Raw genomic sequence first — 72,089 nt, 5'->3', positions numbered from 1 at the left:
CACCACAAGCCTGGCAGTGTGCAAGTAGCCCAGATGGGCCACACCACCCCACAGGGAATCCCGCCCCTAGGGGAGGGGAAGAGAAGGCACACACCAGTCTGACTGTGGCCCCAGCGGTGGGCTGGGGGCAGACATCAGGACTGACTGCGGCCCCGCCCACCAACTCCAGTTATACACCACAGCACAGGGGAAGTGCCCTGCAGGTCCTCACCACACCAGGGACTATCCAAAATGACCAAGCGGAAGAATTCCCCTCAGAAGAATCTCCAGGAAATAACAACAGCTAATGAGCTGATCAAAAAGGATTTAAATAATATAACAGAAAGTGAATTTAGAATAATAGTCATAAAATTAATCGCTGGGCTGGAAAACAGTATACAGGGACAGCAGAGAATCTCTTGCTACAGAGATCAAGGGACTAAGGAACAGTCACGAGGAGCTGAAAAACGCTTTAAAGGAAATGCAAAACAAATGCAAACCACCACGCTCGGATGGAAGAGGCAGAGGAGAGAATAGGTGAACTAGAAGATAAAGTTATGGAAAAAGAGGAAGCTGAGAAAAAGAGAGATAAAAAAAATCCAGGAGTATGAGAGGAAAATTAGAGAATTAAGTGATACACTAAAAGAAATAATATACGCATAATTGGTATCCCAGAGGAGGAAGAGAGAGGGAAAGGTGCTGAAGGGGTACTTGAAGAAATCATAGCTGAGAACTTCCCTGAACTGGGGAAGGAAAAAGGCATTGAAATCCAAGAGGCACAGAGAACTCCCTTCAGACGTAACTTGAATCGATCTTCTGCACGGACATATCATAGTGAAACTGGCAAAAATACAAGGATAAAGAGCAAATTCTGAAAGCAGCAAGGGGTAAACGTGCCCTCACATATAAAGGGAGACCTATAAGACTCGTGACTGATCTCTCTTTTGAAACTTGGCAGCCAGAAAGAATTGGCACGAGATTTCAGGGTGCTAGACAGCAAAAATATGCAGCCGAGAATCCTTTATCCAGCAAGTCTGTCATTTAGAATAGAAGGAGAGATAAGGTCTTCCCAAACAAACAAAAACTGAAGGAATTTGTCACCACTAAACCAGCCCTACAAGAGATCCTAAGGGGGACCCTGTGAGACAAAGTACCAGAGACATCACTACAAGCATAAAACATACAGACATCACAATGACTCTAAACCCGTATCTTTCAATAATAACACTGAATGTAAATGGATTAAATGCGCCAACCAAAAGACATAGGGTATCAGAATGGATAAAAAAACAAGACCCATCTATTTGCTGTCTACAAGAGACTCATTTTAGACCTGAGGACACCTTTAGATTCAGAGTGAGGGGATGGAGAACTATTTATCATGCTACTGGAAGCCAAAAGAAAGCTGGAGTAGCCATACTTATATCAGACAAACTAGACTTTAAATTAAAGGCTGTAACAAGACATGAAGAAGGACATTATATAATAGTTACAGGGTCTATCCACCAGGAAGAGCTAACAATTATAAATGTCTATGCGCCGAATACCGGAGCCCCCAAGTATATAAAACAATTACTCATAAACAGAAGCAACCTTATTGATAAGAATGTGGTAATTGCAGGGGACTTTAACACCCCACTTACAGAAATGGATAGATCGTCTAGACACATGGTCAATAAAGAAACAAGGGCCCTGAATGACACATTGGATCAGATGGACTTGACAGATCTATTTAGAACTCTGCATCCCAAAGCAACAGAATATGCTTTCTTCTCGAGTGCACATGGAACATTCTCCAAGATAGATCATATACTGGGTCACAAAACAGCCCTTCATAAGTTTACAAGAATTGAAATTATACCATGCATACTTTCAGACCACAATGCTATGAAGCTTGAAATCAACCACAGGAAAAAGTCTGGAAAGCCTCCAAAAGCATGGAGGTTAAAGAACACCCTACTAACGAATGAGTGGGTCAACCAGGCAATTAGAGAAGAAATTAAAAAATATATGGAAACAAACGAAAATGAAAATACAACAATCCAAACGCTTTGAGACGCAGCGAAGGCAGTCCTGAGAGGAAAATACATTGCAATCCAGGCCTATCTCAAGAAACAAGAAAAATCCCAAATACAAAATCTAACAGCACACCTAAAGGAACTAGAAGCAGAACAGCAAAGGCAGCCTAAACCCAGCAGAAGAAGAGAAATAATAAAAATCAGAGCAGAAATAAACAATATAGAATCTAAAAAAAAACTGTAGAGCAGATCAACGAAACCAAGAGTTGGTTTTTTGAAAAAATAAACAAAATTGACAAACCGCTAGCCAGGCTTCTCAAAAAGAAAAGGGAGATGACCCAAATAGATAAAATCATGAATGAAAATGGAATTATTACAACCAATCCCTCAGAGATACAAACAATTATCAGGGAATACTATGAAAAATTATATGCCAACAAATTGGACAACCTGGAAGAAATGGGGCAAATTCCTGAACACCCAAACTCTTCCAAAACTCAATCAGGAGGAAATAGAAAGCTTGAACAGACCCATAACCAGCGAAGAAATTGAATCGGTTATCAAAAATCTCCCAACAAATAAGAGTCCAGGACCAGATGGCTTCCCAGGGGAGTTCTACCAGACGTTTAAAGCAGAGATAATACCTATCCTTCTCAAGCTATTCCAAGAAATAGAAAGGGAAGGGAAAACTTCCAGACTCATTCTATGAAGCCAGTATTACTTGATTCCTAAACCAGACAGAGACCCAGTAAAAAAAGAGAACTACAGGCCAATATCCCTGATGAATATGGATGCAAAAATTCTCAATAAGATACTAGCAAATCGAATGCAACAGCATATAAAAAGAATTATTCACCATGATCAAGTGGGATTCATTCCTGGGATGCAGGGCTGCTTCAACATTCGCAAATCAATCAACGTGATACATCACATTAACAAAAAAAAAGAGAAGAACCATATGATCCTGTCAATCGATGCAGAAAAGGCCTTTGACAAAATCCAGCACCCTTTCTTAATAAAAACCCTTGAGAAAGTCGGGATACAAGGAACATACCTAAAGATCATAAAAGCCATTTATGAAAAGCCCACAGCTGACATCATCCTCAACGGGGAAAAACTGAGAGCTTTTTCCCTGAGATCAGGAACACGACAGGGATGCCCACTCTCACCGCTGTTGTTTAACATAGTGCTGGAAGTTCTAGCATCAGCAATCAGACAACAAAAGGAAATCAAAGGCATCCAAATTGGCAAAGATGAAGTCAAGCTTTCGCTTTTTGCAGATGACATGATATTATACATGGAAAATCCGATAGACTCCACCAAAAGTCTGCTAGAACTGATACATGAATTCAGCAAAGTTGCAGGATACAAAATCAATGTACAGAAATCAGTTGCATTCTATACACTAACAATGAAGCCACAGAAAGACAAATAAGGAAATGATCCCATTCACAATTGCACCAAGAAGCATAAAATACCTAGGAATAAATCTAACCAAAGATGTAAAGGATCTGTATGCTGAAAACTATAGAAAGCTTATGAAGGTAATTGAAGAAGATTTAAAGAATGGAAAGACATTCCCTGCTCATGGATTGGAAAAATAAATATTGTCAAAATGTCAATACTACCCAAAGCTATCTACACATTCAATGCAATCCCAATCAAAATGGCACCAGCATTCTTCTCGAAATTAGAACAAGCAATCCTAAAATTCATATGGAACCACAAAAGGCCCGAATAGCCAAAGGAATTCTGAAGAAGAAGACCAAAGCAGGAGGCATCACAATCCCAGACTTTAGCCTCTACTACAAAGCTGTAATCATCAAGACAGCATGGTATTGGCACAAAAACAGACACATAGACCAATGGAATAGAATAGAAACCCCAGAACTAGACCCACAAACGTATGGCCAACTCATCTTTGACAAAGCAGGGAAGAACATCCAATGGAAAAAAGACAGCCTCTTTAACAAATGGTGCTGGGAGAACTGGACAGCAACATGCAGAAGGTTGAAACTAGACCACTTTCTCACACCATTTACAAAAATAAATTCAAAATGGATAAAGGACCTAAATGTGAGACAGGAAACCATCAGAACCTTAGAGGAGAAAGCAGGAAAAGACCTCTCTGACCTCAGCCGTAGCAATCTCTTACTCGACACATCTCCAAAGGCAAGGGAATTAAAAGCAAAAGTGAATTACTGGGACCTTATGAAGATAAAAAGCTTATGCACAGCAAAGGAAACAACCAACAAAACTAAAAGGCAACCGACGGAATGGGAAAAGATATTTGCAAATGACATATCGGACAAAGGGCTAGTATCTAAAATCTATAAAGAGCTCACCAAACTCCACACCCAAAAAACAAATAACCCAGTGAAGAAATGGGCAGAAAACATGAAGAGACACTTCTCTAAAGAAGACATCCAGATGGCCAACAGGCACATGAAAAGATGTTCAGCGTCGCTCCTTATCAGGGAAATACAAATCAAAACCACACTCAGGTATCACCTCACGCCAGTCAGAGTGGCCAAAATGAACCAATCAGGAGACTATAGATGCTGGAGAGGATGTGGAGAAACGGGAACCCTCTTGCACTGTTGGTGGGAATGCAAATTGGTGCAGCCGCTCTGGAAAGCAGTGTGGAGGTTCCTCAGAAAATTAAAAATAAACCTACCCTATGACCCAGCAATAGCACTGCTAGGAATTTATCCAAGGGATACAGGAGTACTGATGCATAGGGGCACTTGTACCCCAATGTTCATAGCAGCACTCTCAACAATAGCCAAATTATGGAAAGAGCCTAAATGTCCATCAACTGATGAATGGATAAAGAAATTGTGGTATATATACACAATGGAATACTACGTGGCAATGAGAAAAAATGAAATATGGCCTTTTGTAACAACGTGGATGGAACTGGAGAGTGTAATGCTAAGTGAAATAAGCCATACAGAGAAAGACAGATACCATATGGTTTCACTCTTATGTGGATCCTGAGAAACTTAACAGGAACCCATGGGGGCGGGGAAGGAAAAAAAAAAAAAAAAGAGGTTAGAGTGGGAGAGAACCAAAGCATAAGAGACTGTTAAAAACTGAGAACAAACTGAGGGTTGATGGGGGGTGGGAGGGAGGGGAGGGTGGGTGATGGGTATTGAGGAGGGCACCTTTTGGGATGAGCACTGGGTGTTGTATGGAAACCAATTTGTCAATAAATTTCATATATATAAAAAAAAAAAAAGATAATGACCTGAACCAAAAAAAAAAAAAAAAAAAGACATCGCTTGTTTATCAAGTTAAAAAAAAAAAAAAAAAAAAAAAGAAGGGCTAAATTTAGGTAAAAGGCAAATTTACCTAAGAAAATATAGGTGAAAAATTAAATAAAATGTATTATCTTCCTCCTGCTTTTCATTCTCCAATTCAAATTGCTGCCCCAGCCCCTCCTTCTCCATTTCTTCCCTTCTTTTTTTCCTCTTTTATTGTTAATATGACCATTTTAATGTAAAAAGCTATGAATTATAGGGAATTTATATTCCCTATAAAAGGAGTTGCTCTTGGGGTGCCTGGGTAGCTGAGTTGGTTAAGTGTCCAACTCTTGATCTCAGCTCAGGTCTTGATCGCAGGGTCATGAGCTCAAGCTCCACAGCCCAACTTAAAAAAAATAAAAGGAGTTTCTCTCAGTGGCCTTCTCTGAGACCACTTCTATGTGCTTGATATGCTTGTAGAAATTTCCCTATTGTCCTGGATCTGACTCCATCCTTTCTAAAACATTTAGCCCATGAAAACCCTTTTCTGAACCATTTCCCTTCTCTACCTGAGGTTAAAAAAGGTAAAGAAATAGAAGTTGGTAAGTATGCCACCAACTGATTTATAGAATTAAATGGAGAGTAGATCTTGTACCAGAAAAGAACAAGGGGACTTTTCAACAGGAGAGATGGCTCAAACCTCACTCAGAGGCAACCAATCTCCTGTCAGCCTACAAGCTCTCCAGGCCAGAACATCAGGGTTTGAGTTTATGTAGTGAATCAGCTTCTTATAGTGAACCACTCCAAATCCTTTGACCTCCTTGTCCTGTCACTGTTGCAACAACTGGGCTCATCAATCATTGGCTGGCTTCACACAGGGAGAACATGATAACCCCTTGCCTTAGGCCTGCACTGTGCACCTCTTTATTCTTGTCCCAGGACTGACACCAAGTCATGACACATTCTCAGATACTCACTTGGTGTTCATACATGTGAGAAAGTATGATGGAATTAACAGCTCATAGGATAAACTTTGACCAATGGTAAATGTGATCCAATGGATAAATGTTCCCCTCCTTATTTTCCTGGATTGACTGTCATGAGACATATTTGATAAGGCTTCAGAGACGGGTCTGCAGGAATGGTCAATAGTCGTCCATAATGATGTCTGGCTCATTCTTGATTTACCATCTCTCAGCTCCAAAGTGACTTTTGCCTACTCTATGATGATGGTGTTGGACTCTGTAAATATTTCTCTTTTGTCAGCTGGCACATTATTAAGACTGGTTAGTGGGAAGTAGTGGAGGAACACTGTAGGGAGAAGGGGTTTTCTCTTCTTGGTTTCTGTGTGGCTTGTTGGCTGGATTCCCACAGAACATGTTGTTTTTCCATTGCTTGGCACTGTGTGATTGCTTCAGTGCTTGGTTCCAGTGGTGCACAGTTTCTTCCAGGATTAGCTACTGAGCTTGTTCTCCAGCTATTCACTGGGAGAACAGTGACATAACCAGAGGCCCAGACAGTATGGAGCAGCACTCTAGCTGAAGGAGAATCTCCTACATCTTCTCCTTAGCCCTGGGTATGTGTATATAAATTAGGGCAACATAGGGCTATCTAGTTAGCAAGCTGGCCACCCAACCCTCATCCCAAAAGGGCAGCCTGGAGCTACCCCAGCCTGAGCCTCACATGGAAATGTACTATAATCCTATAAAGGGTACTCTATCCATATCCCAGTTCCAGCAGTGTCCAGCAGTCATAAGCTTGTCTGGCACCTAGAGTTCAGAGAGTTGGCACCTTCCTTGGAACTCCCAGAGGGAAGATTTTCACAAGCTTACAGGAAGGAGAAGAGGGCTCTTTCTTGAATGTTCCATCTCTACCCTAGGAGAGGTGGTTACTCCTTATATCCTCTTCTCATCTTTTAACTCTTACTAGCCAACTTCCCTGCTAATCTACTTCCCTGTTAATCTACTTCTTTATTAAACTTTTTCTTCTCAAATAATTGTGTGGTCTCTGTCTCTTGATTGGAGTCTGGATAATACAGTGTCCAAATCAATAATAAATTTTTGTATCATCTCACTGTCTTTCCTTTTTTGACATCAGCTATCCCTCACTCATGCTCCCTGGAATCACATTATAATAGCATGGTCAACTGACAACTAAGGCTCTATTGCCAGTGGTCAGTGGGCTTACAATGATTCCTGAGATGCAATGGCATCAAAATTACTATGACTGTCACTTGTGGTTGGTTGGATGAGATTCAGGTGGAAGGGAGATGTTAGGTTACATGGTGACTATGGACATTGAATCCAATCTCTCATTTTTACCTAAAAAACATTAACTATAAAGATTATCAGATGGGATAACTGCTGTGTATGTGCATTAGAAACCTTAAATAGAAAATGATTAGATTAGGACAGCCAATTGACAACTCAGGACATGCTGTGAAAGTCAGAATGCCCCCTATAGGAACATTTAAGGAAATCTTTATCTCCTTCAGCCAAAGATCATATACTTCTAAAAATCCAGCACATGATTTAACTGAAAGAGTAACAGAACTGCAAGGCAAATTGAATGCTCAGTTTTGATAAATCTTCTTTTATAAAGTTGTAATACTGAAAAATACTGGGAATAAAAAAATGGGGAAGTGGTATGATCCTCACTGCTGGGATATTAACATTTGAGTGTATAAGCCTAAAAATCTTGGAAATTTTGAATATTCCATGTTAGCCAAAGGAGTTCCCTTCTCATGAGAAGATTTACAGATGATATTTATTTTACCTTATACAGAAACCTTACAAAAACCAAACCTGAGGACAATGCTTTACAATGCTTTTCCTATGCAAGATCTTGCCCCATCTCTTCTCACTGTACCAAAGCCAATAACCAGTCTGATTTCAGTAAAGCTTGAGCAGGGAAATGTTATTAACATTTGGGGAGAAAATAGTTTAACCAGTGACATCATTGCAAAGCCTACTTGATTGTACTAACTAGAATCAAATGAATACCTATAGGAGTGTATCTCGAAGGTATTAGATGTAAGTCAGCAGAGGAAGTGGCTAGTGACATAAATATTAATTAAGATAGAGAAGAATTTGACACAAACAATTTGACATTATTGACAGAGGATACTCATCTATGATTTGAGGTTTAACATTATATCAAGGATACCTAGCAACTGTGATAATGCACTGCTGGGATGGTTGATTGAAACTTGAACATGATTATTACCTATAGCAAATTAGATAGAGATGTCAGATCTTCTTGGCAAAATATAGACTATAGAAATCTCAAAGAGGTCGACATGTTAGAACGGATTTATCATGTAGGACCAGAGAATTTATTACATGATTATTTTCTCCGGGAGAAAAGAGAGGACACTCCTTCACTAAGGCAATAAGGAATGCATTTGTAAGAGGGTATTTGGTATCTTTGAATAGTTCAGTGATTGCTATGCTCTGCAGCCTAGACTTGGCAATGAAATCTGCCCCTGTGGAACTGGCCTCCCTACTGACAATGAAGATGAAGTGATCCTGAGACACATGGAAGGACTTAAAATCATAAGGTAAATATAATTACTGTAGAGAATAGCAAAGGTAAAATGGCAATCAGGGTGACAGGACCCATAGTGACCTATTGCAATAGATGATAATGTTTCTGAAGATGAGCGCGATGGAGAGTAACTGGGTGCTAATTGACATGCATTTAAAATAAAGAGCTTCTGAGCATCGGGCTGACATCAACCACCCTAATAGGAAATTTAAAGATTTAAGTTGCTTCACCTATTTAAAGATTTAAGTTGCTGCACATATCCAGAGCCCATTAACTGAACATGAATCTTGGTGTCCCTGATGAAATAACCTGCTATGCTACTGGAAACATGCAATACAAATTATCCATATCTTTTCCAAAATGGACCTATGTCCATTTACAAATGTTCATTAAGGAAAGGAGAATACCCAAAACCTTTGAGAACTATTGGATATAGGATACAATCTCTCACTGATAATAAGCAACCAAACATACCATTATGCTCTTTTTTGATTAAAGTATGAGATTATTGGGGTAAGATGATTAATGGAATTCTGGGCAAATTTTGTCTCCAAGTGAGCCCAGTGATTTTCATACCTGTGCTTATTCTCCAGGTTCCTAAGTATATAATTGGTTATATTACATTTATGAGCTGGGAAAACTCTCATCTGTGAAGTTTGCACCATTATTGTAGGGAAGACAAAGTACAAAGTCAAAACAAGCACAAGTAAAGTTTATGAATAGTTATCCCAGGATCCCATGACACTTATCACTGATATATAGATGCTCTCCATTAATTCACATCCATGGCCTCACTGAAGGTTTCTGATACATTAATGGAAAAGAAGGAAAATATTCAGGCTCGGTTCATGGATGGATTAGTGGGCAAGTTGGCACTAACCAGAAGTAGAATACAGTAGCACAATAGCTTCACATATGGGAGGCCACAAAAAGAAAAAAAAAAAAAAGAGTGCTGAAGGAAAATCCCCTTAATGGACAGTGCCCTTGGTTGTTAACTTCATGTAAAAAGAGAGGTTGTCTGAGGTATGTGGATATACATGGACTTCTGTACTTTGCTGAAGGGCTTGGATAGCTGGCCAGTGAATGGAACCAGCAAACTTAGAAGAAAAGAGATAAGGTAGTCTGTAGAAGATGTATATGAAATACATATTGAAGTAGACATATTGCATCTCATGCTAATATCCACAAAACAGTACCCATCTCAGAGGAACTCAACAATCAGAAAGAAAGAACCTATGTGTAAATATCAGCAAGCTTTGGCTATACTACTTCTGATTCAGAGGGCCCACAGATAGAGTAATAATGGCAGAGATGAGGATAAAGAAAGAGCCAAGAGTATGAGTTCCCTCTTGCCAACGCTAATCTTAGGAAAACTGTGTAATCCTCACTCCTGGGTTTAGTAATGTTATTACCAACTTTTAATGTTCAGCTAACAGCAGTAGGAACTGATCCTGAGCACTTGATATGACATTTTGTATGCTCATTAGATATACTCCTACACATAATAGAGGGTAAAAGAACTACCTATATATTATCCAATGTTGAATTACATTGATATGCTTATAAGATTCACTCTATAGAATGGCTATTTTTGTAGTTAATCAAGAATTTTAAGAAGAAAAACATCAAATTATAAATTGTCTTTTTTATATCATTTAGAAAAGAACAATTGGTTTATTAACAAAGTTTCCTACATTAAATCTGGACTTATCGTATGCAGTCTGAACAAACATTTTATTCAGGACACATACTACTTGCACATATGAATAGTTGTTTACATACATATCTCACTTTACATTGAAAATGAAACAAAATTTAGGCAACATTAATGTGGAATTACTGACAAGGAAACTAAGCAAATATCACACAACCTATAAGTTGCATAGTTTAGGTTGTTGAAACCACATGTAGGACATTTGGGGATAATTACACCATTCTACCAAGGCATTCATTCATAAATGGCTTTGTCTCTACTCTGAGATTACTAATGATTAGATTTGTTGCTTCTGAATTAAGACCTTGACAATAGCCTTTCGAATCTGCTTAGTCTTCACACTGTAGATGATAGGGTTGAGCACAGGAGGGATGAGAAGGAAGACATTGGCCATGATGGTGTGGACAAACAGAGGTGCTGAATGGCCATAGCGATGGACAAGAGACAAGCTGATGAGAGGGATGTAGAAGATGGCAACAGCACTGATGTGGGATATGCAGGTGTTGAAGGCTTTTTGCCGCCCCTCAGAGGAGGCAATGTTGAGAACAGATCGAATGATCAGGACATAGGAGATCAAGATGCAAGGACAATCAAACCCTGTCGTGGAAAAAAGTGCAAACAGACCAAGGATGCTGTTGATTCTGTTGTCTGTGCATGAGAGTTGAATGAGATCAACATGGTAGCAGTAAGAATGTGAAAGGGCCACAGCACGGCAGAAGGACAGCCTCTTGACAAAGAGCACCACTGGTAACATTACAGCAACGTTCCTTATCAACATGCTTATCCCAATCTGGGCAATCCTGGCATTGGTGAGGATGGTGGCATATCTCAGTGGATCACAGATGGCTACAAAACGGTCAAAGGCCATGGCCAATAGAACCCCAGACTCCATGAAAGTAAATCCATGGAGAAAGAACATCTGGGCAATGCAGGCATTTAAGGTGATTTCGCGAGCTTCAAACCAGAAAACACCAAGGGTAGTAGGAAGTGTGCACAGGGATAAGCTCAGGTCGATGGCTGAAAGCATAGAGAGGAAATAATACATGGGCTCATGGAGGTTCTGCTCACGGAGGACCACAAATAGGATCATGCTGTTCCCAGAGAGGGCGATGACATACAGGAGACAAAAAGGGATGGAGACCCAGACCTGGGCTGCTCTCAGGCCTGGGATACCCGTCAGGAAGAAGGTCAGAAGTTGAGCATTGGTATTATTGAGGACCAACATAATTAGGGACTGAGAAGACAGGGATATTTGAATAACTGAACATAATATAAATAATAAATATATAGCTCATCACTTAGAACATCTTTCTGGCACTCTAACATTCACTGAGTTACTATTGCTGATTTTGTAAGTACTTTAGGTTTTTTATGAGCTTGCTAGTACTGGAAGCCTCTCTCCATGCTTCTCCTCATTTATTGAAGAGAGAAGATTCCCTGAATTATTCCACATCTAATTTTTCTTATATCTATAGTTCTCTTTGATGACAACAAACATCACAATGAAGTCATCCCTTCCTCTCAACGTTCCCCATAGAACACTTAAACAATATGATGAGAAAATTGGTTTCTAATATTTTTTTACTGAAGTATAATTAACATACAGTGTTATAGTAGTGTCAGCTGTACAATACAATAATATAATGGTTTGAAGTATTTTTTGAAAATAAATTACTAATCCTGAAATAAAGCACTGAAAAATCAAGTCACATTTGAAATGTGGATATTATTATTTTTTTTCCTGGGAAATATACAGAAGAATGCCAAAGACAACCCCAAGACACACATGTTTATATATGTGATTACAAGGTGGTCCAAAGAACCATCCTAACAAAAAAATTGTAACTCCCATTTGTTGAAAGTTCTATGTGTTATTTGACATTTTATATGCATCATGTAATTTCATCCATACACCAACTCTAGGAGATAGAACAGAAACTAAGACTCAAAAATAAATCTCCTAAGGTTATCTTTATAAAGTACTAATTGTTGAGAGAAACCATATACATAATTAAGGTAGATGAAGAAGGAAGGAAGGAAGGAAGGAAGGAAGGAAGGAAGGAAGGAAGGAAGGAAGGAAGGAGAAAGAAAGAAAGAAAGAAAGAAAGAAAGAAAGAAAGAAAGGGAAGGAGGAAAAATTGAGAGATAGAGGAGAGGAAGGGAGGAAAAGAGGAAGAAAGACAGAGGGAGAGAGAAAGATAAACCTTGCCATTATTTTAACATAGTGCAGTAAGCACTACATTTTGATAAATAGCTCAGGCTGCTCCTAAAACACAAAGAACCTTAATAGCTATCATTTCTTGAACACATACTATGTGCCACATGCAATCATCTTCATATCCATAATCTCATCCAATCATCACAACTATCCAATGAGGTATAAAAAGTTTTCATTCCTAATATTTTTATTAGGATACCGATGTTTAAAGTGATTAAGTAATTTTCCCCAAATAATACAGTTAGACAGTAGAAAAGCTGAAGTCAGATTCTGCATGTAAGACTCCAATTCCTTCATTCAATAAGGCTGAGGAATGCATAGGAGGAATCTCTAAACCAGTCTGACAAATGTCCCTGGCAAACATTTTTCAAATTTGTACCTTCCAGAGACACATTTTGGTCAATGTAGCATCTCTGGAGTAGAGTCTTAAGTTTCAGGTGTTAATTCTCTATGAATTATGTAAATACAAAGGTCTTCAGGCTTCTGAGGAAAAGAATCTCATTGAGGGTCTGTGTGCACAAAGGGCCAGAGAATCAGGTGTTGAGGCTACACCCACTACGAAAAACAACAGCAAAATAGAATTGCCAGATTTGGTTACTAATTTTTTTTAAAGCTTATTTATTTATTTTCAGAGAGACAGTGAGAGTGAATGGGGGTAGGGGCAGAGACACATGGAGAGAGAATCCCAAGCAGTCTCCACACCATCAGCACAGAACCAGATGCAGGGCTCAAACTCACAAACCGTAAGATCATGACCTGAGCAGAAATCAAGAGTCAGATACTTAACTGATTAAGCCACCCAGGAGCCCTTGATTGACTCATTTTTGTGATCCTTTCATTTATCCTTTCATTTACCTATTATGCTAAGGATACTTTCTTTCTGGGAATTTTCTCTCCTCACGTACTGGCACTAATCTCTATTACTTTTCTCCCACCACTCAGCAATTTCTCTCTCTGGCTTCCCACTCCCCACCCAAAGAACCTTAACTTTGAAATCCTTCAGGAATTGGGGCGCCTGGGTGGCGCAGTCGGTTAAGCGTCCGACTTCAGCCAGGTCACGATCTCGCGGTCCGTGAGTTCGAGCCCCGCGTCGGGCTCTGGGCTGATGGCTCAGAGCCTGGAGCCTGTTTCTGATTCTGTGTCTCCCTCTCTCTCTGCCCCTCCCCCGTTCATGCTCTGTCTCTCTCTGTCGCAAAAATAAATAAACGTTGAAAAAAAAATTTTTTTTTAAAAAATAAAAAAAAAAAAAAGAAAAAAAAAAAGAAATCCTTCAGGAATCTGCATTTTGCCCATTCTCAAGCCATTTAAATTATCTTGTCCATTCTCACAGTTTCATCTTTCATTTATTTAATGAAAAATTTCAAATAATATCTGATGGCAGCTGTGGTTTCCAAGTTCTTGAAGATAGATGTTCCTTCTGAACATTGCCACATGGATTGCTCATGCGTAAATCAAATTCAGTATGTTCGAAACCAAACTGACCATTTTCCCCTATGCACTATACTTGTTCTTAATCCTTTATATTCTGAATAAAGCTTATAATTTTCACAAAATTAACCAATTCTCTAAATCATAACTCTGGGAGTTGCCCTGTATGTTTACATCTTTCCCAATCACCAAGTCCCTTCTGCTCAAACTCTAAAGACTTTATCCTTCCACCTCTTCTTTATTTAAGCACAAAATAATCTCTTTCAGATCTTCATGCTGTCTAACCATGCCTATTAAATTAACCTACAAATAATAATAACGTATTATAAATATAAAATGACAAGGGCTCCAAAGCAATAACAACATCCATTTATTAAGCATCTTCTCTATGCCAGAAAAATAAAAACAAGAAAACAATCCTTTAGACTGAATAAAAATGAGAAAGCCACATATGAGAATCTATAAAAGAAGACACTGGAGTGTAATGTGTAGTCTGAATAACATAAATTTATTAGAAAACAAGGGTGTAAACTATTATTTTTAAAATTTTTTCAATATTAGATGCTAGGAAAATATTTAAATAAATGTGAAAGAAGAAGAAATTAATAAAGATTAAGAGCACAAATGAATGAGTTAACTATAAAACCAAAGTTGACTACTTAAAAAGAAAATATATGGGGGCATCTGGGTGGCTCAGTCAGTTAAGCATCCGACTTTGAATGTCATGATCTCACAGTTTGTGGGTTTGAGCCCTGCATCGGGTTTTGTGCTGACAGATCAGAGCCTGGAGCCTGTTTCAGATTCTGTGTCTCCCTCTCTCCCTGCCCCTCCCCTGCTTGTGTTCTCTCTCTCTCTCTCTCTTTCAAAAATAAATAAACATTAAAAAAAAGCCAAAAAGAAAATATATGAACTTATTTAAAAGTGGTCAAGAAAATTTTAGAGAAAGCATGATTAACGACATAAGAAATGGAAAAGAAAACAAAAGGATAGAGAAATAAAATTTTAAATATAATGGTTTAAGGATGCATAAGTATAACAATATATTGGGTAACAGATATAAAATTGACTTGATAGAAAAACATCAATCACCAATTTAGCCCAAGAAATCAAATCCAACAGAAATGGCAATGATGGAGGTAGGGAAGATGGTGGCTTAGGAGGACGCTGGGCTCACTGCGCATCCTGCTGATCACTTAGATTCCACCTACACCTGCCTAAATAACCCAGAAAACCACCAGAAGACTAGCAGAATGGAGTCTCTGGAGCCAAGCGCAGACAAGAGGACCACGGAAGAGGATAGGAAGGGCGGAGAGGCAGTGCACCCTGCACGGACTGGCGGGAGGGAGCCAGGGTGGAAGGGCAGCCTGCCGCCAAGCAGAGCCCCCGAGTCTGGCTTGCAAAAGCGGAGGGGCCTGACCGACTGTGTTCGAAAGCAAGCGCGACTTAGCATCTGGGAGGTCACAAGTTAACAGCTCTGCTCGGAAAGCAGGAAGGCTGGAGGACAAAGGGAGGGAGAGTTGCTGAGCCCCTGAACAACAGAGCTCAGTTTGGCGGGGAACAAAGGCGCTCGCCAGCGCCATCTCCCTCGCCCATCCCCCAGCCAAAATCCCAAAGGGAACCAGTTCCTGCCAGGGAATTTGCTTGCTCTGCACAAACACCCAATGCTGTGCTTCTGCGGAGCCACCCCTCTGGCAGTGGGCCTGACTCCCTCCTGCTGCCACAGGGCCCCTCCTGAAGTGGATCACCTAAGGAGAAGTGAGCTAAGCCTGCCCCTCCTGCCCCCATGCACCTTGCCGATCCACCCCAGCTAATACGCCAGATCCCCAGTACCACAAGCCTGGCAGTGTGCAAGTAGCCCAGACGGGCCACGCCACCCCACAGTGAATCCCACCCCTAGGAGAGTGGAAGAGAAGGCACACACCAGTCTGACTGTGGCCCCAGCGGTGGGCTGAGGACAGACATCAGGTCTGACTGCAGCCCCGCCCACCAAAGCAGTTATCCAACACAGCACAGGGGAAGTGCCCCGCAGTCCCACACCACTCCAGGGACTATCCAAAATGACCAAACAGAAGAATTCCCCTCAAAAGAATCTCCAGGAAGCAACAACAGCCAATGAATGATCAAAAAGGATTTAAATAATATAACAGAAAGTGAATTTAGTATAATAGTCATAAAATTAACCGCTGGGCTTGAAAACAGTATAGAGGACAGCAGAGAATCTCTTGCTACAGAGATCAAGGGACTAAGGAACAGTCAGGAGGAGCCGAAAAACGCTTTAAACGAAATGCAAAATAAAATGGAAACGACGACGGCTCGGATTGAAGAGGCAGAGGAGAGAATAGGTGAACTAGAAGATAAAGTTATGGAAAAAGAGGAAGCTGAGAAAAAGAGACATAAAGAAATCCAGGAGTATGAGGGGAAAATCAGAGAACTAAGTGATACACTAAAAAGAAACAATATACGCATAATTGGTATCCCTGAGGAGGAAGAGAGAGGGAAAGGTGCTGAAGGTGTACTTGAAGAAATAATAGCTGAGAACTTCCCTGAACTGAGGAAGGAAAAAGGCACTGAAATCCAAGAGGCACAGAGAACTCCCTTCAGACATAACTTGAATCGATCTTCTGCACGAAATATCATAGTCAAACTGGCAAAATACAAGGATAAAGAGAAACTTCTGAAAGCAACAAGGGATAAACGTGCCCTAACTTATAAAGGGAGACCTATAAGACTCGTGACTGATCTCTCTTTTGAAACTTGGCAGGCCAGAAAGGATTGGCACGAGATCTTCAATGTATTGAACAGAAAAAAATATGCAGCCGAGAATCCTTTATCCAGCCAGTCTGTCATTTAGAATAGAAGGAGAGATAAAGGTCTTCCCAAACAAACAAAAACTGAAGGAATTTGTCACCACTAAACCAGCCCTACAAGAGATCCTAAGGGGGACCCTGTGAAACAAAGTACCAGAGACATCACTACAAGCATAAAACATACAGACATCACAATGACTCTAAACCCGTATCTTTCTATAATAACACTGAATGTAAATGGATTAAATGCACCAACCAAAAGACATAGGGTATCAGAATGGATAAAAAAACAAGACCCATCTATTTACTGTCTACAAGAGACTCATTTTAGATATGAGGACAGTTTTAGATTGAGAGTGAGGGGTTGGAGAACTATTTATCATGCTACTGGAAGCCAAAAGAAAGCTGGAGTAGCCATACTTAGATCAGACAAACTAGACTTTAAATTAAAGGCTGTAACAAGAGATGAAGAAGGGCATTATATAATAATTACAGGGTCTATCCATCAGGAAGAGCTAACAATTATAAATGTCTATGCGCCGAATACCGGAGCCCCCAAATATATAAAACAATTACTCACAAACATAAGCAACCTTATTGATAAGAATGTGGTAATTGCAGGGGACTTTAACACTCCACTTACAGAAATGGATAGATCATCTAGACACACGGTCAATAAAGAAACAAGGGCCCTGAATGACACATTGGATCAGATGGACTTGACAGATCTATTTAGAACTCTGCATCCCAAAGCAACAGAATATACTTTCTTCTCAAGTGCACATGGAATATTCTCCAGCACAGATCACATACTGGGTCACAAAACAGCCCTTCATAAGTATACAAGAATTGAAATTATACCATGCATACTTTCAGGCCACAATGCCATGAAGCTTGAAATGAACCAGAAGAAAAAGTCAGGAAAACCTCCAAAAGCATGGAGGCTAAAGAACACCCTACTAAAGAATGTGTGGGTCAACCAGGCAATTAGAGAAGAAATTAAAAAATACATGGAAACAAACGAAAATGAAAATACAACAATCCAAACGATTTGGGACACAGTGAAGGCAGTCCTGAGAGGAAAATATATTGGAATCCAGGCCTATCTCAGGAAACAAGAAAAATCCCAAATACAAAATCTAACAGCACACCTAAAGGAAATAGAAGCAGAACAGCAAAGACAGCCTAAACCCAGCAGAAGAAGAGAAATAATAAAGATCAGAGCAGAAATAAACAATAGAGAATCTAAAAAAACTGTAGAGCAGATCAATGAAACCAAGAGTTGGTTTTTTGAAAAAATAAACAAAATTGATAAACCTCTAGCCAGGCTTCTCAAAAAGAAAAGGGAGATGACCCAAATAGATAAAATCATGAATGAAAATGAAATTATGACAACCAATCCCTCAGAGATACAAACAATTATCAGGGAATACTATGAAAAATTATATGCCAACAAACTGAACAACCTGGAAGAAATGGACAAATTCCTGAACACCCACACTCCTCCAAAACTCAATCAGGAGGAAATAGAAAGCTTGAACAGACCCATAACCAGCAAAGAAATTGAATCGATTATCCAAAATCTCCCAACAAATAAGAGTCCAGGACCAGATGGCTTCCCAGGGGAGTTCTACCAGACGTTTAAAGCAGAGATAATACCTATCCTTCTCAAGCTATTCCAAGACATAGAAAAGGAAGGAAAACTTCCAGACTCATTCTATGAAGCCAGTATTACTTTGATTCTTAAACCAGACAGAGACCCAGTAAAAAAAGAGAACTACAGGCCAATATCCCTGATGAATATGGATGCAAAAATTCTCAATAAGATACTAGCAAATCGACTTCAACAGCATGTAAAAAGAATTATTCACCATGATCAAGTGGGATTCATTCCTGGGATGCAGGGTTGGTTCAACATTCACAAATCAATCAAAGTGATACATCACATTAATAAAAGAAAAGATAAGAACCATATGATCCTGTCAATCGATGCAGAAAAGGCCTTTGACAAAATCCAGCACCCTTTCTTAATAAAAACCCTTGAGAAAGTCAGGATAGAAGGAACATACTTAAACACCATAAAAGCCATTTATGAAAAGCCCACAGCTGACATCATCCTCAACGGGGAAAAACTGAGAGCTTTTTCCCTGAGATCAGGAACACGACAGGGATGCCCACTCTCACCGCTGTTGTTTAACATAGTGCTGGAAGTTCTAGCATCAGCAATCAGACAACAAAAGGAAATCAAAGGCATCCAAATTGGCAAAGATGAAGTCAAGCTTTCGCTTTTTGCAGATGACATGATATTATACATGGAAAATCCGATAGACTCCACCAAAAGTCTGCTAGAACTGATACATGAATTCAGCAAAGTTGCAGGATACAAAATCAATGTCCAGAAATCAGTTGCATTCTTATACACTAACAATGAAGCAAAAGAAAGACAAAGAAACTGATCCCATTCACAATTGCACCAAGAACCGTAAAATACTTAGGAATAAATCTAACCAAAGATGTAAAAGATCTGTATGCTGAAAACTATAGAAAGCTTATGAAGGTAATTGAAGAAGATATAAAGAAATGGAAAGACATTCCCTGCTCATGGATTGGAAGAATAAATATTGTCAAAATGTCAATACAACCCAAAGCTATCTACACATTCAATGCAATCCCAATCAAAATTGCACCAGCATTCTTCTCGAAACTAGAACAAGCAATCCTAAAATTCATATGGAACCACAAAAGGCCCGAATAGCCAAAGGAATTCTGAAGAAGAAGACCAAAGCAGCAGGCATCACAATCCCAGACTTTAGCCTCTACTACAAAGCTGTCATAATCAAGACAGCATGGTATTGGCACAAAAACAGACACATAGACCAATGGAATAGAATAGAAACCCCAGAACTAGACCCACAAACATATGGCCAACTAATCTTTGACAAAGAAGGAAAGAACATCCAATGGAAAAAAGACAGTCTCTTTAACAAATGGTGCTGGGAGAACTGGACAGCAACATGCAGAAGGTTGAAACTAGACCACTTTCTCACACCATTCACAAAAATAAACTCAAAATGGATAAAGGACCTGAATGTGAGACAGGAAACCATCAAAACCCTAGAGGAGAAAGCAGGAAAAGACCTCTCTGACCTCAGCCATAGCAATCTCTTACTAGACACATCCCCAAAGGCAAGGGAATTAATAGCAAAAATGAATTACTGGGACCTTATGAAGATCAAAAGCTTCTGCACAGCAAAGGAAACAACCAACAAAACTAAAAGGCAACCAATGGAATGGGAAAAGATATTTGCAAATGACATATCGGACAAAGGGCTAGTATCCAAAATCTATAAAGAGTTCACCAAACTCCACACCCGAAAAACAAATAATCCAGTGACAAAATGGGCAGAAAACATGAATAGACACTTCTCTAAAGGAGACATCCGGATGGCCAACAGGCACATGAAAAGATGCTCAACGTCGCTCCTTATCAGGGAAATACAAATCAAAACCACACTCAGAGATCACCTCACACCAGTCAGAGTGGCCAAAATGAACAAATCAGGAGACTATAGATGCTGGCGAGGATGTGGAGAAACGGGAACCCTCTTGCACTGTTGGTGGGAATGCAAACTGGTGCAGCCGCTCTGGAAAACAGTGTGGAGGTTCCTCAGAAAATTAAAAATAGACCTACCCTATGACCCAGCAATAGCACTGCTAGGAATTTACCCAAGGGATACAGGAGTACTGATGCATAGGGGCACTTGTACCCCAATGTTTATAGCAGCACTCTCAACAATAGCCAAATTATGGAAAGAGCCTAAATGTCCATCAACTGATGAATGGATAAAGAAATTGTGGTTTATATACACAATGGAGTACTACAGGGAAATGAGAAAGAATGAAATATGGCCCTTTGTAGCAACGTCGATGGAACTGGAGAGTGTGATGCTAAGTGAAATAAACCATACAGAGAAAGACATATACCATATGTTTTCACTCTTATGTGGATCCTCAGAAACTTAACAGAAACCCATGGGGGAAGGGAAGGAAAAAAAAAAGAGATTAGAGTGGGAGAGAGCCAAATCATAAGAGACTCTTAAAAACTGAGAACAAACTGAGGGTTGATGGGAGGTGGGAGGGAGGGGAGGGTGGGTGATGGGTATTGAGGAGGGCACCTTTTGGAATGAGCACTGGGTGTTGTATGGAAACCAATTTGACAATAAATTTCATATATTGAAAAGAAAGAAAGAAAGAAAGAAAGAAAGAAAGAAAGAAAGAAAGAAAGAAAGAAAGAAAGAAAGGAGAAATGGCAATGATGAGGATATTTGAAGAAACCAAATTTGAAGAAAAAAAAGTAGAGTATTTCTAAAATTCTAGTAGAGTGAAAAAGGGGAATTTTGCACTACCATCCCCTCCAGCAAGGATCATTTGGCAATGCCTGGGGACGGTTTTGGTTGTCACGACTGGGGAGGGAGTGCTACTGGCATCTAGTGGGTCCACGTCAGGGATGCTTATATCCTCAAATGGACAAGACAACAAAGGACTATCCATCCCAGATTGTTAACAGGGCTGAGGTTGAGAAATCCTATTCTTGAGCGTATAAATAGATGAAAAGCTATTCATCTAATTACTTATGATGGCACATGCAAACATTATAAATAACCTTTTAGCAAGTCAGATGTAACTGTTCCTTTAAAGAATATTGCACTTTGAAACAGTACACTTTGTCTTACAAATGAAAAAAATATTCAGCTCAAGAAATCTATTAATGATGTGGCTATACTAACAGATTACTGGTGGAAAACCTGATCAAGACTTGAGGGAAAAATCAGAAAATGGAATGGCAATTCATGATAAAATTATTAATATTTAGGAAGAAAATAGCTCCCTGAATGAAAGACATCTTCTAGAAATTTGGAACAAAACATATTTACTGGTGACCAATTAAAAGCATTTCTTTTTTTTTTAATTTTTTTTATTATTATGTTTATTTATTTCTGAGACAGAGAGAGACAGAGCATGAGTGGGTAAGGGGCAGAGAAAGAGGGAGACACAGAATCAGAAGCAGGCTCCAGACTCTGAGCTGTCAGTACAGAGCCTGACGGGCGGCTCGAACTCACAAACTGTGAGATCATGACCTGAGCCGAAGTCGGTCGTTCAACCGACTGAGCCACCCAGGCGCCCCTAAAAGCATTTCTATTAAGGTCAGTACAAGATAAAGATATTTACTATCACAACGAGTATTCAACATTCTATGTAAAAATCTTAGTAAATTAAAAAAGGTAAGTAAATAAAAGGAGAGTGTTACTCTTAAAAAGAAATTTTTAAAAGACTTTATTTAGGTTTTAATTGATTCTTTACTTAAAAATCTAAAAGAAAAGACTGCAAACTCTTAAAATAGAGTTCACTAATGTGGCCACATAGAATATAAATAAATAAATAGCTATTCCTGTTCATAAAAATTAACCATTGAGGGAATTTTATAAAAATAAGGATTTATTTACAATAGCCACCAAACTATAAAAGTATTGGTATAACACAATGTCTGTATTGTTAGAGAGAAGAGGCCTCTAAAAATTTAGTGAACATAAAAAACGTCCTTTATTTCTTTCCTGAAGATAGAAATATCCAATAGTGAAATAATGTGAATTCTTGCACTAATATTCTCATAAATTAAAGCATTATCAATCAATAACACACAAGATTGTTTAATGGACAGTGATAGATGGATCCTAAAGTGTATTAGATACAATAAATGTATAAATATATTCAGTATAATATTGAAAATGACAAAGAGAGGGGATTTGTCCTTTGATATATCAAAATGTAATATGAAGTTATTATAATAACAAAATATAATATTGTCAAAGTTTAAAAATATATGTCCCCAGGAAAGAATAGCATTTCAAAAAAAATGTGTGATGAGTATAAAGAATATGATGACAATGGCATTTTATATCACTAGAAAAAGTAACTGATAGGTGATAAATGATATTTGGTCAATTGGCTAACAATTTATAAAAATATTCATCTATCCCTATTTTACACAGACCCCTGCATTTGAATTTAAAAATTCAAGGTAAAACCAACCCCTATAATAATATTAAGAGTAAATAAAAGAAAATGCATTGGTGACTCTTTAGGGAACGCCTTCTACTTAAGATGAAAATAAAACCATTAAATAAAATACTGATAGAAAACACTGCACCAAACTTAAATACTATTGATTACAAAAAATGCTTGTAAACAAAATTAAAAGTACAGCATATCATACATGCATTAGAAGGCTAAGACCAAAGACTGCTGCTGCATGCCCTTCCAAATAGATTGTGTGTCTGTTGCTTGAGGACAGTCTGTGGTTTGATCGATGGTGAGGGAGTTGGGAATGGGAAACATAACCCTAAGCAGATTTCTGTTTCCAGAGGCTTTGGTCATGAAGGACATAGTGGACATTGGAATGTATTACTCTGACCCAGTAGCATAACAAAGATGAAGGCAGGTGTCTTTACTCCTACATTGATGGGAGGTAGGACCTTGGTGACCCATTCCCATTTAAGATTCCTCATCTGTAAACCTTGAACTTAAAAAAATATCCCTGCCTATTTCCAGTTTGTCTGTGATAACTGGTCAAATACCAAGATGCATTTGAAGTACTTCTTTTTTTTTTTTTAATTTTTAATGTTTATTTATTTTTGAGAGAGAGGGAGAGACAGAGCACAAGTGGGGGAGGGGCAGAGAGAGAGGGAGACACAGAATCTAAGCAGGTTCCAAGCTCTGAGCTATCAGTGCAGAGCCCAGTGCAGGGCTCTAACTCATAAACTGCAAGATCATGACCTGAGCCGAAGTCGGACGCTTAACCGACTGAGCCACCCAGATGTCCCTGAATTACTTCTTTCTAAATATAAATGGCTTGTTTGAAGACACTTGTTAGAAAGCTCAGACTACCAGGATCCTGTAAAAAGGTGGAGCTGATGCCAAGTGAAAGAACTCAAAAAACTTATTTTCTAGCGAATGAGGATATGGAAATCAGTCAAATTTAAAAGCTGAGTGAAGCAATAAAGTATACAATACGTGTCAAATTTGGACCACACAGAATTACCACAATTCACTCCACTTCCTTGACATAACTGAATTCAGTGTTTTTCTCCTTGGAATAAATATTCGTTTGCAAACTTCTGGCTGATATCTCACTTAATTCCCACAACATTCAGCTTGTGCCTGCCGCTCTGAACTCCTCTTCCCATTATCTGTACTCTTCTACTTCTGATTTGCAGTCCTGTGTTTCTCAGTACCTACCCTGCTCCATGCCTCCCACTGGTTCATCCAACCTCACCCTCCACATTGGCTCTCACAGTCCCTCTCCTTGGTCTGCTCTTTCTGCTCCTGCCATCTTACCTGGCTCCCAACAGAGGCAGAGCTGCCTTTCCCACTCACCGACCAGCCACCTATGCATGTGGGTGCCTCTATAAGGAACCCAGCATGTAACCCAGCCCTGCTGCCAAGAGACCCTTGGGGTTTAGAAATAATATAATCAGATGAGCAGCATGATTCTAGGTGTGAGGACTAGGCTTTCCCTAAGAGGCTCATCACTAGACTGAAGCAGATCAGTAATATGTTTACCATTCTCTTTTAATTATTTTTAAAATTATTGTTAATATTTAATTACTTAAATTTTAACTATTTAAATATTTGTAATATTTTTCAATAAATATAAACATTCTTTTTTCTCTCCATTAACTTTAGATCCTATTTATTGCCATATAAGCTGCAGGCACGAAATACCCTCACACTTCCTCCTTCTTTCCCTTCTCCATTCCCAAATTTAGTCACCTACACTGTAATATTTGTCTGGATAAGATATATAAATTTATGTAAAGTGTTAAAGCTATGATTAAATATTGCATATTTGTGTTTCAGTTGTTTGAGCCTTAAAGGAAATAAATTTTGACGGAAATTTTTTTTGATTTGATTTTTATTTGATTAAATACACATTATTCAACACAGAATCTAGAATACATGGTGTTACTAATATAAAATCAATTCTTTCCTTTTCTACTGATTCTATTGCCCATAATTATGTCAAATTTCTATTTAATTTACATTGGACCATGGTTTTCTTGGACAACTTTCTGTTTTCTGAAATTCAAATTACCTTCTATTTTCCTTGCTTACAGGATAAAGACAAGCTTTCTTCATCATCTCCCTAATGCCTTACTGCTATTTATTCATAATGATAATTAAATGCTTGCAAAATCAAATGACCATACAAATATTCTCAAGATCTTATTAAAATGAAAATTCTGATTCATTAGGTCTGAGATGGAGCATGATTTCTGAATTTCTGACACCCCTTCTTCTCTGAGGATTTATTTTGTGCAAGGCTTTAAAACATTCTGCATTTTCTTAAGGTTATTTATTTATTTGGAGAGAAAGACAGCATGAGTGGGGGAGGGGCAGAGGGAGAGAATCCCAACCATGCTCTTCGCTGCCAGCACAGAGCCCAATGTGGGGCTTGAACTCAGAAAACTGTGATATCATAACCTGAACCAAAACCAGACACTCAACCTACTGAACCACCAAGGCGCTCCTATATTCTGCATTTTTTAAAGTATATCAAAATGCTGCTTTCCTGGGATTACTTTACATGATATCCTTGAATGATTTCCACTCATATTTGGTTGGCGATTGGATATCCATTTTATTTTGCTGAAGTACACCCTCTGGTTTTATTAAGAAAAAAAAAGGAGGCAGAAAATGATAAATATTCTGTGTTCCTGCCTGTCAAAAAAACTGGTTTTGCTCTTACACTTTATTGATGGATTTGGCTGTATATAGAATTGTTAGGCTGTAATAATTTCTCTGAACATTTTCAAGGTTTAGTTTAAGACTAGAGATAAAAATTCTGGTTCTGTATGTCTACACTGTAAAACTTAACTCCTTGCTGCCTTAGTTTCTCTACCTGTAAAATGTTGATACCTATTTCATTGAGTTGTACAGAATCAGTAAATCTGTAGTTTTTAAACTGTTAGAATACAAATTGGCATATAGAAACTATGAAGCAAATCTCCCCTATTCATAGCTAGGTTTGTATAAACCAAAATTAAACTTTCTGGTCTTTCTTTACAGGTCTTTACTCTAAAGCATTAGGTTCTACTTTTCTTATCCTTGGTACTTTGAAATTTCACAATATTGTTTCTATATATGCTTTTTTTTTCCAGTTCTTTATTCTTTTTTCCTTCTTTGCTCAGTAGTATTCAATTGGATAAATGTAGCAAATTTGTTTAATCTCCAAATGACAGATTGGAGTTGTTTTCACATCTTAGCTGTTTATACATACAGCTACTATAAACATTCTTTGACACTATTGGTACATATATAAAACACTTATTTGGGGTATGAACTATAAGCGGAACTGCTTGGTCAAAAAGATACTTACCTTGGGGGCACCTGGGTGACTCAGACGGTTGAGCATTTAATTTCAGCTCAGGCCATGATCTCACAGTTCATGCATTCAAGCCCCGCATCAGGCTCTGTGCTGACAGCTCAGATTCTGTGTGCTTTGTATTCTGTGTGTCTCTCTCTGTCCCTTTCCCACTCATGCTCTGTCTCTCTCTGTTTTTCAAAAATAAACATTAAAAAAAATTTTTAAAAGAGATGCTCACCTTTACTAGAAATTGCCAAAAAGTTTCCTGATGTGGCTGTACTTAGAACCTGAGTGTGTCAGTTGACCCATATTTTTGCCAATACTTAGTGTTGTCAATGTATTTAATTTTTGTTATGCTAATAAGTTTATATTGGTATCTCATTGTGATTTGGTATTTTATTTCCTATGAATAACAATACTGAGCACTTTCCACGTGTGTATTCATCTACTGTCTTTTGTGAAGTGCCTATTTAAATCATTTGCTGAAATCGCTTCTCGGCCTTTTGGCTAAGATCAAGTGTAGTATCTGTTCTTATCAGTTTAATAAATCATTTGCTTAAAATTTTAATAAGCTGCTTGTTTTTTCATGAATTGATTATGGAACTTTATTTTTCAGTTATAGGCATTGTGAATATTTTCTCCATCTGTGACTTGCCTTTTCTTTTTTCTTTAGTGTCTATTTATTTTTGAGAGAAAGACAGAAACAGAGAGAGCATGAGGGAGACACAGAATCTGAAGCAGGTTCTAGGCTCTGAGCTGTCAGAACAGAGCCCCACACGGGGCTTGAACTTACAAACTGTGAGATCATGACCCCGAAGTCAGATGCTCAACTGACCAATCCCCCCAGGCACCCCATGTTTGCCTTTTCAAATTTATAATGCCACCTTTTGAAATTGATTTGTTAAAATTTTGATGAAGTTCAACTGTTTTTTTTTCTTTCATAGCTAGTGCTTTTTGCAGGCTAAGAAATCTTTGCTTTCCTAAAGTTCATGACAATATTATTCTATTTTTTCTTTTAGAATATTTATAGTTCTAGCTTTCAAATCTAGGTTTATATTATAATTCAATAAAGATTTTTTTGAGGTAGGAGTTAAGGTTCATTTTTCTTTTATACAGACAATTAGTTTAGTGCCATAAAGACATTTTTCTGTCCCTGAATTGCATTACTTTCTCTGCTGAAAATTAATTCTGCTTGAAGCTATTTCTGGTTTCTTTATCATTTTTTTCAATAATGTATTTATCTATCCTTACATGTATACAAGGCCACCCCTAAGTTATGTGGGACACAGTAGGATCACTGCCTAAATAGAAAACAATTTAATTAGATAAATAATTGAATTAAATTACATTTAGCAATTAATTAGATAAACTAATAAAAACTATGTTTAAAATCCACTGGCTGGTGATCTTGAATGGCTCAGTTCGTTAACTGCCCAACTCTTAATCTCAGCTCAGGTCTTGATCTAAGGATCACAAGTTCAGCCCCACATTGGACTCTATGCTGGGCGTGAAGCCTAGTTAAAAAAAAAATCCACTGGCTCATGTGGAGTATAATTATTTATAGATGAAGATTTAAAATTAAGGATAAAATGTATTTATTGCTGTATTAGTTTTTAGGCTGCCATAATAAAGTACCACAAACTGAATAGATTAACTGACAGAAATGTATTGCGTTATAGTTCTGGAGCTTAGAAGTCTAGGATTAAGGTATCAGACATGTTGGTTTCTTCTGTTGGCTATGAAAGTGAATCTGTTCAATGCCTCTCTCCTGGCTTCTGGTGGCTTGCTATAAAACTGGCTTATAGACACATCATCTTGATTTCTGCCTTCATGTCCACATGGTATTCTCTATCTATTTATATGTCTCTGGGTCCAAATTTCAATTTTTATAAGGACATCAGTCATAATGGACCAAGACCCACCCTACTCCAGTGTAAGTTCATCTTAGCTAACTATGTCTTTAATGACTCTATTTCAAAATAAGATATATTCTGAGGTACTGGGGGTTAGAAATTCAACATATAAATTGGGGTGGGGGGACACAATTCAACCCACAACAATTGTCCAAGCAGTGCACATACATTTTCTTGTCTTTTTCGGTCTCCAGGGCCTTCACTACAGTGTTAACATCAGCAAGGTTCTCCCTGAACTTTGAGGAAGCAGAGCATAGCCCTGATTATTTCCCCTCTAACCATGTTTGATTTCCTTCCTGAATGTGGTAATGAACCCTGCATGGTGGAGCAACTGGCAGTGAGAGCACTTTCTTCAGGAGAGTAAGAAATGAGGACAAAAAACCATCATTATACACCTTCTGAGGTCAGATAACAGACAGTTTAACCTTCTACATTATGGTTGGAAGTTCTGCCTCTTGAGGAGATGCACAAAGTAACAAAAGATATTCATTGTAATTAGTGGACAGAGTCTGAACAATAAACTTAGTCAAGGAGGTCAGTTATTACAGTTTCCAAACACAATGTCTCTGCACAATTAAAGGGAGAGAAATGTGAAAATAGTTTGGGCTGCTTTGAGAGCCCAGGTAAAGTCAGTTGCCATGAACTTGCAATGGTCCCAATCTGATCATTGGTGCTATTGCTTCTAGCAGTTGCTCAGTGGTACAGGGGTAGCAGGAGACAATGGCATAATAGTAGCTGTGATGGATAGATAGTGTTGAGGTTATTCACACAAGTATGGTTGAAATGATGAACTATGAGGACTATATTTCATAGAAAAGAACTTGAAAAGAAAAGAGGACTGAAAAGATTGGGAAAATATACATAGGGTATGTTCAAGGATTCAGAGATTGAGTATCTCTGAGCTTTGGCAAGGTTCAGGCCATGTCCATTCATGATTGACTGAGTATCTACTGTGGAGATAGAGGACAACACAAGTGAGGATAGAAGAGCTATGGGGCTATGGATGGGGACAAGCTTTCGACATAATTACATGCAAGTATCCCAGGATTCTCAGGTCAATATCCTCAACAGCTTTTTCATCCATCAAAACTTCCTTTCCAAACATTTTTCTCTGTCTCTGCCCTCACAACCCCACAAAACCTAACTCACAGATTGGTGTGGCTACAAGTTCATGGTAACAAACCTTAACTAGACTCTCAGTATTGCCCACAAATCTTTTCACTGTCTACTGGAGACTGAGGTTTAGAGCAGGTCTGCGAGCCAAGTGCACAAGTCCTCTGTGCATCCTGAAGAGACACCAGCTTTTGAAACACACAAACCATGAGGAGAACTTTACGAGACCAAATCAGGAAAGTACTGACCTGCCTGCTACACACTCATTTCAGCAAGTCATGCCCAGCTACAGTTGAAAAACACTGTGGATGGCCTAACAAGTTACTTCAATAAGAGCTTGGATATCATGTCTGCTTGGAGCCACCATAGCATTGGGGATCGTGGGAAGATTCATGAGATGAGGAAACTCAGGTCCTATCCTGAGATGTTTCATGTTATTTAGGGAGAAAATTCCTCTAGTTAAGAAAGAAGGAGAAAGAGAAGCATGTGGCACTTTCTTCTACTTTCATTACACCAAGTGTTTAATCCACAACTGCTAACAGAAGCAGACACAGAAAAAGTTACAACCAGAGATAACTCCAAAATTACAATGTGAGCCTGATCACAAGAATAATAAAACCTTGAATATTTCCTGTAAACTGGGACTCCCTAACAAAAACAGTTGTACCCTAGATTTTTGTTATGCTGATATCTTAAAACAAACCATGACCTTTGTGAACATGATGATGGCAATTCACCATAAACAGATTACTATAACCCTGATAATGTTGGTAACATTTTGTGTGATTTATTTCCCTATAAATGTATGTTGGGTTTAAATGGCAGAGTGTATCTTCTGAGTCTGACAACTGTGAACTCTGCAAAAAAATTATTAGTCTCTGTTTTTAAACACATTTTTGTCAAATCTTCATTTATGACATATCCTTCACATTAGGGAATGTTGAGAAAAAAATATATAAGAGGGGCGCCTGGATGGTTCAGTCAGTTAAGTGTCTGACTTCAGCTCAGATCATGATCTCACAGTTTGTGGGTTCGAGTCCCACATCGGCCTCTGTGCTGACAACTCAGATCCCTAGAGCCTGCTTCAGATTCTGTGTCTCCCTCGCTCTCTGCCCCTCCCCCACTCATGCTCTCTCCCTCTCTCCTTCAAAAATAAACAAACATTAAAACAACGTTTTTTTAAGAGAAAAGAAATAAGAGAATACCAGCAAGGGCCTACACAGGGAGTGACAGGAAGCTCTGTACAGACTTAACTGTTCAGGCTGAGCTAGGAGGGCTTTCCAGCTTCACAACTTTCCACGAACAACTATGGCAAAACCTCCATCTGGAATTCGTTTCCCTCTCCTCATAAGAAGTGAAAGGGGTTAGACCATTGTACCTTGGGACACACAGAAGCACCAACAGATTGTCAACACCCTCGTCAAACCCACAATATTGCCTATACATACTCGTATAGACACACAGTGATGTGTAATCACAGGGTCAGGTTTGGAGCTCAGTGTATGCCTTCATAAAACATGTGTATTTAGTGGCTTTGTACTCACAGAGCCACACTATCCCACTAAATATGTATACCAACAGCAAATGATTATTTATACCTACACAAACACAGCTTATACACATACTCACATTCACAGGCAAATCCAGTCCTTACACGTGTTTATTAACACATCTCTCAGATACACATCAACAAACATATCAACACACTTTCGCATTCCACATTCCACATTTTGTTTCACTAACAAAAAATGCATGCATACAGATAAGCTCACACTCCTGTAATCTCAACAACACACATTCTTGCACATGCATTCAAATCCCCTGCTTCAGCTATGTGTATACAGAGGAGAGAGGCAAGTTAGGGGTTAATGCTTCCAGCTTACCCTCCAGTCTCAGAGGAAGCCAGAGTATGAGGCAGTGGGGCCCAAGAGGAAGGAAAGAATTAATGCTGGGGAAGGGAAAGGCCAGACTTAAACAGGTCTTTAAATAGGTCCGAACTCATAGTCTCTGTAAAAAGCTAAATCACAGGAGCCAGTTAGAGCTGCTTATGGTCAGAGATAAAGGAGAGCTCAAGGTGAGTGGTCCCCTGTGCCCCAGTCATCTCTGCCCTTCCCAGAGAACAGTAGGCCTCACAGAGTCTCTAAGAATCTGAAATGCAAGGCAATGCACTGTGCGGAATGACCTGACTTATGCGGGCTCCAGGTCCAGAGATCCATGACTGGTGAATTTCCTTCTGAGATGGGGAGACAATTCGCTGCTCACACTGTGTCCTCCAGGGAAATTCTAGACAAGTAGGCAGCCTGCCTCCACACTCAATCCCTCCACAAAGGATGCAGGATCTGAACCCTACCCCACTTCGGCAATCTTCCTACATGCCTTAGTTTTAGATACCCCAAAGTGAGAGAACAGACTAAATTTCTCTGAAGCCATTCCTTAGCAAGATCTCAGCCCATTTTATCCTTTACCCTTTCAGACTTGAGCAACTCGATTAAACTGATGAACATGACTATTTCTACATAATGAGTGGGGTAATTGAAGTCAACAGAGGTAGTGGTATCAGCACTGGATTCAAACCCATACTCACAGATGAAAACTGAGCTCCAGCAGTGTGAGAACATTTTTCTTGCAACCATATTCCCTGAAACAAAAGTTACGCCAAGTTCTCACAAATCATATTGTACTTTGGAGAACAGAAACATTGAATCTGAAGTTCAATGTGTGATCACCCTGGCTGTAACATAGAAAAAAAGATGGTTTAATTTCTTCTGCCAATAAGCACTATGCTCACATGAGGTCTAGCATATGGTAGGCAAGGACAGGGACATATTTATAATCAGGGAAAGGGGGAAGGAATTTTGGGCAAGAAGGGAAATTATACTGCCCTTCTTTTTCCTACTTTTTAGGGAATGTACATCTCTTTCCCCAACTCAGCAGCAAGGTGATGACCTGTGTCTCCCCTCAGAATTACTACTGAAAACCTCACACACTGCACAAAAATGACCCAAGATTGGTTAACTCCCTGTCTACTCCACATGACTTGTAGCCTTAATTCTTCATGTGTTGAGTTCATACGTCTGAGGAGGAAAAAAAGACAAAAGAATTTCTTGTAGTGATGACACCATATTTCATGGGATTGTTAAGTGTAAATAAGAAAGAAAGGCACCTGTCAAGAGCCCCCATTTCCCTCTTCAGACTGGGTCACCTCCTAAGAAGAGTCACTACTCCAAAAACAGTATGTAAAACAAACAGGTAATTTCCCTGTTAAGGCTGACAGGCAGAAGTTTGTGGGAGTTAAAACCAATAACATGTAAAAGCTTATAGTGTTATATTTACAAAAATAGCAATGTCTTACATATCATTAAAGAGATTGTTATGCAGCTTGAGAAATTGAAGCTTTAGCCAGTTTATTCACCAGTGCCTAATGCAGAAACGAATATGGTCTAAGTGCTTTTCCAGGTGCCTATGAGCCTCAGTGACTTTGTCGTCACAAATGGAAGGTGACTTACAGGGGGGGAGAAAGGAGGGAGAAAGGAAGACTCTGATTCAAACAGAATGTATAACTGGAAGACCAAGCCAGCAGAAGGGAATGAAACAAGAGCCTTACACATCAGATAATGTGTATGCTTCTGAATTTTCACTATGCCCTGGGGAGGAGTATTTCTTTTCAGCAAACCTACAGCTATTATCTAGGTAGGATAGTAAAGTTTCCAATTTAGAGCCAGATTTACCAACTCTGAGCCACATTTCTCTCATAATGTTATAAATCTAGGGAAAATCCGAAATAGATTAAGTGTATTTGGGATCTCAAAGAAACCCTTTTATAAAACTATTATATCTGTAGACTGAAACAATTGTTAATCCCCATAGGTGATTGGTTAAGGGAGATTTGAAAAGATACTCTTCTTAACTTGGTGTTTCTGTTATGGAGGAGGTAAGAATGAATGAATTCAAGGAAAGTCTCAGGTCAAGTGAAATTAAATAGTGGGAAGGTGTTGAGTAAGACCCAGGTAAGCTTTTGTGTCATTGACTCTCAGATAGGTAACAGTCTCCAGAGGGATCAGACAAGATCAACAATGTATGCAAGTATCAGCAGAAGATGACATTCACGTCTTTCAATGGACAGGAGGTCAGACTCTACTATGAGAAATATATGTAGCTGTCCTGTGGCACGGCATCAAAGTAATGTTTAGAGGATTCTATCAGGACATTGTAAGATATGGCTGATCAGTTAAAAAAGCAATTACCCCTGAACAATGATATTTATTTATTACTTTCTTTGAAAATGGTAATTAAACCCCTATTTTGTGCCATGCATAGAGGTACTAGGGATGGTGCACAATTCAGGGCTGACCTCATGAAAATTTGTCGTATAAAATGGAATTAGCAAACTATCACCTGCAGACCAAATCCAGCTAGTAGCCTGTTTTTGAAAATAAATTTGTATTGGGATGTAGCCACATTCACACATTTCTATACTGACTATGGTTGCATTCATGCTACAATGGCTAAGCTGACTAGTTGCAACAAAACTATATGGTCCACAAAGTCTAAAATATGTGTGATGTGACCTTTTACAGAAAACATTTGCTGGCCCCTAATCTAGGAGGAGACATCCACTGTGGACAACAGGTTTAAATGCAGGTGTACAATCTGTCAGTCAGTCATCCTCCAGCCCAAATACTCCTGGTAACTTCTAAATCAAAGGTAACTCATCATCACTATATACAATGCTATGAGCCATTAAGACAAAGTGTTTTCCAAATTGGTTTCCTATCCTGAAAAGTTGCCTAGGTGGCTTAAACAGAGGGTGAAAAGAACCTATGGGAGAGGTTAAACAAATAAAATATTCTAAAGAATAGAAGAGCAAAAATTACTATCAGTGACATTATTTGTTAAGATACTTTTCCCTTAGCAGGTTTGACTTTCATGGAAAATACTGATTCTTATACAGAAATAACACTTGCAGCTAGCATGTTCTGACCCCATTTTGAATGACACAAACATGAATGAAGAAGAGAGTAGCATCACATTATGTTGAAAAAATGTATTTATTAAAACAATTGAAATTATTCCATTTTACCATTAAACTCAATGGTCCTATCATTCAGTGGCCCCTACGAAAGATTAAAAATAATACTAATTTATTGATTATAATCATACATTATCTTCTCAGGGGAGAACAATTTAACAGTCCTGTGATGCTGGCTTCAGGGAACAGCTCTGCTCATCCTGAATACTTTAGCCTACTTGGGATCCCAGGACTCAAGAATTCCCAATTTTGGATTGCCTTTCCTCTCTGTGCCATGTATGTTGTAGCTATAATTGGCAATACCACTGTCCTCCATATAATCCGAATTGACCACACTCTCCATGAGCCCATGTACCTCTTTCTAGCCATGCTGGCTATCACTGACCTGGTCCTCTCATCTTCCACCCAACCTAAAATGCTGGCTATACTCTGGTTTCATGCTCATGAGACTGAATACCATGTCTGCCTCATCCAGGTGTTCTTCATCCATGCCTTTTCCTCTGTGGAGTCTGGGGTACTCATGGCTATGGCCTTGGACCGTTATGTGGCCATCTGCTTCCCACTCCGTCACTCAAGTGTCCTGACCCCAGCTGTAGTGGGTAAATTGGGAGCAGCTGTGATGATGAGAGCATTGCTGTTGGTGAGCCCCTTCTGCATTATGGTCTCCAGGATGCCCTTCTGCCCCAACCAGATCATTCCCCAGCCATACTGTGAACACATGGCTGTGCTAAAGCTGGTGTGTGCAGATACTAGAGTAAATCGTGCATATGGGCTCTTTGTGGCCTTCTCTGTGGTTGGCTTTGATATGAGTGTCATCAGTGTATCCTATGTGATGATTTTGAGGACTGTTCTGGGGTTGCCTTCTGGTCAAGCCCAGCTCAAGGCTTTTGGCACATGTGCATCCCATATCTGTGTCATCTTGTCTTTTTATATCCCAGCGCTCTTTACATTCCTCACCCACCGCTTTGGACATCATGTGCCTGGAGCAGTACATATCATGTTCGCTAATCTCTATCTCCTGGTACCTCCTATGCTCAACCCCATCATCTATGGAGTTAGAACCAAGCAGATAAAGGACAGGGTTATTCAAGGTTGTTGCGGAAAAGATCCCTGAGTCAAGGATCACAGCATCACAATCAAGCCAATCACCCACTGTGATCTGGGAACATAAACACAAAAAGAAAGTCTTCCAAGCCATCACATATCAGTACAGAGGTTAGTAAACCTCCAGAAGAAAAGAATCAATTTTCAGGATGCCCAGAACAGGAGCTCTCTGAGAGATGTGATTGCTGATCATAAATAATGAGATGATGAATGTTCATCAGCACAAGAAACCAGTAAGAACTATGTCGACCTATCAAATTAGTGAAGATTTGAAAACAATGCCATTTGCCACAGACTAATGTGAAAATTACTTTGACACTGTCACTAGAAGTATAAGTTGGTATACCTTGTTAAAAAGGAGATTAGAAATTTCCACCAAAACAGTTAACAAGTATGTGTACTTTGGAGCATCTTGGTGGCCCAGTTGAGTTCAGTGTCCAACTTTGGCTCAGGTTATTATCTCACAGCTGGTGAATTCGAGCCCCACGTGGGATCACTGCTCTCAGAACAGAGCCTGCTTTGGATCCTCTGTTTCCCTCTCTCTCTGCCTTTCCCTCTCTCTCTATCTCTCAAAAATAAACATTTAAAATAAAGAGTAGGTATACTTTCCCCATCTCATATCTCTATAAAAATAGAATTTGAGAAAAAAATAGTAAAATGACATGTATAGATTATTTACAAAAACAAAAACAGAAAACATTCAAATATTGATCCATAAGACACAGATGAAGAATGAGCAATTGAATATCATGTATCATTTAATTAATGTGTTTGCACAAAGTATGTAAAGATGTAAAAAATGATCAAGATAGAATATTAAAGAAAAAAGAAAAATAACATTTCCCATAGGCTGATGCCAATTCTAAATAGAAATACATATGCATAGAAAAAGATTCTAGAGGCCTCAGAGCTCAGAGATCTCCCAGTCCGTCAGGCAACACAAGGAGAGAGATGGACAAACTCCTGATGAAATTAGGTCTCACTTTCTGTCTCTCCCCCTCCCTCTAAATGAGTATTCTGAGACCAAATCACAGTTTGTATGGTGGTGCTCCACACCAGCAAGCAATTCTCTGGACACCAACTGGGTATCCTACAATTCAGTTCAGGAGACAGCATCAGATTCTGCAACTTCAAGGTTCAATCTTGCAAGACTGCACCTCCCACCTGACCTCTCACACTAATCATAAGAACAGTTGTTACCTGTGCTTCTAACCTACTGAGTATAAATCAGAGTTTCCCTTGGCCTGCGTCTTGTGCACAATTAATTTGCTAGGGCAACTCATAGCACTCAGAGAAACATATTACTTACTAGATTACCAGTGTATTATAAGGACATAACTCAGGAGCAACCAGAGGGAGGAGATGCATAGCGCAAAGGATGGGGAAAGGGCATTGAACCTATATGCCTTTGCCAGGGGTACTATTGTGAGAAGTAAGGGAGATGATTCATTTTCAGAAATACCAAATAAAAACTGTGCTGTATAGTTAACAGTAGGTTTACAACCTATTGGAAATATGTTCGAACTCCCTCCACAGTGGAGTCTGAAACTCTTGGACACTCTACTTCCTGGTTCTTCTTCCCCTCTCCTTTTCAAGGGCTTATTTTTGTAGGCTTTGCAATGAGCATGCACCAAAAAACAGAAGGAGGAGTGACTAAAAGTCTCTGCCTCACTTCAGGGAATGTACATTTGTTCCAATCACACTAGGTTTTGCCTTACATGGGCATAGGCAACACCTGGGTAGGGCTGAAACCTTTGTAGTACTTAGTCAATGAGGAACTAGGGGAGGGACTTGCACACTAGGAAATAAATTGTTTGCTATAACTGTCCCTAGTGTGCCTGTCCATCAGACACCTGCTCTTGCAAGAATGTTGATTAAAGCCTGGCTTCACTGTGTTCTGAGTCTCCACATCCCTCCTTTGTTTGGGTCGGTGGGCTTTTTCTCACACTATTCTCTCCACTCTTCAAGTGTTCACCAACATTGAAGCTCTCAGAACCTTGTCCTTCTGGGTTTTTATGGAGGCTCCATTACATAGGCATGATTGATTGATGCAATCATTGGCCACTGGCAATTGGTTCAAACTCCAGCCCCTCTCTCCTCCCTGGAGGTCTATTGGAACTGAAAGTTCCCACTCTCCAATCACGTGGCTGGTTCCTCTGGCAAGTGGGCCCTATCCTTGTGTGGGGTCAGAATGTCATGTCATTGACATAATAAAAGACACCTTAATGGCTCTTATCACTTAGGAAAGTCCAAGAGCTTTAGGAGCTCTCTGCCAGAAAAGTAGACAAAGACCAAATATATATTTATTATTAATCATAACTGTCACACCCTCCTTTCTTCTATCCATTTTTTTGATTTTTCAAATTTATCTTAAGTAATGTTTCTAAAACAGAAGAGTATTCAGATATGCCCATAGGCATCATGAAAACATAGTATCTTTCTTTAGATGCAATTGACTTTTATGAGCAGAAAAGGACAGGGATTAACATAGCATTTACTGTGATTCATTTCCATTTGGAGATTTAATATTTGAAGTGTTTATTATTCATTCTATATCTGGGCATGTGATTTATAAACACAGCCATCAGGAGAAACAGGATAACTCAATTTTTCTTTAATTTAGTTTGGGAAAAATGTGTGTATTTATAACATATAATTAGTGTTTCTTGTTCAGACAATTTTCTGGTCACTCAGCTCTCATAGTTACCAGCCTTCTCAAAAACAGCATGTTTATTACTTGCTTAGTCTCTTTAGAGGATAGTTTCCTTCCCCATCAGCAGTGATCCTCTGATGCCACCACCAGGGACTGGCGCCAACCCACTTCCTGTGTCTTTCCAAGATGGGAGGATTCTCAATTCTGGATCTGCTTCCTGTTCTAGATCAACTATGCTATGGTTGTGGTGAAACAACTCCCTTCTTTGATGTGGCCTGCACTGGCTACCTCTATGAACTATGTATTTCTTCCTAGCCCTTACAGCTTTCATAATAGAGGTCCTCTTGATGTGGTTTTGGAGTTGGGGTGGGGGGGGATGGGGTGAGCAGGGATCTGGAGTGGAGGCCAGGAAAGAATTCTTGAGATGTCTTTGGTTCAAAACATTGAGTTTTTAAAAAATTATTTATTTAAGTTCAAGTTAGTTACTATACAGTGTAGTACTGGTTTTAGGAGCAGAACCCAGTGATTCACCACTCACGTATAACACCCAGTGCTCATCCCAACAAGTGTCTTCCTTAATGCCCATCACCCATTAGCCCATCCCCCCCACCCACCTCCCCTCCAGCAACCCTCAGTTTGTTCTCTGTATTTTAGAATCTCTTATGAAATTTGCCTCCCTCTCTGTTTTTATCTTATTGTTCCTTCCCTTCCCCTATGTTCATCTGCTTTGTTTCTTAAATTCCACATATGAGTGAAATCATATGATATTCGTCTTTCTCTGATTGACTTATTTTTGCTTAGCATAATACATTACTTCCATCCACGTTGTTGCAAATGACAAGATTTCATTCTTTTTAATCACCAAATATTATTCCATTAAATATGTATGCCACATCTCTTTTTCCATTCATCAGTGGATGGACATTTGGGCTCTTTCCCTAATTTGGCTATTGTTGATAGAGCTGCTATAAACATTGGGTGCATGTGCTCCTTCGAATCAGTATTTTTGTAGCCTCTGGATAAATGCCTACTTGTGCAATTGTTGGGTCATAGGGTAATTCTATGCAAAATGGTGATTTTCTTAAAGCACATGAGTAGGACCCATGGACTGAAAGAGCTGCACTGGGATTGTGATTTTATGTTTGGGAGTTGAGGGAGTTAAGGAAAAAGAAAGGCTTCCAAAAGGACTTTCATGTGCCAGTTTGGACTCATAAGATCCTGGAGGCCTTACTATTGTTGAGCTAAAGTTATTTTTCTCTCTTGTAAGGCATTAACATTAAGACAAGACAGTTGGGAGTTTTTTGGAGGAATGTTATACTCTATCTCAAGTATTTGTCAAAGGGCTGCAGGTTATAAATAAATTTAATTTTGTCTACATTTTCTCCTTGCCTATGTTCCCCACATCATTATGGAGGAGAGGGTGATGTTAGGGCTCTAGGAAACTGAGTCTATGGGGTTCTGGAGATTGCTCTTTTCCTTGTAAATTATTAAGACAGTCATTTCTGTCTTAATTCCTCTGTCCTGAGGAATGTCACACATAACCCACCCTGGAAGGGTCACGGGTGGGGGGAGCAGCTCTTTCTGCTCATGGGTCCTGTCAACAGGCTATAATAAAAACACCCTTTTGCACGAAAAACATCTCAAGAATTCTTTCTTGACCATTCACTCTCAGACCCCACTCCAACTCACTTCATTTTGGCATCCAGCATGGGGCCTGAGTCTTCTCATCTGGACTCCAAGGCTCAATGAAAATTGGTGAGTAATCCCTCCTCTCTTCCTTTATTTTCATTTCAGAGGCTTTTGCAAGGAGTTGGTCTTCTTTGTTCTCACTTCTCTTCTCTCTGATAGAGTCCTGTGAGGGCAAAGTCATATCTTCCTCCCACGAACAGCAGGTAAAGATACAAATAAAGGAGCAGGAGAAGAGGTGAAGAAGAACCAAGGAGACAGAGAGGTGGAGAAACTGGAGTAGAAATTTGAAAGAGGAAATACTATCTCTTTTCTTCCTCTCTAGGCTTTGCAGAGTAAAGGGAGGGAGATGGAAATGAGAATGAATGAAGGGACAAAATATCCTGCAAAAACTCTCTAGAAGTTTGAAACACATATGAGTGTTCAAACTTTCCTCTGAAACTCAGAATCATGAAAGTGCTCATGGCCTTATTCATATTAAGATGGAGATAGACCAAGGACAATTGCTAATAGCCAACAATACTTTGAGGAGAGTAAAATTACAGGGATTCAATAATTCAGTAACTAGGGGTGCCTGGGTGGTTAACTCAGTTAAGTGTCAACCTCGATTTCATTTCAGGTCATGATCTCAGGGTCATGAGATCAAGCCCCACATCAGAATCTTAGATGGACATTGAGCCTGCTTGGGATCCTCTCTCTCCATCTTCCTGTGTGTCTCCCCTGGGACTTGCGCGCACGCTCTCTCTCTCTCTCTCTTAAAAAGAAATTCAGTGGGGCGCCTGGGTGGCGCAGTCGGTTGGGCGTCCGACTTCAGCCAGGTCACGATCTCGCGGTCCGGGAGTTCGAGCCCCGCGTCGGGCTCTGGGCTGATGGCTCAGAGCCTGGAGCCTGTTTCCGATTCTGTGTCTCCCTCTCTCTCTGCCCCTCCCCCGTTCATGCTCTGTCTCTCTCTGTCCCAAAAATAAATAAACGTTGAAAAAAAAAAAATTAAAAAAAAAAAAAGAAATTCAGTAATTATGTTTAAAATTTTTTAATGCAATATTTTTATAAAATAAATTATTTGGGGGGTGGGCAGTGGTGCCTGAATGGCTCAGTTGGTAAGCTACAGACTCAGGATTTTGGCTCAGGTCATGATCTCATGGTTTGTGAGTTCAAATCCCATGTGGTCTCTGCACTGACAGAACAGAGCCTCTTGGGATTTTCTGTCCTCCCCTCTCTCTCTCTCCCTCTCTCTCTCAAAATAAATAAATCAAGTTTAAAAAACATAAATAAAATAATTTTTATTCCATGATTCATAAAATATCAAAATTTTAAATAAAAAACAGTGCCATGCCAAGCTGTATTAGAGCAAAAGGAAAAAAAATGTGCACTAGTACTTTTTATGGAAGATAAATTATTGTTACTATTTTAAATATGTACTTGGGGCCTGGGTGGCTCAGTTGGTTAAGTGACTGTCTACTCTTGGTTTCAGCTCAGGACGTGATCTCACTGTTCATGAGTTCAAGCCCCACATTGGGCTCTGCAGTGGCAGTGTGGAGCCTGCTTGGTATTCTCTCTCTCTCCCTCTGTCTCTACCCCTACCCCACTCTCTCTCTCTCACTCAAAATAAATAAATAAACTTTAAAAATAAATAAATAAAGTAAGTAAGTACGTAAGTACTTCTTTGCTTATGTCATTTCAAAAAGTTACCATGTTGGAAGTTTTCTTGTGAGTAAATGAGGATTCTAAATATTTTTTATTTGACTTTAGATGAAATATAAATTTTAATTTATTCTATTTTGGTATTAATAAAATACTTAAATTGAAAATAATGGCGTGGTATTTAATATAATTACTTTTCAATGTCTCAAATATTTTAATGTTCAAGAAAACATTAAGTATTAAAAATACATAAAAATATGTACATAGGGGTGCATAGTTTGCATTTTGCTACAGGACACTGTTGCTTGGCACAGCTCTGGTCTTTAATGAGAATTTTGATATTCTGTTCATTACAGATTTTTGCATCAATTTTTATTTCTTAACACACTGCATAAAATGTTATTTATCTGATTGGTGGGTGAGTTTTTTATAGCACCCTTCTTTCATGCCCAAGAGAAATATGTTCCTTACTTCACCTTAGTTTCAGCCCTAATACTCATAACATGTGCAAAGTATGATATAGTAGGAAAAGTGACATCTTTGAGTCAGAAAGACTTGCCCTTTACTTGTATTTAATGAAGTAACTTAACCTAGCTAAACCTCTATTTATTTATATGTAAAATGCAGAAGATAGAACTACCTCTAAAGTAGCTGTTAAGACTACATGATGTAGAATAATTAAAACAAGTATTATGTCTCTGCCTGACAGAGAGTAGTTTTGACTCAGTGAAATGTATCATTGCAGGAACTTGCTGAAGTTGAGATGGAGACAAAGACAAAGGAGAAGGAGAAAGAGAGGACAATCAGAACAAGAATAAGAGCAGAAAAAGAACAAGAACAAGAACAAAAGAAGGAAGAAGAAGAAGCTGGCACTTCTTTCTCTTCCATTACACCAAGTGTTTAATCTCTGACAGCTAAAAGAAACAGACAAAGAGAAAAATCTGCAAACAGAGATAACTCCAAAATTACAATGTCAGCCTGATCCCCAGGATAATAAAACCTTGACTATTTCCTCTAAACCTGGACTCTCTAACAAAAACAGTTGTAGTCAGATTTTTGTTATGCTAATGTATTAAAATAAACCATGACCTTTGTGAACATGATGATTGCAATTCACCATAAACAGATTGCTGTAAACTTGATACTCTTGGTGAATTTTTGTGTGATTTGTTTCCCTGTAAATGTATGTTGGATTTTGATTTGGTGAGGCATAGCTTCTGAAGTCTGACAGCTTTGAACTCTGCAAATAAAGCCTTACCCTCTGTTTTTAAATAATTGCTGTCAAGTCTTCATTTGACCTATCCTATACCAGGGAATGCTAAGAAATAATAAATAAGAGAATACCAGCAAGGCTCTACACAGGAAGTGAGAGGAAGTTCTGCATAGGCTTAACTGTTTGGGCTAAGTGAGAAGGACTTTCCAGCTTCACAAAGGGGAATTTACTAACAAAAATACATGCATACTGATAAGCTCATACTCCTGTAATCTCAACAACACACACTTTTGTGCATCCATTCAAATACGCTGCCTTTGCTTATGTGTATACAGAGGAGAGAGGCAAGTTAGGGGTTAATGTTTCCAGTTTTATTCTCTAATCTCAGAGGAAGCCAGTGTATGAGGCAGTGGATTCCAAGAGGAGGGAAAGAATTAATGCTTGGGGAAGAGAGGGGCCATACTTTACAGGTCTTTAAATAGGTCTTAATCTACAGTCTCTGTGAAAAGCTGAGTCACAGAGGAGTCAGTTAAGCTGCTTATGGTCAGAGATAAAGCAGAGCTCAAGGTGAGTGGTCGGTCCCCTGTGCCTCAGTCATCTCTGCCCTTCCCAAAGAACAGTAGGACTCACAGAGGCTCTAAGAAGCTGAAAGATAAGGCAATACACTTTGAAGGATGGCATGACTCATGGAGGCTCCAGGTCAAGAGATCCATGACTGTTGGATTTCTTTCTGAGATGGGGAGATAATTCGCTGCTCACACTGTGTCCTCCAGGAAAATTCTAGAAAAGTAGGAAGCTTGCCTCATACACAATCCCTCCACAAAGGACGCTGGATCTGAACTCTACCTTCCTCTAGCATTCTTGCTCCATGCCTTAGTTTTAGATACCCCAAAGTGACAGAATAGTCTAAATCTCCCTGCAGCTATTCCTTAGCAAGATCTCAGCCCATTTTTCCTCTACCCTTTCAGGCTTGAGCAACTTGGTTAAACTGATGGACATAACTATTTCCACATAATGAGTGGAGTAATGGAAGGCAACAGAGGTAATGGTATCAGCACTGGATTCAAACATATACTCACAGATGAAAGCTGAGCTCCATTAGTGTCAGAACAGAATCCTTGAACCAAAAGCTATGCCAAGTTCTTACAAATTAGATTGTATTCTGGAGAAAAGAAAAATTGAATCTGAAGTTCGTTGTATGATCATCTTAGGTATAATGTTGGAAAAGATGACTTAATTTCTTCTTTCAGTATGCACTATGCTCACAAGAGGTGTAGCACATAAGGGCAGGGACAGGGACATATTTAAAAGCAGGGAAAGGGGGAGGAATGTTGAGCAAGAAGGGAAATTACATTGCTCTTCCTTTTCCTACTCTTTAGAAAATGCAAATTTCCATCCCTCAACCCAGCAGCAAATTGATAACCTGTGTCTCCCCCTCAGAATTACTATTGAAAACCTCACACACTGCACAAAATGATACAAGACTAGTTAACTCCCTGTCCACTCCATATGACTTGTAACCTTAACTCTGCACATGTTGGGTTCATAAGTCTGAGGGGGAAAAAAGACTAAGGAAATGCTGATAGTGAGGCCACCAGATTCCATGGGAATGTAAGTGCAGAAAAGAACGAGAGACACCTGTCAAGAGGCCCCATCTGCTATCTCAGACTTGGATCCCTGGTCACCACCAAGAAGAGTCACCACTCCAAATGGAGTATGTAAAATAGGTATGTTCTCCATGAAGGCTGATGGGCAGAAGTGTGTGAGAGTTAAAAACAATAACATGTAAAGGCATATAGTGTTATATTTATAAAAACAGCAATGTCTATCATAATTAATTAGAATAGCATACCTTTTGTTAAAGTGTAGTTTTAGCCAGTATCTTTACCAGTGCCCAGTGCAGGAATGAAGATGGTCTAAGTGCTTTTCCAGGTGCCTATGAGCCTCGGTGACTTCATCTTCACAAATGGAGGCTGACTTACAGAGCACAGAAAAGAAGGAGAAAGGAAGACTCTGATTCAAACAGAATATTTCACTGGAAGACCAAGCCAGGCTGAAAGGGATGAAACAGAGCCTTAGACACTAGACAATGTGTGTGTTTCTTAATTTTTTACTGTGGCTTGGATAGGAGTATTTGGTTTGAGCAAACTTATAGCTATTGTCTAGGTAGAATAGTAAAGTTTCCAATTTAGAGTAAGATTTGTAAGTTCTGAGTCCCATTTCTCTCATAATGTTATAAATCTAGTAAAAATCAGAGAGTTTAGCCTATTTTGGATCTCAAAGAAACCCTTGTTAGGAACCATTAAGTCTGGTTGAATGAAACATTTCTTAGTCCCCAGATATAAATGATTAAGGGAAATCTGAAAAGATATTCTTCATCTCTGGGTGTTACTGTTATGGAGGAGAAAGAATGAATGTGTTCAAGGAAAGGCTCAGGTCAAGTGAGATTAAAAAGTGGAAAGGTGTTGAGTTAAGAACCAGGTAAGCTTTTGTGTCATTGACTCTCAGGTAGGTCATAGTCACCAGAGACACCAGACAAGATCAACCATGTATGCAAGTATCAGCAGAAGATGACATTCACGTCTTTCAATGGACAGGAGGTCAGACTCTAGTGTGAGAAATAGATATAGCTGTCTTGTGACATGGCATCAAAGTAGTGTTTAGAAGGTTCTGTCAAGACATTTTAAGAATGGCTAATCGGTTGAAAAGTCCATTGCCCTTGAACAAGGACACATATTTCTTGTTTGCTTCAGCAAATATTTATTAAATCCCTGTTCTATGCCAAATACAGAGGTGCTCATGTTGGTGCACTCTTCGGGGCTGATATCATGAAAATTTATCATATAGGAGAGGAATTAGTAAACTATCACCTGAAGACCAAATCCAGCTTCTAGTCTGTTTTAAAAATGAAATTGTATTGGAATGTAGCCACACTCACAAATGTCTGTATTGACTGTGGCTGCTTTCATGCTACAATCGCTAAACTGACTAGTTGCAACAGAGAATGTATGGCCCATGAAGACTAAAATATGTGTGATCTATCTGACCTTTTACAGAAAACAGTTGCTGGCCCCTAATCTAGGAGGAGACATCCACTATAGATAACAGGTTTAATTTCAGGTGTACAATCTGTCAGTCTGTCATCCTCCAGCCCAAATTCTCCTGGTAACTCCTAGAGTCAAAGATAACTCATCATCACTACATACATTGTTATGAGCCCTCAGCCAAAATGTTTTCCAAACTGGTTTCCAACCCGGAAAAGTTGCCTAACTGGCTTAAACAAAGGGCTGAAAAGGACCTTGGGAAAGGTAAAACAAATCAGTTCATTCTAAAGAATAGAAGCGCAAGAATTACTATTAGTGACGTTATTTGTCAAGATAGTCTTCCCTTGGCAGATTCTACTTTCAAGAAAAATATTAATTCTTATACAGAAATTACAATTGCAGCTAGCATGTTCTGACCCCATTTGAATGACATAAACATGAATGAAGAATAAAGAGTAGCATTACTTTAAGTTGCAAAAATGTATTTATTAAAATAGTTGAAATTATTTCAGCTTACCATTAAACATTATTGCCCTATTATTTAACTGCCTCTTCCAAAAGGTTATAAATAATAATGATAATTTATTATTATCATCTATAGATAGTACCTTACCTTCTCAGGGGAGAACAAATTAACCGTCCTGTGATGTTGGCTTCAGGGAACCACTCATCTTATCCTGTGTCCTTCATCCTACTTGGGATCCCAGGACTCGAGAATTCCCAATTTTGGATTGCCTTTCCTCTCTGTGCCATGTATGTTGTAGCTATAATTGGCAATACCACTGTCCTTCATATAATCCGAATTGACCACACTCTCCATGAGCCCATGTACCTCTTTCTAGCCATGCTGGCTATCACTGACCTGGTCCTCTCGTCTTCCACCCAACCTAAAATGCTGGCTATACTCTGGTTTCATGCTCATGAGACTGAATACCATGCCTGTCTCATCCAGGTGTTCTTCATCCATGCCTTTTCCTCTGTGGAGTCTGGGGTACTCATGGCTATGGCCTTGGACCGTTATGTGGCCATCTGCTTCCCACTCCGTCACTCAAGTGTCCTGACCCCAGCTGTAGTGGGTAAATTGGGAGCAGCTGTGATGATGAGAGCATTGCTGTTGGTGAGCCCCTTCTGCATTATGGTCTCCAGGATGCCCTTCTGCCCCAACCAGATCATTCCCCAGCCATACTGTGAGCACATGGCTGTGCTAAAGCTGGTGTGTGCAGATACTAGAGTAAACCGTGCATATGGGCTCTTTGTGGCCTTCTCTGTGGTTGGCTTTGATATGATTGTCATCAGTGTATCCTATGTGATGATTTTGAGAACTGTTCTGGGGTTGCCTTCTGGTCAAGCCCAGCTCAAGGCTTTTGGTACATGTGCGTCCCATATCTGTGTCATCTTGGCTTTATATATCCCTGCCCTCTTCACTTTTCTCACCCACCGCTTTGGACATCATGTGCCCCGAGCAGTACATATCATGTTTGCCAATCTCTATCTCCTGGTTCCTCCCATGCTCAACCCCATCATCTATGGAGTTAGAACCAAGCAGATCAGGAACAGGGTTATTCAAGGTTGTTGTGGAAAAGATCCCTGAGCCAAGGGTCATGGCAACATAGCCAACCCACGCCCCACCCCCCACACTGATCCAGGGACATATAGATGCAGAAAGTTTGCCAGGCCAGCACAAAGTCTTTTCTGTGAACAAAAGGTCCAGAGGCTAGCAACCTTCTAGAGGAAAAGGACCAGTTTTTAGAATGCCCATAAAAGCTCTCTGGGAAATGTGATTGATCATTAATCCTGAGTTGACCAATGCCCAAAACACAATAAAATATTAAAATAATAAAAAATATGTCCACCTATCAAATTAGTGAAGATTTAAAAAGAATGCTATCTTCCACAGATCACAAAGTTGAAAATACTTTTAAACTGTCAGTAGAAGTATAAGTTGGTATACCTTGTTAAAAAGGTGATTACAAATTTCCACCAAAACAGGGGCACATGGGGGTTCAGTCAGTTGAGCATTCACCTCTTGAATTTGGCTCAGGTCATAATTTCATGATTCCTAGGATCCAGTCCCACATAAGGCTCCATGCTGACAGTGCAGAGCCTGTTTGGAATTCTCTCTCTCCCTCTCTGTGCCCTTACCCCCCTCACACATGTGCTCTCTGTCTCTTTCTCTCTCTCTCAAAAATAAATAAATAAATAAATAAATAAATAAATAACCAAACAAACTTAAAAATTGTTTTCCCACCAAAACAGTTAAAAAGTACATATTTTTCCTCACATGGAATCTCTTTTATAAAAATAGAATTTGAGGATCACCTGGGTGGCTCAGCTGGTTAAGCCTCCAGCTTTTGATTTCAGCTCAGGTCGTGATCTCACAGTTCATGAGATAGAGCCCACATCAGGCTCTGCACTGACAGCACAGAGCCTGCTTGGGATTCTCTCTCTCCCTGCTCTTTCTCTGTCCCTCCCTTCTCTCTCTCTCTCCCTGTCAGAATAAATGAATAAACATTTTTTTAAAAAATAGGATTTTATTTTATAAGTAAAAAAAAAGTATAGATTCATTATTTATAAAACAAAAAAAGAGGAAAACATTCATATATTGATCTATAAGACCCAGATGAAGACTGAGCAATTGAATATCACATATCATTTAACTAATGTATTTGCAAAGAGTATGTAAAGATGTTAAAAAATATGGACAAGATAGAATATTAAAGAAAAAATAAAAATAACATTTGCCCATAGGGGTGATACCAGTTCTGAAAAGAAATACATAAGCATAGAAAAAGACTCTGGAAACTAATCCAAATACTAATAATAGCAACTCAGAGGAGTGAGAGATTTATGACTTCTAATTTTCTTTCTGCATTTTAATGTATTTAAAAAAATTTTTAATGTTTATTTATTTTTGAGAGACACAGAGACAGAGAGACAGAGTGTGAGCAGGGAAGGGGCAGACAGAAAGGGAGACACAGAATCCGAAGCAGGCTCCAGGTTCTGAGCTGTCAACACAGAGCCTTACGTGGGGCTCGAATTCACCAACTGCGAGATCATGACCTGAGCCAAAGTCAGACGCTTAACCAACTGAACCACCTAAGTGCCCCAAATTATTTTTTAAAATTATCCTTGATTGATGAGATTTAATTTAGTATGAGAAAAAGGTAATTGAAACAACAACAGAAGTGTACAGAAAAGGTTAATTCAGTGCCAAACCCTAGGGGAATGGAGGGGACAATCTAAAAAGATGAAGGACTCGTGAATAGGATAACTTCCCGAAAAGCTTGAAAATCCAGATATGAAATTGGTGCCAGAATCACAACTTTCAGAGACCAGTAACCATGAGTATTAGGTATGCTGAGTGTTGGTCTTTCCTTACAAAAATTTCCTATTCCCAGATGACAATGGATTTCAGAATGAAGAAGTTGTGGAAAAGAATGAAAAAGATTTTCTTCTGAGGATAACTATATTTATGGTTAAGGGAATGAGAAAGTCACAAAGAGTTTTAGTATTTGTAAATATTTAATTTCCTTTTAAACTAAAATTTCAAGTTATTTTAGAAAAATGTATTTTGCTTACTTTTAGTCTTTCAGCTTTATAGAGTATACTTATAAAATAGGTATACATATTTATTTATACATCAATATATACATTTATATGAGTTTGGATATATGCATGCATACATAATACCATCACACAAACAAGGTAAAAAACATCCAATACAATTGTTGCATTGGTCTTTTTATCATCCTGCACACTCTCCCATCAAAGCCAACAGTGAAGAGGGTCTAGGAACTCAGGCTTTTATGATACGAAAACCAACATCAGTTGAAAGTACTTTAAGAAGAATCAGAAACATGTTTGCTTCCCCCAGAAGAAACACTATTGGAGACTAAAAGTGTCCCCAGAAATGAATAGGTATTCTGAAGGAGCATTTTCATGATTCCCAAATTTTAGGGTTGTCAAGGGACTGTGATACTGTTATCAGCAAATCAGTTAGTGATTGTGAGTGCCTCTTCCTCTTTTTAAAATCAGCTTTGTTGTTGTATAACTTGTGACAATAAAATGTAAGTATTTTAACACACAGTTTGAAGAGTACTGACACTTATAAATGCCTCTGTAGCTACCAGCCCAATTAACACATAGAACATTTCCATCACTTCAGAAAAGTTTCTCTTGCCTCTCTGGAGTCAATCACCACCTCTGTACCCAAACCAGGAAAACCCTGATCTGATTTCATTCACTATAGATTAATTTCTCTCTCACTAAAACTTTCATAAATGAAATAATAAATAATACATTCTTTCGAGTCTGGTATCTTTCACTCAGTATAAATATTTTCAGATTCAGTCATACTGTTGCATTTTTTATAAGTAATCCATTTCCTATTATTGTTAAGTAGTATATTCTGTTTTTTCAACATACCAGTTTTTACCTTTTTCCAATGCTTCTGCCCTTTCTATTCTTCCTCGAAATAAATTCACTTCTTTTTTTTTAACTTTTTTTTTTTTACTTGTATTAAGTTTTCAAAGACAGAAAGAGCACGTGAATGGGGGAAGGGCAGAGAGAGAGAGGGAGACACAGAATCCGAAGCAGGCTCCAGGCTCTGAGCTATTAGCACAGAGCCTGACGTGGGGCTTGAACTCATGAATCGTGAGATGATAACCTGAGTTGAAGTCGGACGCTTAACTGACTGAGCCACCCAGGTACCCCTCACTGCTTTTTTTTTTAATATTTTTAAATTTATTTTTATACAAAAATATCTCGTTTTGAGAGAGAGAGAGAAGGAGAGGGGCAGAGAGAGAGGAAGACAGAGGATCCAAAGCAGGCTCTGTGAAGACAGCAGAGACTGATGCAAGACTCGAACTCACTAACCGTGAGATCATGACCTGACCCAAAGTCGGATACTTAACCTCCTGAGCTACTCAGGCACTCCTCAAATATATTCACTTCTTATCTGTTTTAGTGCTTTGACCTAAATCTTCCCACTTCCTCCAGCTGTCATTTTCTAGAATATTCTATCTTCCTCTCAACACCGTTTAGATCTCAACTAATACCACTTTCTCAGTGAGGTATTTCTTAACTCACATACCTCAACATATCTTACATATCAACTTACATATCATCAATTTTCTTTCAACACAAATATTTTATTTCCAACTTATTCACCATCTGTTCCTCTTACTTGAATATAAAATTATACATAATTATTCACTATTCTTTCCCAAACTTAGCTGACTATAAAAAACAAAAAACAAAAACAAAAACAAAAAAACAACCAACCTACTTGCATGAATGAATGATTAAATTTTTACATGTGCCTGCTACCATCGTCACAACAATTCCACTCCTGGCCACAAGATGGCATCGGCAGGTCCATTTTTGCCTCCTTCCTCCAAAATGGGATACCAGACATTTCAGTCCTAAGGCCTCCTTTCATTATTCCCATGGAAACTTTGAAGGTTGTTACCTGTCTGATAAGATACCTTTGACAGATAAATAACAATTTGTCCCTCACTCACTTCTTTTTATTTACAAATATAAAATATGTGGAACATTTTACATTTCTCTTCAAGAAATACCTATGAAGTGATTATGTTACACCAAATATTATTCTATAAGAGGATGGGACTACCATAGAGACAGGAGAAAATGGCAATCAGAGAGCCTAGTTAGCATGAAACGATCAAATGAAGCACACTGAATTCCAGCTCCAGTAGAAAACCTACTTACTTAAACTGTGCAGCTCTATCATGACTAGAAGTACCCTTAAGTATCATGAATCAGTGAAAATAGAAGACTGCCTTCATTACAACCTGAAGAACCAGTGGGTCCAGGACATCAAATCTGTAACTAACTCCAGGCACCTGTACTCATTTCCAAAAACTATCAAGTGAGTACTTTGAGCAAGAGACTTGATTTCCCATTTGTACATGGGCAGAGTCATCCCAGTGCCTCTCTTCTTTCAGCACACACCTCTAAGGTGACCTAATGGCTAAGAGAAGCCAGTCAGAACTTAACAAAAGCAGGTCAGCTTCTCCTGGTTTTTAAACATTATTCAGGGCTGAGATCTGCTGTCTGAGCTCAGTTCTACAGTAACTTCAAGAGGGGAATAATGCATCATCAGTATTGTCTACTCTGCACGGAGCCAAACACAGTGTTATTAGTATGATGTATTTCATGCTCAAAGTCAACAAGCATTTCTTCACCACTTACTATGTGCCAGTACTGTGTTTGGTGCTGGGGTTATGAACATAACAAGTTCATAGTTCATCCTAAAATCCCCTCCTCCAACCTCTTCCAGCACCTGCTACAATCTACAGTCATCACCCTCACCCACTTATACCCTGATGACCTGATTATGTATTTATTATTGATTCTCTGCTACATCTGTTATGCCTGAGGTCACTAACTAATCTTACTCTATCTTTGAGGCTAGAGGTCAGAAAGCAGAAGAAGAAGAAAGGCCCAAGGAGGTATGATGCCTCACTTAGCAGAGCCTTGTCCTTATCCCCAATCCCAGATAAACCTGGAGTCTCACTCAGTCTTTGATTTCCAGTTCTCAATGTGTGTATCTTAGGTATGGACCATCATGGAAGAGTTTTGGGATTCACTAATTTCTAGAAGCCCTAGAGTTACCAGCCATGTTATTTCTTTTGTTTTTTTTTTTAAGTTTATTTATTTATTTTGAGAGAGAGAGAGAGAGAGAGAGAGAGAGAGAGAGAGAGAGAGAACTTGAGAGGGGAAGAAAGAGAGGAAGAGAAATAATCCCAAGCAGGTTCTATGCTGCCAGTACAGGGCTCCATGTGGGACTAGATATTGACCTGAGCTGAAATCAAGAGTCAGTCTTTTCATGTGCCTGTTGGCCATCTGGATGTCTTCTTTAGAGAAGTGTCTATTCATATCTTCTGCCCATTTCTTCACTGGATTATTTGTTTTTCAGATGTGGAGTTTGGTGAGTTCTTCATAGAGTTTATATAGTAGCCCTTCGTCCGATATGTCATTTGCAAATATCTTTTCCCATTCTGTCAGTTGCCTTTTTGTTTTGTTGATTGTTTCCTTTGCAGTGCAGAAGATTTTTACCTTCATGAGGTCCCAATAGCTTATTTTTACTTTTAATTCCCTTGCCTTTGGAGATGTGTCAAGTAACAAATTGCCGTGGCTGGGTCAGAGAGGTTTTTGCTGCTTTCTTCTCTAGGGTTTTCATGGTGTCCTGTCTCACATGCAGGTCCTTCATCCATTTTGAGTTTATTTTTGTGAATGGTATAAGAAAGTGGTCTAGTTTCATTCTTCTGCATGTTGCCATCCAGTTCTCCCAGCATCATTTGTTAAAGAGACTGTCTTTTCCATTGGATACTCTTTCCTGCTTTGCAAAGATTAGTTGCCCATACTTTTGTGGGTCCAATTCTGGAGTCTCTATTCTTTTCCATTGGTCTATGCATCTGTTTTTGTGCCAATATCATGATGATTACAGTTTTGTAGTAGAGGCTAAAGTCTATGACCCAGCAATAGCACTGCTAGGAATTTACCCAAGGGATACAGGAGTGTTGATGCATAGGGGCACTTGTACCCTAATGTTTATAGCAGCACTTTCAACAATAGCCAAATTATGGAAAGAGCCTAAATGTCCATCAACTGATGAATGGATAAAGAAATTGTGGTTTATATACACAATGGAATACTGCATGGCAATGAGAAAGAATGAAATATGGCCTTTTGTAGCAACATGGATGGAACTGGAGAGTGTTATGCTAAGTGAAATAAGTCATACAGAGAAACACAGATACCATATGTTTTCACACTTATGTGGATCCTGAGAAACTTATCAGAAGACCATGTGGGAGAGGAAGAAAAAAGAAAAGAGGTTAGAGAGGGAGGGAGCCAAAACATAAGAGACTCTTAAAAACTGAGAACAAACTGAGGGTTCATGGGGGATGGGAGGGAGGAGAGGGTGGGTGATGGGTATTGAGGAGAGCACCTGTTGGGATGAGCACTGGGTGTTGTATGGAACCAATTTGACAATAAATTTAATATTAAAAAAAAAACTGGAAATCTATTCATCACAGACATTTTCCAGAAAGTGAATATTAAAAAGAGAATTCCTGTCCTGTATATACATGGAATTCTATAACATTCAAAAGAAAAATCAAACAAGCCAATGAAAAATGGGGAAAAGTCTGGAACAGTCTTATAAGAAACTATATTCAAAGTGCCATTAAACATTTGAAAAGGTATACAATATCATTAGTTAGGAAAATGGTAATTAATGCTAAAATCAGACTACAAACCCATAGGAATGATTAACTTTAAAAATACGATAACATCAAATACTGGTAAAGGTATGAATCAACAGAAACTCTCGCATACTGCTGGTCTGAGTGTAAACTGGTACAAATTCTTTCAAAAAAACATTTGAGAGAAGCGCCTGAGTGGCTCAGTAGGTTAAGCCTCTGACTGGCTCAGGTCATGATCATGTGGTTCGTGGCCCCACTTCGGGTTCTGTGCTGACAGCTCAGAGCCTGGAGCCTGCTTTGAATTCTGTGTCTCCCTCTCTCTCTCTGCCCCCTGCACACACTCTGTCTCTCTTTCTCTCAAAAATATATAAACATTGAAATTAGATGGGGCGCCTGGGTGGCTCAGTCGGTTAAGCGTCCGACTTCAGCTCACGTTACGATCTCGCGGTCCGTGAGTTCGAGCCCTGCATGGGGCTCTGGGCTGATGGCTCAGAGCCTGGAGCCTGCTTCAGATTCTGTGTCTCCCTCTCTCTCTGCCCCTCCCCCATTCATGCTCTGTCTCTCTCTGTCTCAAAAATAAATAAACGTTAAAAAAAATTTTTTTAAAGAAATTAGAAAAAAATACAAAAAAGCAAAAAACATTTGAGAGTATCTCAAAGTTGACCCAGCAATTTAGTTCCTAGAATATTAACCAGCAGATATGTATATATGTGTGCTCTGAAAGGCATAATAATGTTTATAGAAGCATAATTATTTGTAACGAAAACCTGAAAACAAAGAAAGTATCTAAGAAAGGAAAAATTGATTAACTTTTGCTATGTTCATATAATTAAAAGAATTAAAAACAATTACCAACTGTCATACACAATGTGAAAAAATCTCATATGATAATTTCAAAGGAGCCAAAAACAGAAGTATACATACTGTATTATTCAATTTATATATTTTATTATATTATAAATGCAAATTATAGGGAAAACCAATTTAGGATGTTGAAGGTCAGGATGGTAGTTACTTTGGTTGTAAGAGGAGAGGACAGTTATCAGGATGGGCTAGAAGAGAATATGTAGTAAGGATCAGAATTAACAAACTACAGCCTAAAAGCCAAATCTGGCCTACCACCTGTTTTTATAAATGAAGTTCAATTTGAAGAGAGTTACACCAAGTAAGAATGGACTATAGATATTTCCATGCTACAGCATCAAAATTGCATAGTTAAGACAGAATACTATATGGCCTGAAAAAGCCTAAAATATTTACTATCCATTCCTTATAGAAAAGAAAAAAACTTGCTGGCCTCTATTCTATACCATTACCTGGACTGCAATTATATGTGATGAATCAGTGAGCAGTACACTCACATGCATACCTTGCTGAATGCATGTTACTGTCTTTATAACAAGTTTATTTACAACTCAGAAAGCCATTATTTGCTTCCTATGATGTATCCAGATGTGTTCTGGGTGTTTTGTGTAATGCATAAACCATAAAAAGCACAATCATTTTCCTCAATAACCTCAAAACTTCCATAGTCATGACATATCACTCAGGGAATAAGTAAATGTCACTTGGTATGTTAGTGTTTTCATGCTCATTAGCAACCCCAAGATAGTAGAGCAGTGGAAAAACAACTGAAACAGATTGCTTTAGACCTTCAATAGAAATTACCTATTGCTACATAACAATTACCACAAATGTTGTGTCTTCAAAAAGCTCAAAACATTTATCTCACAACTTCAGTAAATCAGGACTCTGGGTACAGCTTAGCTGAGTCTGCAAGACTGTAATCAAGGTATAATCAGGGCCATGATCTCACTTGATGCTCAAATGGGGAAGGATATGCATTCAAGATCACATGGGTGTTGGCAGGATTCCATTAGTTCCCTGTGGCCTATTAGATTGAGGGATTCAGTTTCTTGCTGGCTGTTGCTAAAGGAAGCCACATTTGGTTCCTAGCTGGTTGGTGGCTACAGATGGCCCTCAGTTCTTTGCCATGTGCCAAAGCACCATGCTGTCATTTCATCAGAGCCACATTTTAGGTAACATAACCATGAAAGTAATATCCTATCACCTCTGCTATTACTCCATTGGTTAGAAGCAAGTCACAGATCCTACCTATATTCAAGGGCAAAGGATTACACTAGAGTTCAAGGAGGCAGGGATAATCAGGGTTGATTTTATTATTTTATAGTCTGGCCACCACAGAAAGATTTGGATGGAAACTGTAGTTATATTGTAACCTCTATGAAGGCAACAATGGTAAAACTTTGAATTTTTTCTCACTGACTCATAAAATTTTGTGCTATGATTTGCTCATATTTCATTTTTTGTGTTTGAAGTATCAGTCCAGACACTTGAGGGGTTCCACATAGAGTTATAGCACTTGAATTGAACCCCTTAGACTTCCTGGCATTAAGAGTTCTTAAACAAGGAAGCATAGAAATAATAGCCAAATGGAAATTAAAGAAAAATAGCTAAATATAGAAGAGATTACTGATTTTATTGATGTCTAGGTAAACGTAAGACTGTTCTTGCCTGTGTGGGACTTCTCTATAAAGGAGAAACATACTGTTCATATCTGGGTCTTCTTTTTTCCCAGGAATCTAGAATTGCTGGGCCTACAGGTACCTGGATGGCTCAGTCGGTTAAGCATCTGACTTTGGCTCAGTTCATGATCTCACAGTTCGTGAGTTCAAGCCTCGCATCAGGCTCTGTATTGACAGCTCAGAGCCTGGAGCCTGCTTCAGATTCTGTGTCTCCTCTCTCTGCCCCTCCCCTGCTCTCTCTCTCTCTCAAAAATAAATAAACATGAAAAAAAATTTAATGAATTAGAATTGCTAGGACTAAAAAGTAACCTGCTTCCATGATGCAACTGTCCATATTGACAACAATGGTCACACTCCCCGAGGAGTCTTAGGCCCCTGAACTTAATACCACAGGAAAACAGCAAGTATGAGAGCAAGAACACATGCACATGAGAACTCATTCACCCACAGTGACTCAACTACTAGCTTAAGAAGTCCCAATTTATATGTGAAGAGCTGACCCATTTCTTGGGGAAAAGCTAGTGAGTGTCTGGGCAGAGAAGGTTTGGGAGTGGATATATCATCCTCCCGATGTGTCCATGCAAAAATGTAAGGATAGGGGCCTGGAAACTGGGGGCATATGTTCTCTCCTAATTGTCACTATAATTGTTATTCCAATGAACACTGGTTTGCTGTACTGTCTTCCCAGCATACTGATAATCCTTAATCCATAACATGCATCCCTCTATTCCACAGGGCCTAGAACACTGTCTAAACTCTCCATTTATATGGATAATTACATGTTTTGCATTTAATCCCTGTGGATTACTAGTCACTTGAGTTAGTGGCTAAAATCCTTCTGAGATTATACAGCATTGTCCTGTATTTACAGATGGAGACAGAAGATTTCAGTTTTCCTCTGAATATGGCCTCAGGGAGATGCACATTTCACCAATGGCCCCACAGCTCAAACTCACTTTGGTATAAAGTCCATGGCTCCAGAACTGTATCTCGTTCTCTCTCTGAGAGTGAAGACAAAGAAGGCTCCTCTTTCCATGTTGAGCTGGTAAGAAGGTAGAAAAAGGTGTCCATTGTGTTGAATTTACACTTTGATTGTTGCCTATTCACAAATATTCATATGAACTTTCAGAAAAGTCAGGTAACACTAGGATTCATCTTGTCTTAAGGGATCCACATACCACACAGATATCTGATTCCTACTAGCTGATAGATAAAAATTACAATTTTTCACAGACTGAATGGAAACCTTGAGAACTAGAGTTTAAAAAGGAACCACAGAAAGTACCTAAAAGGAATTGTAACATATATGCTTATTATGGGGTATTTACTCTCAGATAATAAACTTTACCTAGTATTGTTAAAAGCTTGATTGAAAAGTATTAACATTACAATAACTACCATTGGTATTATTTGATTTAAGTCTTCCTAGAATTGATTTTAACAATTCAACAATTAAATGTATTGCTTTCAAAATTATGTTAAACATTTTAATTGAACAAGATTTTATAATATTTATAACATTTCTGTGTGTATTGATTCAACTGTCTCCTCTATTCCCTGTAACATCTATTTAAATCCTCTATCATGTCCTCAAACCAGCCTCCATCACTCCACACGCTTTGAACAGCAGCAAATTTCCCCCTAATAATTCATAAGGAAAAAAAGTAGGCACTGGTTAGAAACAAAAGGAAATTCTGACATACTTTATGACACAGATGACTCTTCAGGTTATTACACTAAGTGAAATAAACCAGTCACTGAAGGACAAATACTGTGTGATTCCACTTATATGAGATATTAAGAGTAGTGAGAACTCTACATAGATAATTGGGGAAAGAGGACTGAGTGTTTAATGGGTATACAGTTCAGTTTTACAAGAAGAAAAGAGTTATGGAGATGGATGGTGATAATGCTTGTACAATATTATGAATGTATTTAATACCACTGAAATGTACACTTAAAATGCTAACAATGGTAAATTTTATATTAGATTTATTTGACCACAATTTTAAAAAAAGGAAAAAAAAATCCCATACAGGCACTGCCTCATAATTCCCTCACATGACCCTCCATCAATCTACTCTTTTGCCACTTATTCTAGAGGGTCAATGGAAATGGTGATCCTTATCTTTCTGAGGGTTAATTACTGTTATGCTCTGTATTCAATCACCTACTACTTTCTTACTGAGTTTTCTATACCAATTAATCCCTATTGTTCTATGTTTTCAATCTCTCACTATCTTCTATATCTGTAGCCTCAGTTTATAAATATATATATTTCTCTAAGTTTGTCTAATCTTGTAGAAATCTTCCATCCACCTCTGGTCTTCTTTAGTGATGGCCTATTTCTCCACTTGCCTTCACTGATGACTTCCCGAAATAATTTACCTGTGCCTCTACTACTCATTTTTCCATTCATTCAAGACACTGTAGCAGCTTCTCAGCTGTCATCCCTAGACTCAACTGTTTTTTCTAGGGTCACTATGCTCCTTGGGTGCATTTGAAATTTTTAATCCTTAGAAGATTTGACCACTTAAGCACTTTGACATTGTTGTTCATGTAACACCCAGTCATATCATCATCTCTCTTGGTTTTAATGGTTCCTGTAAAGCGTCTAGCCTTGCTTTAGTGTATATAGTCCTTTCCAGTAACTTCTATGGAGTTGGTCTTCATTGGTTTTCTTTTGTAAATCTACCCTCTGAGGTTGTTCACCCACACTGTTGGATTGAAATGGCACTTATATAATGATAACTTCCAACTGGATATTATCAGCAAAAATCTGGAGACTTTTGCCTGGAAATTGATACCCATGTGGGCACTGGAGAGCCACGGATATCTTTAGGTGGGTTTCTCTTAGTCATTTAATATACAACCTATTCAAAATGGAATGCATTGAATTATATTACCTATTATATAGTAATTATCCATCCATAGAATCTTATGAACTAAAATTCTGTCAGTATAGCAAATAATTATCATCATAAATTAGACATATTTTCCTTGAATTTAAGAGTATATATACTTAAAATAGAGTTTGATTTAGAGTTTTCTCAATGATAGAGTATTTATCTATGACCTATATAGCTCTCCTTAAGCAGAAGAAAATTTATCTAGAAATTTTTGTGTGACAATGTAATTTATTATTCCTATAGGATGTGAGCATTGTGAGGACAGCATGCTACGAATCCAGGAAAACATGCAGATCTTAAGTAACTTGACATCTAAATTTCCAACCTTCTTATTGACTGGAATTCCTGGCCTAGAGTCTGTCCATGCATGGATTTCTATCCCCTTCTGCTGTCTCTATGCCATTGCCCTCTCTGGGAACAGCATGATCCTGTTTGTCATCATTACCCAGCAGAGTCTCCATGAACCCATGTACTATTTCCTCTCTATGCTTTCAGCTGCTGACTTGGGGTTGGCCATTTCTACAATGTCAACAACATTAGGTATCCTCTGGTTTGATGCAACAGAAGTCAATCTAGATACCTGCATTATCCAGATGTTTTTTCTTCATGGATTTACATTCATAGAATCTGGGGTGCTGGTGGCTATGGCTTTTGACCGCTATGTGGCCATCTGTGATCCTCTGAGGTATACTACTATTCTCACTAATTCCAGAATAATTCAGATGAGCTTGTTAATGATTATACGTAGTGTAGTATTAATAGTACCACTACTTTTGCTCCTTAAGCCTCTCTATTTCTGTAGAGAAAATGTCCTTTCCCACTCCTACTGCTACCACCCAGATGTGATTAAATTAGCATGTTCAGATACTCAGGCCAACAGCATCTGTGGATTAATTGATCTCATCCTGACCACAGGAGTAGATACACCATGCATTATCCTGTCATATATCTTGATCATTCGCTGTGTGCTCAGTATTGCCTCCCCTGAAGAACTCCCCTTCAGCACTTGTGTGTCCCACATTGGAGCAGTCGCTATTTTCTACATCCCCATGATGAGCCTATCCTTGGTGCATCGCTATGGTCCATCAGCCCCCAAAGTGGTCCATTCGATGATGGCTAATATATACCTGCTTTTTCCTCCAGTGCTCAACCCCATCATCTATAGTGTAAAAACAAAACAGATTCGCAAAGCTATACTCAGTCTTCTCCTTGCAAAACAAACAGAGCTGTTTGTTTGAGAAAAACCTGAAAAAAGTGACTTTCACTGTAGAAAAGTAGTCCTGGTAAGTTACTGTCTATCAGATTTTTTTTTGTCATTTTATTCCTTAATCAACAAATATTTAGAGAGTGGCTTTGTGTTTTCAGTCATAAATATGTCACATCCCAAGAATTTTATAGTCCAAAAGGGAAACATGAAAATCATTGATAATGAAATAAGAAAATACTCAGAGTAATTAACATTTAGTGACTACTTTATAGTATGTGTTCTACTAACAGCTTTTAAGACATATTCCATTTACTCTTCAAAGAGCTCAGTGAACTATACAGTATTAATTACATTTTAGAGATGAAGAAAGTGAGGCCTAAAGACATTTAGGCCATCAAAGGCCAGACATCTGACATGGCTGAGGGTTGAGATTTGAATCCAGGCTTTCTGCATCTTAGATGCCATGCTCTTCACTAGTGTATTAACACTCTGCCAAAAGCATCTAGGAAAAATATTATAAGATCAAAAGTAAGAACTGAAAAAGTAAGAATCTTCATGTTTATATATCATGCCTTAAAAGAAAGTTGTGTTGTCTTTCTTAGACTATAGTTTGTTTTCTTCATTCATAGTTAATAGTTCAAAAGATTAGAATAGATATGTCATGCCATGTAAGCCAGAGATCAATATTTAGTATTGGACAGCCAATAGCACAGCTTCAAGGATTAGGGGCATTTGCTAATTCATTACAGGAAATGGGAACTTTGGAGAACTAGAAATAGTTTGAGGCAGAGCTTCTTAACCTTTTAAAGCATAACAGTCCCTTTGGAGTCTAATGAAATGGATGAAGACTTCTCCACAGAAAAATCACATATAAACACATTCAGATTTTCCATAAAATTTCAGAGGCTTCACAAATGCCACAAAGGACCTACTATGGATATCTTAACCAACCAAAGAATCGAGATAAATAATTTATGATGTTCAGCCTATAAACAGCTATACATGGCCGTACCTAAAATATTTTGTTCCTAAAAAAGAACTTATGGTAACCATATCAATTTAAGAGACAGGCAGAAGCTTAAAAGTCAGTTGTATAAAATGGTACAAAAATGAAGAGGAAAGTGGAGTCACATCAATTTTATTGCAGTTGTAAAAGTAATCAATAGGAGGGATGTTTCATGTAGCCCACAAACACTGGGATACAGCTGTATTGTTAAGCTGTATTATTTAGACTTGTATTTAGAACTAGTCACTTTCTCTGAACTGTTACGGCCTGTATGGAGTCACGGAAAACATCAGATAACTTTTCCTCTGGAGAATACAAGCCTGAAAAAAAAAAAAAGGCCAGCACACGTGGAGCCAGCGCACATCAGCTTACAGGCAGCCATGCTGTGCATCTCATCTCAACTCTGTGTTCCACCATGTCCTGGCAGCTTGAAAAAACCATTTATACCTGGGAACTGAAAAACACTACAAATGAGGACTTCTTAGTTTTCAGATATTCAATTTGCCAGCACACAAGCAACGGGGATCCTACTTTATGTTTGGCTTTGTGAGAAGCAATAGAAATCAAAAGCTCAAAAGAACATATTCTCTGCACTCAAGAAGCTTAAAGTCTAGTGTGTGAAGCAGTGACATAAACAAATATAAAGTAATGTACTAACTTGATAAGGCAAAATTATACCTCTTGTTTGTGTTGCCATCTAAGTTGAAAATGTTTCCAAAGGTAAATAGAGGAGACATATATTTTGGAAGAAACTAGAAGAACGTGAGAAGTACTGCATCACCATTTTACTCCTCATGGAAGAATACTCTTCTGAGTTTTAAATTCATAGGTCCTATCTGGACACAGCATTGAAGAATATACAAAACTTTACCTCTTTTTTTGTTCTGTTTTCTCTACCCATTGGATTCTATTAAGTGACTTTAGATTGTAGGATTTGTATTAGTTGCTTAAAGAACATCTTTTGCTTGAACAATACTATTCTATAAAGGAATTGATTTGTAGATTTAGTTTAGAAATTTGGGTGTGCTTCCTGAATGTATGGGGGACTTTTGCTCTGGTAATTCTATATGTCTGTTAGCTGACTGGAGCTTCAGAAAGATAGAACACCTGGGAATATTAGAGTTGAGGGACTTATATGTTGAGATGCTCAAAGGGCCACAGTATTGCCAAGTTTGCTGTGATTGAGCCTATCTCTAGAGGATATCTAGAGTTAAGAAAGTGAACAAGATAATGGCAAGAGGGAAATGCTTTTGATATATTTTAGGGAACTTTATAAGGTGCAAGCAAATATTTGCATAATTTTATTTAGGTTGAGTTATATTGTTGATCTACAAAATGTCTGGCATACTACATATGCATGTTACTTAGTATAATTCATTAAAGGAAATAAACTGGTACTTGGCTTAGTATATTGAGTGGGATTGAGGTAAATTCACTAAATTAACATTCTAATAAAGTTTGTAGCTCAAGGGGAAACCACTGAAAAAAGATTATCATGGGGAGTCTTAAGGATCTGAATAGTTCATCCTATAGGTCACAAGAGAAAATAAAAGAGAATGGCAAAAAAAAAAAACAGCTCTGTGCATGTGAAAGCATGATTTTTTTCATTATGTTTCCCATACACTGTATATGTCCTGATTCTTTCATTCATGCACATCTGTTGTGTCCCTTGCCTTTTTTTCTCTCTTTAATTTATCCATCCAGGAAACTGTCATCTGATCAATTATGGAAAAAATGGAATCAAAATGTTTCCTTCAGAAGGATGGATAAAGTCTCTTAGACTTGTAGTAAAACATGCTTGCTTATCTACTTCATTAGCCAGGTTTTCCTTTTTTTAAAAGTTTATTTATTTACTTTGAGAGAGAGAGAGAGAGAGAGAGAGAGAGAATGAGTGGGGGAGGTGCAGAGAGAGAGGGAGAGAGAGAATCCCAAGCAGGATCCATGCTGTCAGTGTGGAGCCTGATGTGGGGCTCAATCTCATGACCCACAAGATCATGACCTGAGCTGAAACCAAGAGTTGGACACTTAACTGACTGAGCCACCCAGACACCCCAATTAGCCAGGTTTTCTAACTAGACTTGTATTCTTACCATTCCTCAAATGCAACAGGTTAACTTCAAGTTGAATTCTGCTACTTCCCACCCCAAAATACCATATTCCTTCCTCTTTTTCTTTTAATCTATGTTGATTTCCTGATTCTACTTCTTTTATGAACAATTCTTTAAGCAATAGAATAGTGGCTGAGAAAAGTGAGCACACCAGGATGGATAGATTATATAAGGTCAGAAGATCTGCCCTAGGGTGTGTTCCATGAGAGGCCTAGAGGACACACCATTCACTAAGTTCATTAGGAATGAGCTGTGAAAATGAAACCAGCATCACTAAGAAGTTGAGAAGTAGCTCTTTTCTGCTGACCAGGGACAACAGGAGATAAGGTCACTGAGACAGGGTCATTAATATCCATGTATATGATGAGGTCTGGACATAACAGAGGCCATATAATCACCAAAAACCAGAGGGCTGCAATTATCATAAAAACCAACAAGATCCAAAGAACACACAATAGAGTTCAAAGTGAAAGCAGTTGTGGGGATGGTTAATAGAGCATGACATCCCTGGAGCAAAATAGACAAACAGCCAACAAGGGGCTAGGGAACATTAGAAGAAGAAGTCAAGAATGGACAAGAAGGAAGCTGGAAGAACTGTCACACTTTAATGTAAGCTTCACCTTGAGTTAAACAGAAAAATAAGGAAAAAAAAGTTTCGGTGGAAAGAATCATCCCAGACTGCCATGCAGTTCTAAACAGAGTTAGTCAAGGCCATTAGGTATCCTCAAGTCAAAGTCATCTGTCAGAGGAATCCTGTGCCTTCTAGGAATGGGCCTGTCTTAGTTTCCCTGCCATATTCAATCATCAGCTGAAAACAGCTCATGGAAATACGACCTCCATGGAATGTGAAGATGGATTAAAAGCTCAGAACTAGGACTACTGAGATAATCAGAGACGTGAAGGGCACACTTAATAATAAGCACATCTATCAAATTAAGAAAGTATGCAGGGCAATACAAGGAGGAGCCAAACAACCAAACCCAAGACAAAGAAGCCAGAGAAGCTATGGGCTGCTCAGGAGAAGTTTAAAAGCCTGCCATTTCTCAGTCTTCACAGGCTTCCCTTGAAGTTACAAATACTCAGGAAATGAAGTATCAGGGTGAAGGACATATGAAAATTTTACTATTGTTTTTGCAGCTTTTCTATAACACAGAAATTATTCTGAAATACAATGTTAAAAATGCTTATGAGAAAAACATCTGATTGACCCTTCTTAGGTCAGGTGTCTAAGTCTCTAGTAGTGATCAATCAGGTTCACATCTACAGGACCAGCAGATTGGGCCCACTTCTATGTTTGGGTCTATCAGAAAAGGGGAAATATTTCACCAAAAAATTGCTCAACACCACTCATATACCTGTTTTTTATCCAATAGATTACATTAAGAACATTTGATTAAAGACAAATGTCTTTAAGGCAGTGGTCAGAATCCTAAGAATTAAATGATTGATTAAACAGAAGAAAATTTCAATTTGAAAATTTCCCATTAGCAAAACTCCTCAAGGCAAAAGTACCAGGGATTACAAAATCACTGATTAGATGAATAGCAAGAGAGTTATGTAAATTTATAAAGTATAAACACATATATTAGCATGTCATATCTTTCCTGCAGGCCAGCAGAGACAGATTCAGATATTCTGAAGCAATGATTAAAAAATAATCAAGATTAAAAATCTGTGTTAGACATAGAAACAATAAAATGTCTCTCCTGTCTACATTTAGATTCTCCATAAAATTTTCATATTTACTATATTAAAGAATTACTTATTCTGACAATTACTGTTTTATGAATTCAATATAATACTAGATGCTTTGTTACTAATAACAAATAATGCTATATACCATTAAACCTTAAAAAAACGTAATTTCTAGCCTGGGACAATTTATAAGAATTGAAGAAAATATGCAAAACCAACCACAAAATGTCTGTAACAACTTAACTCTATGTTTCTTTTTTGTTGTTGTTTTTGTTTTTTTATTATTTATTTTTAATTCATTATCATTTTTTAAATTACATCCAAGTTAGTTAACATATAGTATAATAATGATTTCAGGAATAGAATTTAGTGATTCATCCCTTACATATAACACCCAGTGGTCTTTTTTTTTTAATGTTTATTTATTTATTTTGAGCATGAGAATGTGTGCTCCTGTGCAAGCATGTGCAAATGGGGGAGCAAAGGGAGAGAATCCCAAGCAGGCTCAGCACAGAGACCAACATGGGGCTGGATCCCAGGAACTGTGAGATTATGACCTGAGCCAAAATCAAGTCAGATGCTTAATCAACTGAGCCACCTAGGTGCCCCATTAACTGTATGTTTTATGATTAAAAGTTTTACTTTGAAAATACTTGACCAAGCTCTTCTCCAGGGGCATCTAATGCTTCCTTTAAATTTTTTGAGAAACCTCCATACTGTTTCCTTTTTCATATATATATATATATATATATATATATATATATATAATGTTTATTTATTTGAGAGAGAGAAAGAGAGCAAGAGTGTGAGCAGAGGAGAAGCAGAGAGAGAGAGAGAGAGAGAGAGAGAGAGAGAGAGAGAATCCCAAGCAGGCTCCATGCTGTCATCACAGACCCAACAAGGGGCTTGATCCCATGACCCTGGGATCATGACCTGAACTGAAATCAAGAGTCGGACACTCAACCTACTGAGCTATCCAGGCACCCCAAGAAGCCTCCATACTGTTTTCTATAAGACTGTACCAATTTAAATTCCCATCAATGCTGTGTTCCCTTCTCTCCATATATTCTCCAGTATTTGTTTTTTGTTGCTGTTCTTTTTTTTCAATGATAGGCATCCTAAGAAATGTGAGGTGATATCTCATTGTGGTTTTGATTTCCATTTCCTTGATGATTATTAATGTTGAGCATCTTTTCACATACCTGTTGGTCTGTATATCATAATATTGTATTGTATACTGAAAACTTGCTAAGAGGATAGGTATTATGATAAGTGTTTTACCACACACACACATAAAATAATACGAAAGGGGGTGGGAGGAATACATTTATGGCCTTTCACAGCTGTATATGTATTCCCAAATTCATCAAATTGTATACAGTAAATATATACAGCTCTTTATATACCCATAAAACTTAATTAAAAAAAGATTCCCATGCAAGTTCTACTGAATAAACTTGCCATATGTATTCCCTCTGTAAAACATACTGACTAATGCTAGCGGCCAGTTGAACACTCATAGATCACTCTCTAGTTAGCAAATCCTAATTGCCCCCAGTAAGTACACTGTAGGCTACTTGCTTTTCCTTCAGTCATCATAATTATTATAATGGAAATTGTATACAGCTTATTAAAGATATGGTTTACAAAGGAAGATAATATAAAATTGCAATTTGCAGAACTACATTGAAAGACCCTAACTCTACATCAAACAATGATGAATAAATTACATATATGTCTCAAGTTAAAATAAAATGATCAATGTAGGTTAAAATTACTTTTATGACTCCTACATTTAACCAACTTTATTAGCTAATTAGCCTAATCATCAACCAAATAGACTTTAATAAAATGGCTTCTATTTTGCTTATTTATATGGTTCTCTTTTCTAGACTTGAAATAGATCTGCAAGAGTGAGCGATAAATTAATTTGACAAACATTACTGACCACTGATTTTGTGTTAAGTACTGTTTACCAGTATATGTTAGGTAAATTAAAAATGTTTGTTTTAGCCTGAGTGACTAAGACAAAATAAGATAATGTACCTAAAATTACTTGGAAAAATTAATCACTATACGAATGTTAATTAACATAATCTCTGAAGAAGAACCAATCTATTTTTTTCTAGGAGTTGCTTCCATTTGAATGGCTATGCTGACAAATCTTTCTTCTTCTATTGAAAGTGTAACCTGCATGGAATCCCTTAACATTGTAATTCTATTTTACTGTTTGCTTCTGAATTGTAGGAATCCATTTGCTCATTTCGACAAATATTTCATTTATATGTACTATGTACTTGGCACAATGCTATTACCTGGAAATACTTTCAAAATATTTGTTATTCCACTTAGTTGTACAAAAAAATCTGTGTAATTCATTATTTACAAGAAACAAATAGAATAAAAATCAAGAAGAAATATTGGATCCTTATCTTAAATGCTGTATTCATGTTCAATATCATTTTTAATTAAAACAGATAAACACAGAGTTATTGTGTCAATATGTTTATTTTTCTTTGGTCCTTTTTCTCTTGTCAGAGCATCCGCATTTCCTGGTGCTAGCTAAATAACTTGGGGCAGAGAGGTGAAGCACAGTAGACTAGCACAGAAATCCCCCAAGGGTGTATTTATCCCAGTTGGGTAAATGGCTACACCATCAAAGTCCTTTGTAAAAATTTTCCATACGGAGAGGTAAATAGGTGACCTTCACATACCCCACTCTAAATAAGGATAAAAGAAGCTCTCCTCCCTATCTAAAGGCCAAGTCAAGCAGCTGGTCTCAGATCAGCACCACTACTTAGTTGTCTCTATAATAAAATGTATCTGATGACTTTAAGCTCCATCATGAGTAATTTAGCTTAAACCCAAGGAAGAGTTTCTTGGAAGGGAAGTTAAAGACAATTCATTTAGTCTCTGGTATTGTATCCTCTGTAATTCTCCACATCTTGAAAGGTAAGACTCTCTCCACCTACCACAGGTCTCTGGTCTCCAAACCCTTGGAGCCACCGATTATACTTGCTCTCCATTCTTTAGTTCACTTCCATGAACCTGATACCTATTCAGAAATTCCAAATTCCATAAAGACATTTTGTTTTCAACTATTTAGCTAATCATAGCAAAGCTGTGCTTCTTCTATGTATATATTTCCTGACACATATAATAACCAAAATCACTGGCACATCCTTACCATTGTTTTACTTCTGTTTCTAATTGGTTTATGCCTACTGTAGCACATTTATTCCATTCAGTCTTCAGCAATCTGATTTGTTTCTTTTTCATTTTGTCTGAACACCAGAAGCAGTATGGCACAGTGAAATGAGCATACCTAGAGAGCCAGACAGACCTGGATTCACACACTGGTCCTGTTATGTCTGTCTAGGGGAACCTTCACTCCAAAACCAAAATCTTCTCACAAAAAATCTAGGAATGTTAGTCACAGCCTATTCATGGTGCTATTCAATTAAAGCAATGACAGGTAGAGCTATGTGGGGCAAACAATCTGGCTCAATATTAATTTCTCTTCTCACTAAGAATATTAGGACTATTCTCTCATTAATCTCCAACCTTTCACCTAGTACATGTTTCAACCCAGGCCCCGGACATGAAGACCAGCATGTCTCTCAGGTCAGCATGTTCATAGCATGCAGGCACTTCTTCCTGTCCATGTAGGTGGTTAACTTTGTAACATTCCACAGACACCGCTTCTAAATTCAGTAAGATACAATGAAGGACTCTTTTAAATAGTTTTTTGTGAATGAATACATAAATTAATTTAGTTAATTGAATCTACAACACTTTCAATCATAGGAACAGCATTTTGTCTTTCCAGGGAGATTATGTTGCTATTCATTGTTTTGGCAGACCATCGTGTGATGGTAACTGATTTTCCTCTGCAGCAGGATATAACTCCAGACCTTTCTTTATATGCAATGACTACTAATCTAGAAGATCAGACTTCAATTCTTCTTCCTAAAAGAATAGAGGAATTTTACCCTTTCTTTGATTACTCAAGTGCTATCCTATATTTTGACTTAACTGATCTCATATTCCTTAGTTAGGAGTTAATCACCCTCAAAATATCTCAGATGTAGGATATCAGTTTTAGCATTAGTACTTCTTTGGTCTGTTCCTTTCATCCTTTATCTTCCTTGAAAATGTAATAGAAAACTGGGAGAGACTGTTTCAGACAGTACTAGCTAAAATTATTTTATAATTAAAGTCTATTGTAATTCTTAGGAACAAAATTGTGACAGCAATACGCTGTATGAATTACAAACAGTTGCAGTACCGACAGAAATTGATGATCAACAGATGGGAGGTGGAAATACATTCAGATTTCTGGATCAGGCAGCCTGGCACATCAAGCTACCACGAGCTATTATCAAACTGAGGAAAATAGAACATACAAGTTGTAGGGGTTCTGGGGACTAATTCAGATGCAGTCATCTTGTGCTCAAGTGGACTTTGAGATACTGAAGCAGAAAAATTACAGAGTAAGATACGTGGATCTAATATTTAGGAAATTAGCCTATGATAAAGATAAGTATGCAATTAGGAAAATAAATGAATAAAAACATTGTTCATAGATTGCCTATGGAATTCAAAGTATGTAGAAGTAGGTAACATGTTTATTAAAAGAGTCAAACTAATTTTTATCTATATCCATAAGTAAATTATATAGTCACTTAAATGATAAAATTGCATTGGGGCGCCTGGGTGGCTCAGTTGATTAAACATCTGACTTCGGCTCAGGTCAGGATCTCATGGTATATGGGTTTTGTGCTGACAGCTCCAAGCCTGGAGCCTGCTTCAGATTCTGTGTCTCTCTCTCTCTGCCCCTCCCCGACTCACGATCAGTCCCTCTCTCTCTCTCCCTCTCTCTCTCTCTCTCTTTCTCTCTCTCTCAAAAATAAATAAACATTAAAAAAATGTTAATGATAAAATTGTATAAAAATGGGCATTCTTAACGGAAATTATCATGGATGGATTCTAAAGGAATAATAGATATCCTAAAGAGATTTAAAATATATTTTGAGCAATAAATTCATTTTTATAATATATACACCATGGGTTAATTTAACTTATAGTATCCAGTGGATTAATTTAAATTATAGCATCCAACAATATGCTTAAGAAATTACAATCTGCTAAAATCAAGTCTCATTAGTTTATTTACAATCATATAATACTTAAGCAATCCTGAAATAAATGTTTCAACTCTGAACCATAAAGATGATAAATAATTAGGAGATTTGCAGACATAGATATCTCTAACACATTTGCCTTATATCATTATTATTGGTACCATTATTATTATCGTTGGAAAATGTAGTGCAGTTGTTAATAGCACAATTTCTAAAATCTTATTTTCTATGATTCCCAACATTTGTTCTTTCAGATTTTGTGACCTTCAGCTATTTGTCCAAACTTCTAAATTTCACTTTATGCATCTGTAATAAATAAAAAATACTTCTCTCTTAGGCTTTTCAAAGGCTCAAATGAAGTAATATATATAAAATACTTAGAACATCATCTGGAACATGGTCTTATCAGTCATATAATCTATATCCAAATAACCCTATAAGAAATCAAAGGCCAGGTGAAACAGCAGGGTATAAATGCTACAAAAGAAGATTATCAATTTCCTTATTGATTTTTACCACAATAGAGGCAGGTTCCATAATGGTAAACAAGGCAGTATTTTAGTTTACAAAGTAAAAAGAGTATCACACTTCAGATCCACGGGACCTGAAGCATCTTCCCTCTAGTTCCCTCTAATAAACATATGTCATGAGATAGGATGAACTGGCCTTATCTAAAGTAGATTTCTGGGTTGTCCCTGATGTTCTCTGCTAAGTCAAAATAAATTTTCACTTGGAATCTGAATTTAATAATTCTAAAATTCCAAGGCAAAAAGGAACCAATTATTTTCTTAGGCCAGGATCTACTCATGGTTAGAGTATTTCAGAAAGGGCAAATAAAACAGAAATTAGCAAAAAACATATTGAATATCTCCTATTAGCAAAGAATTCTACTAAGCAAAGATTAGCTAAAAATAACCTCTTATTTTCATGAGACCATATTAATAAGTATAAGCTTATAATCCAGTTGAAGGATAAAAAATGTAACAAAAAAAATATTGATCAGAGTCCAGGGTAGTAAGTGATACACACCAAACACCAATTTCATAGCTAGGTATGAAATTAAATTGAACTTAGTTAAATATCTCATTCCACTGACAAATCCCACAGATATAATATTGAGTGAAAGAAGCCAGAGGCAAGTAGTATATACTGTATGATTCTATTTATATAAAGATCAAGAAGAGGGAAAATTAATTATGATAAGAGAAGTCAGAATAATGGTTACAATAGGATAAGAGATTGATTAGGATGAGGCATTAGGAAGACTTCTGGGTTGCTGGTAATAGTCTATCAGTTGATCTTGAAAGGATTTATATGAGTCCATATAGATGCCAAACTTTATTCAGCTGTACTCTAAAGTTTTGTGCACTTTACTAAGTTTTTGTGTATTAAACTTTAACAAAAAGTAATTTTTAAATTCTAAATTTAGAAAATCAAGATATTCCAAGATAATTCAGCTCCTGCA

The 72,089-nt window shown here is 38.2% G+C and overlaps 4 protein-coding genes and 1 pseudogene across 4 annotated transcripts; 4 read left to right on the top strand and 1 right to left on the bottom strand.

Annotated features, from left to right (window-relative positions):
- Positions 1-10,779: 10,779 nt before the first annotated feature.
- LOC115526011 (olfactory receptor 51F2) lies at positions 10,780-11,727 on the bottom strand. The gene has a single exon (XM_030333474.1). The coding sequence runs from the start codon at positions 11,725-11,727 to the stop codon at positions 10,780-10,782; it is 948 nt and encodes a 315-aa protein (XP_030189334.1).
- A 15,139-nt stretch (positions 11,728-26,866) lies between these two features.
- Positions 26,867-26,987, top strand: LOC115526667 (annotated as a pseudogene).
- A 7,616-nt stretch (positions 26,988-34,603) lies between these two features.
- Positions 34,604-35,548, top strand: LOC115526067 (olfactory receptor 52R1-like). The gene has a single exon (XM_030333534.1). The coding sequence runs from the start codon at positions 34,604-34,606 to the stop codon at positions 35,546-35,548; it is 945 nt and encodes a 314-aa protein (XP_030189394.1).
- Positions 35,549-46,412: 10,864 nt separating this feature from the next.
- LOC115526066 (olfactory receptor 52R1-like) lies at positions 46,413-47,366 on the top strand. The gene has a single exon (XM_030333533.1). It carries the CDS (start codon positions 46,422-46,424, stop codon positions 47,364-47,366), a length of 945 nt encoding a protein of 314 aa, XP_030189393.1. The 5' UTR covers positions 46,413-46,421.
- Positions 47,367-59,730: 12,364 nt separating this feature from the next.
- Positions 59,731-60,702, top strand: LOC115526255 (olfactory receptor 51F1-like). Its single transcript, XM_030333714.1, has one exon. It carries the CDS (start codon positions 59,731-59,733, stop codon positions 60,700-60,702), a length of 972 nt encoding a protein of 323 aa, XP_030189574.1.
- The last annotated feature ends 11,387 nt before the right edge of the window (positions 60,703-72,089 follow it).

The sequence above is a fragment of the Lynx canadensis genome, chromosome D1 (assembly GCF_007474595.2).
Source record: "Lynx canadensis isolate LIC74 chromosome D1, mLynCan4.pri.v2, whole genome shotgun sequence".
NCBI lineage: Eukaryota > Metazoa > Chordata > Mammalia > Carnivora > Felidae > Lynx > Lynx canadensis.
The sequence above is the reverse complement of the archived record's forward strand: the minus strand, read 5'-3'. Positions and strand labels throughout refer to the sequence as shown.

What these genes read in the sequence shown, in the direction of transcription:
- LOC115526255 (XM_030333714.1), top strand. Translation starts at nt 59,731, where the DNA reads ATGCTACGAATCCAGGAAAACATGCAGATCTTAAGTAACTTGACATCT.
- LOC115526011 (XM_030333474.1), bottom strand. Translation starts at nt 11,727, where the DNA reads ATGTTGGTCCTCAATAATACCAATGCTCAACTTCTGACCTTCTTCCTG.
- LOC115526067 (XM_030333534.1), top strand. Translation starts at nt 34,604, where the DNA reads ATGCTGGCTTCAGGGAACAGCTCTGCTCATCCTGAATACTTTAGCCTA.
- LOC115526066 (XM_030333533.1), top strand. Translation starts at nt 46,422, where the DNA reads ATGTTGGCTTCAGGGAACCACTCATCTTATCCTGTGTCCTTCATCCTA.